Genomic DNA, 72,089 nt, shown 5'->3' on the forward strand with positions numbered 1-72,089 from the left:
CAAGCTAAAGTTGGACACTCAACCATCTGAGCCACACAGGCACCCCAAAAGAGAAATCTTTGGTCCTGAATGGCTACCATATATTTACTGAAGAAATAATACCAAGTCTATACAAAAGCCTCCAGAATATAGGAGATGAGAGAACACTTCTCAACTCATTTTATGAGGCCAGCCTTAAAACGGTTTACAATATTCTCATTTTATCCTTTTAATAGATGTAGACCTGTAATAATGTCCCTTCTTTCATTCCTAATATTGGTAATTTGTGCCTTCTTTCTTTTGTGATGACAAACATGGCTAGAGTTTTACCAGTGATATGGTATTTTTTCCCTATTGATCTTCTCTGTCGTTTAGCGAAGAATTAATTTCACCCAGAAAGAGGTCGGACCTTTGTCCTTTGCTACTGGGACCTGTATTTCCCAAGAATATCCTGTCTGGGAGAAGTGTCTTCGTTTGTCTTTGAGCTTTGGCCACCAAAAAATCCAACAGTATGATTTACAGTGGGTCGTTGGGCAATGTGGGGTCTGCCTGCCCTCTGAAGAAACTGGAAACTGTTCAGTGTTATCCCAACTTCCAAGAAGACTAGATCAAAAGAAGGCTACATGGGCAGTAGGTAACTGAGCCTCAACAAACACTCTGAACACCTTGGCTCACGTGGGCTCTCCTGGTTGGCAGTGCTCTGTGTGTATTGCTTTACACGGATGCCAGGACACTAACATGTCCGTGACTCCACCGGGAGAGAAAAGCATGGACGTTCCACATTTGGTAACTTCCCTTGGACTCCACCTATGTGCTCTTCTCTTAGCTGTTCCTAATGTGTTTCTTTTCTCTAAAATACACCCCAACCCTGAGTGTAACTTTAAGAGCTTTCAATGAGTTCTGTGAGTCCTGGAGAATTATTAAAACTAAGAGAGCTTTTGGGAAACCTCCAAATTTGTAATAGGTGTCAGAAATTAGAGTGGTCTTATGTGGACTGTTAGCCCACTAACTTTGTAGTTGGCCAAAATTTACATGCTCTTGGGGCGCCTGGGTGGCGCAGTCGGATAAGCGTCCGACTTCAGCCAGGTCACGATCTCGCGGTCCGTGAGTTCGAGCCCCGCGTCAGGCTCTGGGCTGATGGCTCAGAGCCTGGAGCCTGTTTCCGATTCTGTGTCTCCCTCTCTCTCTGCCCCTCCCCCATTCATGCTCTGTCTCTCTCTGTCAAAAATAAATAAACATTGAAAAAAAATTAAAAAAAAAAATCTATAAAAAAAAAAAATTTACATGCTCTTACAAGCCAAAATTACAGGCTTTCTGATTACCTTTTTTCTTGCTTTCTGATCTTACCAATTTTTTTCCTTCTACTTTGGGTTCAATTTGTTCTCCTTCTTACTAATTTTGAAGGTAGAATCTTAAATAATTGATTTTATGCCTTTTTCTTCACCCATCTGAGCATTTTATGCTATAAATGTTTCTCTGACAGTGCTTTAGATGTATTCTACACATTTGAATGTAATAGAATTTTTCCCCTTAATTTAAAAATGTTTTTGGGGTGTTTGGTTGGCTCAGTCAGTAGGGCCAACTGTTGATCTCAGGGTTAAGAGTTTGAGCCCCACATGTGTGTGATGTTTACTTAAAAATATTTTTTTTTCAACGTTTATTTTATTTTTGGGACAGAGAGAGACAGAGCATGAACGGGGGAGGGGCAGAGAGAGAGGGAGACACAGAATCGGAAACAGGCTCCAGGCTCTGAGCCATCAGCCCAGAGCCTGACGCGGGGCTCGAACTCACGGACTGCGAGATCGTGACCTGGCTGAAGTCGGACGCTCAACCGACTGCGCCACCCAGGCACCCCAAAAATATTTTTTAATAAACAAATACAAATGAAAATATTTGCTAATTCACCTTGAAATTTTTGTCTATAGTCCACGGGTTATATATTAGCTTGCTGCTTAATTTGCAAGTATTTGAGTATTTCCTAATATTTATATTTTGATTTCTTAATTAATTCATGGTTCAACTGTTATTTTTACTATTTCAATCTTCTTAAATTGATTAAGACTTATTTTATGAGCCATACTTTGGTCTTTCCTGGTGAATGGATTGACTGTGATCATTATAAAAAGTCCCCTTTTTACCTCTACTCACATTTTTATTTTAAAATGTTAAAAGTTTCTTTATAGTCTGATAGTACCATAGCCACCCCAGCTCTCTTAAGGTTATGGCTTGCATTGGGGCCCCTGGGTGCTCAGTCGGTTGGGCATCCGACTTCAACTCAGGTCACGATCTCACGGTTCGTGGGTTCGAGCCCCGCGTCGGGCTCTATGCTGACAGCTCAGAGCCTAGAGCCTGCTTCACATTCTGTGTCTCCCTCTCTCTCTGCCCCTCCCCTGCTTGTGCTCTGTCTCTCTCAAAAATAAATAAACATTAAAAAAAATTTATTTAAAAAGGTTATGGCTTGCATGGTATATCTTTTAATATCCTCTTATTTCAACTTATTTGTATATTTGAATCCAAAGTGTGCCTCCTGTAGAGAATATCTAGTTGGCTATTGCCTTTTATTCACTCTGACAATCTCTGCCTTTTGACTGAATTGTTTAATCCATTCATATTTCATACTATTATTAACACTGTTGGATTACATTTCTCATTTTAATTTTTTTCTACATGTCTTATGTCATTTTCCTACTCCTTTGTTCACTGCGTTAGGGGAATATTGTCTAGTTGTAATATTTTAATTTTTAATCATTATTTCACTATATTTAAAAAATTCTTTACTTAGTGGTTGTTGTAAGACTTAGCATGTACATCTAAACATATCAGAATCTACCTCAGGTTTATCCTTACTAAACTCCTGTATGAGTCACAACTGTGACACCGTTAATAATTCTACCCCTCTTCACCATTTTTATATCACTGCTAGACATATATCCTATCTTTTCGTGTTACAAACCCATATATAAGAAATGGTTATAGTTATTACTCTGCACAATCTTATGTCTCTTGCAGAAGGTGTAGAAACAACACATCCAATACTTTGATACCCCAAAACTCATTAGCCCTCAAATCTTCCTCCTCCGTCATTGCTCTCACTGATGGCAACGTCACCATCAGCAGGAAGATGGCAAGTATCACATCTAACTCTACGTTTGTCTTCATTTCCCGTAACACATCAGTCAGCCAGCCCAGGGGATGCTATCGCCGCTGCATGCTAAGTTTGAGTTCAAACATAGTCTTCGCTGAATGGCTGAATGACGAGGAACTCAACTCCGGTTCCTTGTCCACATTGCCAAACCAGTCGTTTTGCTAGAGCAGAAGCTTCATTAAATTACTTTCCTACTCATAAACCTAAACACTTCAGCATGATGTCTATGTTCTTACATGATAAGTATCTGCCCTACTTATCTGTTGTCATCCTCGGCCTCTGACCGCTCCAGCCTTCTGCCCTGGTCATCATCTTTCTTTGTCCCCCGTAACTAAAACATGACGTACCCTGTCAAGAATCGTAGCCTACACACATACGATTGTCTTTCTGCCTGCAATAATCTGACCCTAATTCTCTGCTGGTGGATTCTGCCATGTGTGTCTTTTCTCTTTGGAAAGCTTTGTTTATAATTGGCTCAAGCCTGTATTCTAGCCTCTGTATTTTTATCATCATTTTTAAGCGTATTCGTTACATTTACTATTTTGAATTACAAATATTGCATATTTGCAAATTTCTCTCCTCTCCTCCCAATATGCCCTGAACTCACTTAAGCCTAAGACACTATATTATTCACCTTGGAATGCCAAGAAGTTGGTGTTCAGTAGGGGTTTACTGAAATGGATACGTTATCTAGTTCATTTAAAGACAATATAAGCAAATGTCATCTTTCTAACGTTACCTTGTCATGGTGAGACACTGAGAATATTTGCACTTCTTTGAAAAGGATTATATCCTGCTAGATATTTATTAAAATTCTTCCCTGAAAATGCCTTCTAGGTCTTATAATTTTATGTCTATATTCTAGCTCTCTGCTAAGTTAATTACTGATTTACCTGAGATTACAATAGCTTCAATCTGCAATCTTAAATAAAATGGCAGTAGAAAAAGTAACACATAGGTTTAGATTTTCTATAATCATGTGTAACGATTTCATAATTGGGCTATGCTAATAGAAAGTAGATTGAGACGGGTTGCTAGCACTATTTGTAACAAAAGAAATAAGGTTCTCAACCGGGATATACGATGCTGAATTTTACAAAAATCAAGAAAAAGCATTTACTAGCCATGAATTGGAGTGCAGAAAGTTCTACATATTAACATAAGCAAAATGAGGTTTCTGGCCTTAGGCATCAAATTCAATCATTTCATCTCTCCAAGTAGCTCTTTCTCTATTTTAATATCCCCACAGGCACACACTCACAAGGATAGAAATGATGGAAGTGATTTTGAATTTTAAATCCAAATCAAAGTCTAAATGGAGTACAGAATACAATATTTAGCATACCCGGCTTAGCATCCTAGCTCTTAAGTCTCAGAAACTGAAAGATCTGTTTAAAAATTATGATAGAATAACGTTTGCTTATTGAAGTTCCCAATATAATCTGGTCTTTGAATTTTAGGCAATAGATTTAACTGTGGAAATTGATCAGTATACATTAAAACATCATTCTTATTTCAAATACCATAATTAGTACAATACTGTTAGCTTAGCCCTCTCTACAAGTTAACTGGTTAAACATAAAGAGCCTTTGCATTGGAAGTATAATTTCATGAAAAAAATAAATTAATGAAGACATGAGCATAATTGACAAATGTATGCGATGGAAAACAGAAGATATAAAAATTATACACAAGCAAAAGGAACATTTAGCTAACTATTCATAGTATCTTTAAATCGAGTGTGACATTAGATTTTATGTATGTCCGGTTACATCAGAAACTGGAACAGAAATTAAAAGGCTCATCCCCTATGTCAAATTAGGTGATGTCTAGACTCGTAATGTCATGAAATCAACTCACTTTAAACATCACCAGTAGGTTAGTCTAATTAAACGTAGCCATTAAGAAGTTACTTTACTCCTGAAAAAAAAAATGTGGTGGTTTCCCACCATGTGCATTAAATACTAATGCTAGTATTTAAAGCTATCCAGTCATTTTAGGGGCTAGAACCTCACACCCCATCTCTCATCGCCTCGTCCTCCGGGATTTTGTGTATAAGGCTAATTCATAAACTACGTAAAGTGGAGAGAGATGTTGGGAACTGTGCAAGCAAGAAAATGACATCTGTTCCAAAATAAAATAAAATAAAATAAAATAAAAGCCAAAGGAGGAGTGAAGAATAAATACTAAACACAGCATCTTTCTGATTAGGGACTGAGGACACATCATGAAATTACGTTCCAGAATCAAAGCAATAGCATTTATATCATAATTCAGGTATCTCCTCCAACAGCCAAAAACCCTTCCCCAACACTCTCATATTTTAGTGTCAGAATCTCAGTTTTCCGTCCAGGTAGTATATTTGGGAAGTGATCCCAAGAAGGCAGAATGAGGCACCAGGGGAGTCAGATATGGAGGAAAGGAAAGACAGGAAAAGGATGCGTTATCCTGTTGGATATCGTTGAGGGCCGCTGGTGTTCAACTCTACCAGGAACCTCGTGACGGCCTTGTGAAACAGGTCACCGAGTTTCCTCTGGGGGACCAAAGCCAAAAGCACTTATCTATCAGCTCAACAGGGTGAACCTTCAGGGGTTAAATACACACTTTCGAGCTATCCCCGCTTGAGTGTCCAGAAAGATCCCTTAAGTGCTCTGTATCTTGGTGTCAGAGGAACCTCAGGGGAGGGAAAGGCAAACAAGAATGTCTGCAGAAAGCTGGTCATTTGTGCAGAAGTTGGCTGCCACGACAGCGAATGAAATAAGAGGTGGGACAGAGAGGGGCCAACGCACAGGCTATGATGAGCACATTAGGTAGCCAGCACCTGCTGTTAAGGACGTGCACGCTCATGCGCAACTAAAAACCGGAAACCGACAGCATCAGCCTACATTTACGTCCGTAGACCTCTTCATAACTGTTAAGAAAATATAGCCTCATTTAGCACCTACCCTATTAGTTGTGCTGGGCAGATGACAAATACGAACACAAGTATTGTATTCACGAATATAAATTTTGATCTTCAGAGTTGGGCCTAACCTACCTAGTAATGGGATCTGAGTGCGTGTTTATATCGCGAAGCATTGTAATAGAAGGGACCGCACGGGGCACATTCAGCTGCTCTTTGTGTCCCCTTGAAATGCTTAGGGTGAAGCCTAATTCCCGGTGCGATTGTAAAAAGAGGTGGAGACTTTGGGAAGCCATTAGGTCGTGAGGGTAGAGCCCTCATGAATGGAATTAGGGTCCTTAGAAGAGACCAGACAGCTAGCCCTCTCTCGGCCATGTGATGACACTACAAGAAAGCACCTACCTACAAGCCAGGAAGTGGGCTCTCATCAGACACCAGAACTTCCGGCACCTTGATTTCCTGTGTCCAGCCTCCAACTGTGAGCGATAGAGTGTGTTGTTGAAACCATCCATTCTGTGATACCTTATTAAAGCGGAGCTAAGATATCCACCTTCTTTATTCCCTGATTGTGAATAGATGAACTTGTTGTTTTAAGTTTATTTATTTTGAGAGAGAGAGAGAGAGAGAGAGAGAGAGAGAGAGAGAACAGGGGAGGGGAAGACAGAGAAGGGAGAGTATCCCAAGCAGGCTCTGCACTGTGAGTGCAGATCCCAATGCGGGGCTCAATCTCAAGAACGGTGAGGTCATGACATGAGCCAAAATCAAGAGTCAGACACTTAACCGACTGAGCCACCCAGGCACCCTGATGACCCCATTTTTAGATGGAGAAAATACCACCTACAAGCTAAAGGTTGTGTGGGGGCAATAATATCTGGAACTTTTCCCCAGAATTTAATAAAATAGTACCAAAACTAGGGGCGCCTGGGTGGCTCAGTCGGTTAAGTGTGGGACTTCGGCTCAGGTCATGATCTCACGGTTCACGGGTTCGAGCCCCGCGCCGCTGTGCTGACGGCTCAGAGCCTGGAGCCTGCTTTGGATTCTGTGTGTGTGTGTGTGTGTGTGTGTGTGTGTGTGTGTGTGTGTCTCTCTGCCCCTCCCCTGCTCGTACTCTGCCTCTCTCTTTCTGTCTCGAAAATAAATAAAATAAAAAAAAAAATTTAATAAATAAATAAATAAAATAAAATAGTACCAAAAATAGTCCCTGTAGCTCAATAAATGCCATTTTGCATTAGTATAGTTGTAAATGGTTGCATCATAATCAAGATTTAAAGAAAACAATCTAAACAAAATATGCTCATCTTTTTTTTTTTTTTTTTAATCTTAGTCAAAGAAATCTAGGAAGATTTGAATGTCTTTGATGGAGAACCTGAGAACAAATGCATGAATATGATTAGATGCAAATATTAAATGTAGTTATCTACATGTATCTATCAGTATTCATTTCTCCATTTACTTATTCATTCAACCGACATTCATATTTACTATATACCGGGCATTGTGTAGACGTCGATCGGTGGAGAAGAGAGCACAGATTCTGATCCTTTGGGCTTACAAATCAATGGAGGAGGGAAACAGGTGTTGAACAAATAATCACACCAATAAGTATGTAATTTATTATGAAAAACTATATGAAGGAAGGTGTATTGCCCTTGTGAGTACTATACAGGATATGGAAGGAAGACTTCTCTGAGGGAATGAGAAGTCAGCTGAGCCTGGAGCATGGACTTCCATTTTATTATGGGAAATTATATATTTTTTTAAATTTTTGCCAAAGCTAAACATAATACTTTGTTGTTTTAGTTTGCATTGCCTTGATTAATAGAGAGAATTTTCTCCTCGATTGAGTAGTTTCTTCTTCTCATTGCTATTAAATTATTCACCCTTTGTTAATTTCCTTCTCATATTTTTTTACTCTTTTCCCTCTTATGTAATATAGCTTTTCTTTTTTAAAAAACTTTTTTTTTAGTGTTTACTTATTTTTGAGAAAGAGAGAGAGAGAGAGAATGAGCCATGGGAGGACAGAGAGAGAGGGAGGCACAGAATCTAAAGGAGGCTTCAGGCTCTGAGCCATCAGCACAGAGCCCAATGTGGGGTTTGAACCCATGGACTGTGAGATCATGCCCTGAGCTGAAGTCAGACGCATAACTGACTGAGCCACCCAGGCAACCCGAGCCTTTCTTTTTAATATGTCAGTAATCCTTATATATTATTTGCATTTTTTAATGTAACTCGAAAATATTTTTTCCCTTTTTCTGTCACTTCACTTAAAATTGTGTATGTCAGTTTTTTGTTTTTATTTTTGTTTTTGCTGTGCAGGAAATTTTAATGTACATGCAGTTGACTGTATCTGTGTTTTGTTTATGATTTTCCACTTGTGTTTTGTTATCAAAGGCTTTCATTTTCCCTAAGGTTATAAAACTTCTCTCCCAGTTTCTTTCAATATGTTTATAATTTGAGGTATTTCTTGTGTTTTTCTATTTAGACTCTACATAACAAGGTTCTCATGTTTGCCGTTTTCATATGGATAATCAGTTTTCCCACCTTCGTTTATGAAATTGTCTGTTCTTTGCCCCATAATTTAAATGTCATCTTTATCATCTGTATTCAGATGCATTGGTCTAGATACGTATTCCTTCATTAATTTATTTTCAATCTATAGCTCTACAATATGTTTTTCTATGTGATGGGAAAAAACCTCCCTCATTTGCTTTCCTTTTTCAGTTTGTTGGCTATTCTCACACATTTTATTTTATAAATGAATTTTGGTATCAGCTCATCGAGATCCATAAAGCTTATTTTGTGATGGGGAGTGAGATTGCAGTTTAATTTTGGGAATACTGATATATTTTGTAACACTAAACATTCCCATCTGAGAATATGCAAGGTTATTGGAAAATCTTTTGTCAAATTTGTCTTTGTATGTTCAGAATTCTCAGACACTTGCCATATTTAATGATTACTGTTGTCTCTTTCAAGGAAAACTGTGAGTAACAATTTGTCACTTCTAATTTTTATTTTGAAGGGAGTCACAGAAACCTTTATTTACCCCTCTCCAAAAGATAAATTTGACATCATTGAAAGAAGGGAACTGCGAAGTACTTAAAACTTCCTGAGCAAGACCTCTGCTCACATTTGTTCCAGTTTGCTATTTGTTTGGCTATTTAAGAATAGAGACAGGGGCGCCTGGGTGGCTCAGTCGGTTAAGCGGCCGACTTCAGCTCAGGTCACGATCTCACGGTCCGTGAGTTCAAGCCCCGCGTCGGGCTCTGGGCTGATGGCTCAGAGCCTGGAGCCCACTTCCGATTCTGTGTCTCCCTCTCTCTCTGCCCCTCCCCTGTTCATGCTCTGTCTCTCTCTGTCTCAAAAATAAATGAAACGTTAAAAAAAAAATTAAAAAAAAAAGAACAGAGAAGATTGCAACTTTCAAAATGGTGGTGTAAAAGCTTAGTGATAAACAATTATTTCACTAGTGAAAATCATGAAAAAAAAAAAAACCTTTAAAGTCTGGCATTTGTTTTAAGAGCATACAGCAAACGGGAAACAGTGACAATCTGTGGCACTTAGAGTTGGGGCACCTGGGTGGCTCAGTCAGCGAGGCATCTGACTCTTGGTTTCAGCTCAGGTCACGATCTCATGGTTTTGTGAGTTCGAGCCCAGCATCAGGCTCCGTATTGACGGTGCAGAGCCTGCTTGAGATTCTCCCTCTCCCTCTCTCTCTGCCCCTCCCCCTTTCATGCTGTCTCTGTCTCTCTCAAAAATAAACTTTATAAAAAAAAAAGATACAAAAGTTTATTTATTTATTTTTATTTTGAGAAATAGTGGGGTTGCATATGGCAGGGTTTTTTTTTTTCCTATAGAGAAAATTTTACTGTATACGCAGTTGACTCTATCAGTGTTTTCTTTATGATTTTCCATTTGTGTTCTGTTATCAAAGGCTTTCATTTTCAAAGCGGGGCTCCGTCTCACAGCTGGTGAGATCATGACCTGGTGAGATCATGACCTGAGCCGAAATCAGACGCTTAAGTGACTCACCCAACCAGGCCCCCCAACAATCTGTGGCATTTAAACAATAACCGACTCCCATCCCTACCAACGCCCTCCCCGCCGACCAGGCCAGTAAAATGCAGATTTACTCTGAGGAAGAGAGACCATAGGACCCATCTCCCACCACCAGTGGAGCTGTAGTTTCCAGTCAGGAAGGGCGGGCAGCACACACGGCCCCCTCCTCCTCCACACTCCGTGTCACAGAAGCTCTATTTCAAGCCCACATGACGGAGACGACTTCCTTCCCTTTCAGCACCTGCCACCCACTTGTACAGATCCTCCAACCCCAGGCACAGAAGGCTGAAAACACTTTGTCTTAGTATAGTTAGTACTTTTTTGTATTTGTTTGTTTATTTCCACGTTATCGAGGCAGAATCCACTTGACAAAATGCGTCATTCAACAAGCTTCAAGGATGCAATTCAGTGACTTCCAGCGCATTCATAGTTGTCTACAACCATCCCATCTGCCTGATTGTCACCTGATTTTTACATTTTTGCCACCACCGGAGGAAACCCCATGCCCATGAAGCCACGATTCCGCATTCTCCCCTTCCTCTGCCCCTTGACCACCACTAGTCTGTGTTCTGTCCCTATCGAGTCCCCACTCTGAACATTTCATAACCCTAGAATCATACAGCCGGTGAAGTTTTGTGTCTGGCTTTCTTCACTGAACACAACGTAGTCAATGTTCTTCATCTCTATTGTAAGCATACGTGACTATTTCATTCCTGAGTATGGCTAAATGATATTCCACTCTATGGATATACCGTATTTTATTTATCGCTTCATCAGCCGATGGATGTTTGGATTATCTCCACCTTTCAGCTGTTATGAATCACGTTGCAACGAGCAATCATGTGCACTTTTTTTTTTTTTTTTTTACATTGAATTCTCGTTTTCAGTTCTCTTGAACATATCGCGTGGTGTAGAGCTGCTGGGTCATATGGTAATTCTATGTTTAACTTTCTGAGGGGCTGCCGAGCTGTTTTTTTCAATTTCTCAACTGCTTTTGTGAATATTTTTTAAGTTTATTTTTATTTTTTGAGACGGATATAGGCGGCAAGTGGGGCAGGGGCGGAGAGAAAGGGAAAGAGAATCCCAAGCAGCTTCTGAGCTGTCGGCACAGAGCCCGACGTGGGGCTCAAACACGTGAGCAGGGAGATCATGACCTGAGCCAAACTCAAGAGTCTCGGACGCTTCACTGACTGAGCCACCCAGGTGCCCTACTTTTGTGAATATTTTTTACATTAAAAATTACTTGGGGTGTCATCTACTTACAAATGTCTACTCCACGTACCCTTCCCTGCAGCCTCTTGTTTTCTATCTTCCCATTCATCGGATTTTCCACCCAACACCCGCCTACAGAATAGTTTCTCTGCTGTCCAAATAAGCTGAAGGCCATATACCCTTTCTCGCGCCACTCAGGTCAATCCTTACTCAGCGTCACTGCTTTTTAATCACGTCCACCTCTAACTACAAAGGCCCATTAAACAGAAATCTAGCAATTACAGAGTTGTCAGTGGTTCTTCCTTAAATAAGCTGGAGTATAGGTTCTGGGTGCATGTTGGTTTCTTAACAACTACGTTAGGAATCCCAAAATCATTTGCCAAATGTATTTATTTTAATTATGTGTGATTTTCACCATACCTGAAGGTCTCTATTAGTTGCCATACCCTGATAAAATTTATGACTGACAGTTTATTCAGTTACAAGCAGCTAGGAAAAACCCGCTAAGATGGCTTTTAGCCATTAAATAAAATGTGCAACAAATGAAACCAACATGCAACTCCTTCCCAATACCACAGTGCCTATGTTGTTGACCAAATACAACCTGAATTAATCACAGCAAGATCAGTTCGTTTTCTACCAGATGGCACAATCGGGCTTTTTAAATTCAAAACGCTGCCTTCATTTTGAGAGAAAAAAAAAGGAAACTTTAAGCCTAATCCACATTTCCCCTTCTTGTTTCATTTTATGAAGCTCTTGACTAGTTACACGAGTTAACATATAACCGTTTCATTTGTCTTGGTCTGAAAGCTTTAATGGTGATTTGACACTAAAATCAGAAATGTACTAAGTGTTTGTATATGAAGTCAATAAGTGTGATCTTCTCTCATGATTTCAACAAGTAAGATAGGCCCCAGGGAGGAACGTCAAAGGCATGCTCGGTGCATTGAATGGCACGAGCCATGCTATAAAGACGCCAACTCAAGCCAAGCGTGGTTGAGACAGGCTTTATCTAAATACCAGAATTACCGGTCGAGTTTCTCACTTCGGTTCCACTGTCCAACTCGGCAGAGGCGGGGTGCTGCCACTCTTGAGGCTCGCTTTACTTCCCTCTGGCAGGGCCTCTGTGCTACAGAGCAGGAGCTTGGGGGAAGGAGGCCGGGGATTAATGCCACAGCCAGCACAGCTCGTCTGCAGCCCAGAGCTGGGCTACGATGCGCGATCTGCGGACGTTTGCGTCCACGGACCAGGCACAGTGATGCACAACTCTGCGGAAATGGGCCTGTGCCCCAGCTGTCCTGCCAGACTCTCCAGAGCAGAAGCCGAAGGTGGAGGGGTATTTAGACGTTACCTAGAACATCCGTAGGGCCCTCCCCGAACTGGAGGCTCTGTGACATAGCTGGCGGTATAGCCCCTCCTGGGCCCCATGCTGTTCCCACAGAGATCCATTCTGATCTGCGCAAGCCCTTGGATCAGTCTCTGGGAACAAGGAATGTCTTTACTAATTCTGGCCAGTTTATTTTTCTTATTTTTTCAAAAGATTTTTTTTAACATTTATTTATTTTTGAGACAGAGAGAGAGCATGAACAGGGGAGGGTCAGAGAAAGAGGGAGACACAGAATCTGAAACAGGCTCCAGGCTCTGAGCTGTCAGCACAGAGCCCGACGCGGGGCTCGAACTCACGGACCGCGAGATCGTGACCTGAGCCGAAGTCGGCCGCTTAACCGACTGAGCCACCCAGGCGCCCCTAATTCTGGCCAGTTTAACATCTGTCTCTCTGGGGGAGCGTTTTCACGGAGCTCCTCAAGCCCCCTTTCTAGAAGTCCTGGCTGCTTGGCTTTAGACCCAGTTCTGCAGCCCTCTGACTTTCAAACCCTGAACAAATTATCCTGACTTAGTTTTTTCATCTGTGCCTCAAGGATAATAATAGCATCTACCTTATCGGGTTGTTGTGAGGAGTAAATGAGTTTATTTTTGCAAGGCACTTAGAACATTGCCTAGAACGGTTTGTGCTGCTCTGAAATTGGCCACTTGTCTGTTCTAATATGCAAATCTCAGGCACTCAGCACAACTTACATACACATACACAAAAGCTTGTTACTTACCACTATGAAAATCTAGGATGCAAGTTATTCTAGTAAGAATCAGGGAGACGTCCACCTTCATTACCCTTTGATGGAATGACCTACCCACTATAAAGAAGATTGCCCAGTGAATATTGATTATAACCCAACAGAGTAATCACCCCTTTGTCCTCAAGGAGGAAGAAGTAAATGGGATGCAGAGAATGTTCTCTTCAATACTCCACCTTTTTGGGAGAGTATGATAGAGGGCACATTGTGTGGGAAATACTAAAGAGCTAGAGTAATCTCTTGCCAACCAGAGGCAATTCTCCCCTTTGATACATTTTTATTTCATTGTGCTTAGTGTTGTTTCCATTTACTTGCAACTCTTTCAAACGAATGTGCAAAAATTCCTTCAGGAGAACAGCGGCGGAGAATTCCAGCAGATTCCCTGATAGGCTTGTTCCTTCTTTGTGCCAGTCTTAAACTTGTATACTTTGATTTCAACTTGCATTCTTTTCTATGCTTCAAGAAGCCTCTGACAAGGTGATCTGGAAGGTGGAAACCAGGCTACATCTACGGAATCATTTAAACCTGGTGGGCTGGGGGAAACCTATTATAAAGAAAGTAAATCAAAAGATTTGAAGAAAAGATTTAGTGTATGAGCCAAACAACTGTAATGACAAACTGTTTAAAAAAGCAGAAACAGACTTTGGTTAAAAATATCTGCAGAAATAGCTTAAAAGCAAAACTAAGATGCTTATTTAAAGAATATTCCCATCGTAAATGTTTTACTATGGTTTTAAAGCAACTCCCTAGATTTTTTGGTTTTGGTACAATTGTAGAATAATGCTGATTTATAAGACCTTTGCATTCATTTGGTAATGTTCTCTTTGCAGAAGTGTTTTCAGATCTAGAATTTCCTCATAAATTTCACATATAATTCAACATTCCATGGCACGTTCTGAGTCTTCCAGATCCTTCTCTAGGCCTTCCTAGTGGTACAAACCAACTTCACTGAAAGAGTATGTTTATTCCTAGCATTTCTTTGAGAATATATAACCCCTGGCATTGCTCACTTTTTTTTTTTTTTTTTGGCTTTGATAAGGTGCAGGATAAAAAGAGAATAGCGAACTGTATTAATGGCATAATAAGGTTCTAGTTAGGTTGATTCTGCTAATAATGATTCCAGATATTTGTAATAAAAACAAATTGGTGGTTGGAATAAGCACTCAACAAAGGAAATGCTGCTGCCACTCAGGGTCTTTCACATTTTAACTGCGCAGTTGAAGTTTAGCATCTGAAGAAACTGCCTGAGTCTCCTTGTCTCTAAAATCAGACAGTCGGCAACATCAGGACCCAAATCCGGCTAGCTTTGGCTAGACATCAGGATTGTCTGGGGACCGTCTTAAACAGATAGTCCTAAAAAACACTCAGGAGATGCTGACTCCAGTGAGATAGGTTCTGGGGATCTGTCTTTAGAGACTAATTCTTGGGAAGCCAAACTTATGGACATATATTATGGAGATGCTGGGTCAGAAAATATAAGCTTTCTTTACACAGAACTGCAGTTCCTTAAGAAGTGAAAGTGACAAACAGCATGGTATTTCCTTTCACTTTTCTGCCCTCATCTTTATGATGTATATTTTCTGCTGGTGCTTCCTCCAAGAGCTTTTAGAATTCTCTTTAAAAACCCAATGGTAGGGCTGAGCCACAAGGAAGTTGGACATAGAAGGCATTCCTAGACCTAAAGTGTCTCTAGAGAGCTGAATAGCATGAATCTGTGCATCTTCACCCTTGGTGTAGACCATTAGGTGACTCAGCTCCTCCCCGCCTGTTGATGATTCTCTTGGCTTCCACGTGGCTGATTCTTTTCCCGGGTCCAGTAGGAATGTCACAAAGAGGAAACCTGATTGATCCCTCTTCCCTGTTCATTCTAGGCCACACCACAGATTGCCTGCCCTTGAGTTGGACACATTGCTTGTAAGCAATTGCTATCCTCACGTAGATAATGACCAGGGACGGTGGGTCAGGGAAGTTTACCTGGCAGAGTCTTCCCATTTATGGTTAACCATCCAATTATATCTTCTTTTTAATAGATTAAGATGATTCATGTTATGCAGATAATCTTAAAGCTCCATTGTTGTATATAATTGTTATCATCTAACCAAATTTTCATGTACTTTATGAGATACTAACCAAATATGACACTGTACAATAGCCCAGATATTCAGGGAACTCAGGGGATAAAGATTAACTTGTGCTACCTTGGGTCCAATTTAAGTTTTATGACTCTTTGTGTAATGAGAGTACAAATTGCCCTCAGCCTCGGATACGCTGTCGTTAAGAGGGTGCGGCGTCCCATTCGCGTATCCGATAAGCGCAAGTTGACTTCCCTTTGCTCCACAGAGCTAAGGATAAAGGGACCAATTCATAAATTTACAACAAGAGACAAGATAAAAGTTACTGCACTACTGGATGCCTAGCAGCTGTTCACAGCTAAATCAGAACAATCAGCCTGTTTCTAGTCTCGGTTTTAAGTACACTTGGAAGATCACAAACATGGTTCTTTTTCGTTTAGAATTGGCATTCAACTTTGTGACTACTTCTCAAAATCACAGGCCGTTCTCTGCTGCAGAATTAAAACTAAATTGGATATTTTAAATTCTTTCCACTGCTAACACATTGCTGGGTACCGTTTGCTATCAAGACATTACCCAAGCTGTTCCCAGTTTAATGACGATTTGTGCCAGACCATAAATCTCAAGGTCAGCTCAAAGTCACGCAGCACTTTGCCAGAGGATGCGGGAATCTGTGAGCGGACCTCCTTGGCACTTCTCTCCAAGTGATATTTTCACGTGCTCCTGACGGGGTTCTGTCTCAGAGCTCGCTCACGAGAAGCTTCCACAGATGTGCCAGAGAACCAAGGCTCACCCTTGGAGAGATCATATTGTTGGTTACAATTTCAGACGATTTAGGTGAAGAACACATTAACCTAAAACTGAGATACTTATTTTTTTTAACTTTTTTTAACGTTGATTTATCTTTGAGACAGAGAGAGAGAGAGTGCAAAGACAGAGACAGGGAGACACAGAATCGGAAGCAGGTTCCAGGCTCCGAGCTGTCAGCACAGAGCCTGATGAGGGGCTTGAACCCGTGAATGGCGAGATATGACCTGAGCCAAAGTCGGACACTCAACCGACTGAGCCACACAGGTGCCCCAAAATCAAGATACTTCTTCAAGTATTCAGAGATAAAATCTGTGATCCGAAACTGCACCAGGACCTTTTTGAGCTCTATGAAAGTAAGGGTCGTGCCTACACATTCAAGTGACTGAAACCCAGTCCTGGAGATCTTTCAGTGGTCACCTTCACAACCAATACAATTCACTGCATGATCGATTTTGCTGGAGTGATCAGTATCGTTGATGATGACAAACTAAATTAACATACCAGCCGTTTAGTTCCTAACCATATGCACACTCCAGCGTCATCAACCAGCTGCTGCCAGTGTGGAAATGGAGTATTTCAGAAAACACATTTGCCATTTCAGGCCGCGCGGGCATCGTTTAGCTAAATGGCCATGGCTGTGTTACTTCCTTTCTAGGAGAAACTTGGGTGCTGAGATCATCTGAAGGCTGCTTTGAATTAGGAACAAAACAGACAACCCGTCATGTGGTAGGAGTGCATATACATCCAGGAGGATGGGAGAAACTAATATGCCGTTTCAGAAAAGAGGGGGGCAAAGCAAGGTCCTTAAGTTGGTCATTAAAATGCCTTGTAATAGTCGGTACTTGGAACTAGGTTTCTTCTTGAAACCTCACGTATACACAAACTCTTATCCCAAGTTTGGCCTCCTGCCCATCGGAGACCAGAGCTCAGAGAAAGGGGTAGAGTCAACTTCTCTCCTTCCTCACTCAGCAGGTCTATCTACCCTTTCTCCCCTCTTCCAATCCTTCATCCATCCAGGGAACACAGGGAGGGAGGGAGACGAGACAGTGTCACAGGTCAGTTCTGATGCAAAAGTTACTGGGCAGCTTTGCCTGCTGACAATCTGGATAATTTATCTGGTTCTCGAGTCCTCCGATGCCTGGGGATAGGGACCTCTCACCTCGGTTCTCTCGCTACGAAATGTCTCACTGTCTCCCACCTCCTCTCTAAGCCATCCTTACTCCTCAGCACCCTGGGGTGCCTGTAGCTTCTCTGATGAGGTCTATCCTCCCTCAGGCAACCATCTGGGCCCCCAGGAGCACACTCACTTTGCCCCCAACAGACTCTAGGAGGGCAGGAGTACCCACCGCTGCTTCTCCTTGGCTCCCTCACCAGCTGCTGCCCCCCCCACCCCGACTCTTGTCCTTCAGCTTTCTCACGCAAGTGACCCGACTGCAGTCACACAAACCTGGTTTTACAGAGCATTACGGTTTGAACAAAAAGCTGACTTCAGCACCAAAATACAAAGTCATGAGCTCTCCAAGCTAACTTTATATCTCTTTTCCTGTAGCATGTTGAAAGCCACAAGCTTACTGACACATTGTACCTTTTGGAGAGTTAAGAAGTGCCCTCTTTTATCTCACTATACCCGTTTTTTTATGTGTTTACCTATCTGGAGAATCCCCCTGTAGCACCACTGTCTGCCATTTCCTTGGTGAATGAATGCCAGTTTGGAAAGCCTGGAGTCAACGTGAACCAAGTTTTACTTTACAAATATCTCCTCCCCGCCACTAGGATGTGGGCCACAAGGTCAGGAATTTCTGTGTGTGTGTGTGTGTGTGTGTGTGTGTGTTTACTGAATAATTCCTGTAACAAAGAAGATATCTTTCAATGGATATTTGTTGACGGGATTGAACTAATGCTTGGTATAACGTGGGCAGAAGAAAATGACTGGAACACATTGTTGCTTTTTCGGACAGATGAGGAAAGGTGAGGGATTGGAGGAAAGGGCGCAGTCCCTTCGTAAGTGACTTTGAACATTATGTGTAAAAAAGTATGCAGTAAACTCTCATATCTGAGGGAGGAGGGTTCAATTTTATTTAGACGTTGGATATCTGTGAAATAAACAACTCCCAAGGGATACCTCCCTCCGTTGTAAAATATAACCATTGTTTTCTCAAAAACATATGCATACTTATCAACATGTACTCAAATAGTCACAGATTCTCAAATACTGTCTCTTGGATTTTATATCCTCATATGAGGTTTGAAGTTACCCCACTGGTACCAGAATGTTCTCGACTCTGTGGGCGTGAGTGAGTGTGTGTGTGTGTGTGTGTGTGTGTGTGTGTTTTCTTTGTCAGTTGATTTCTGGAAAGAGTTTGACAATTTTGCCTGCCAAGTTTTTCTTTGCAAAAGTTTAATCCCATGCAATTCCTGTGAATGAAATTGCTGATATTGGCCAGTGTTACCATATTTTCCATATAATGTTGTTAAAATTCTACTACTTGCTATTTTACTTGTTAGTTTATCCCCGGAAAAGCAGATTTTATTTCTATTTAGTTTCAAAAATATCTTCACAACTTTTTTGAAGAAGTTTAAAGTGCTTTGGCATATATTTTTGGTTATGTTGTAAATCAAGTCTCACGTTTGGATTTAATTTTAAGAATATATGACAGTTACAGTATAAATATAGTGATTTATTTTTGCTTCAGACTTTTTAGTTCAGCAGTTCCTAAATAGGAACACACATTCTAATTAGTTTTCAAATTTCAATTAGAATGCTCTAATAACTCTTAGCTGCCTGACATTTCACTTGGCATAAGGAATAAATGAAGTAAAAGTCCTGTGTAGAAGGCTACCAAGAGCAAAGTATTAAAGGCATCAAGTTAACTAATGCAACTAAATGCAAATTTATATTCTTTGAGAATCTAATTAGTTGTTAATTAGGTGCCAATTGAGTGCTAAAGCATATTTACTGAGGTTGAATAACAAAGATATGTCTATTACCCTATATACTTGTTTGTCAAGAACTATGCCCTCCGTAATAGTGTCATTGATTAAACATGAACACATTCTTCTAGAATCAGGTTTGCATATTTACCCTACCACAAAGAGGCCCTCATTCTAAGTGATCTTATGCGTATTTTCTCTGAGGTAACCAGCATCCCTTGGGTTATGAAACAGATCACAGCCCCGATGTACTGGAATGACAAAAAGATGTGACCACATTTTCCATTTCTCGCTCTGCTTTCCTATGTACAAATCTTTAGGTTTACAGATTTGTAGTGTCTTTTACATTTTATACTGGAAATTTCAAAAGAAAGACTTTCCAAAAAAAAAAAAAAACAAACCTCTACTATACTGTGTACCATGTTACAATACTCACATAAAATCCTTCTTTCTCTTTAACACTGGGATATATAAAGGGAAATTTAAAAATATATCAGGCACATGCGATTTCCAAGATTTTGTAGCCAGAACAATCTGTACCTTTTGAAAGAAAGCTTGAAATTTTGGTCCGATGGAGGAAAAACAATTTAGCTACTAAACATGCACTTTGAAGATACCAATGTTCATGTTCATGTGGATTGAAGAGTGTATAGACCAAACTCTTCCCAGCTTAAGAACACAGTAAAAAAAAAAAAAAAAAAAAAATGGTGCTTCCTAAGGGAATACAGCTTTTCTGATACAGAACATTTGCCAAATTGCTGGAAGAAATGTCAACATCATAAATACTGTGAGGTTGATACTGGAAAGGACCCAAAAGTGCCACAGATACCTTATTTAGTAGGTGGAAAATCATGGAGTTGCTTAGACTACAGTGAACTTCTAGAGAAAGGCTACTATTTTCTACATGACTTTTTAAAATAGTTGGTATATATGGTGTATAACACCGTGCCACAGAAAGTAAGAAGCAATGTAAGAATTTAGGAACTAGATTCTCATTTTCTAGTTATTTTTTTCTTTGAAAATGAAACAATCTATTTGTCTCAGCCCACTATAAATGATTCAGATTCACTTTCCTTTCCTTCACTTTCCTTCACTTCAACCTTTTCTTTCTATCCTTCTCATATAGACAGGGAAAAAATAAGCAAAACCACACACACACACACACACACACACACACCACTCCCACGGCAACACATGTCTTTGATTTGCCTGTTGGATATTTATTTTACCAATGTTTTTTGTAATGTTTATAGTATACTTCTCACTCAACTCCACACCCACACTCAGATGTAAAATTATATTTAAATGTAAAGCCTTTAACTTCAGGAAAGAATATTCTAATTTATGCCAAATGACTTCGAATTGCTTCCTGAATTTGAAAAATAAAATCCAGTGAATATGTTTGGCAAGCTAACACCTAAAGAAAGGAGAAGTTAAAGGTTTGGAGAGAATGAACGGAGACACTTCTGGAAGAATCAATAAAAATGTAATACATTAAATGTTTAAGGATCCAAAAGGGATCAAATAGACAAGTTTGTACTATATCGTTATATAAGATTTAGAAAAAGGGGCGCCTGGGTGGCTCAGTCGGTTCAGCGTCCGACTTCAGCCCAGGTCATGATCTGGCGGTCTGTGAGTTCGAGCCCCGCGCCGGGCTCTGTGCCGACAGCTCGGAGCCCGGAGCCTCTTTCAGATTCTGTGTCTCCCTCTCTCTCTGACCCTCCTCTGTGCATGCTCTGTCTCTCTCTGTCTCAAAAATAAATAAACATTAAAAAATTTTTTTAAAAAAATAAGATTTAGAAAGAGACCAACCTTTTTGAAATTTCAGAATATGCATTAAATATACACTATATAAGTTATCTATCACTGTGTAACTGATGCCCCAAACACACGTTTATTATCTCACAGTTTCTGAAGTCAGGAATATGGGGATGATTTATATGAGTCTTCAGTCTCAGGGTTTCTCCCGTGACTGCAGGCAAAGTGTTGGCTGTGGCAGTAGTCTCATCTGAAGGCTCAACTAGAGAAGGATCCACTTCCAAGCTTCCTCACATGATTGCTGGCAGGATTCCGTCCCTCACGGACTGTTGGACGAATGACCCTATGTCCTGGCTGTTGGCCATGTGTTACCATAATTTCCTTGCCACATGGACCTTTTCAACATGGCAGCTTGCTTCGTTAAATAATGCAATTCAAGACAGTAATGGAATGAGTCCAATAAGACATAAGTCACATTCTTCTGCAGTGTAAGCATGAAAGTGATATCCAGCACTTCTCTCATATTCTCTCAAAAGCAAGTCCTTTGTGCCATCCCACACTCCAGGAGGGCGCCACACAAAGGCATAAGTACCAGGAGGCAGGGATCATTGAGAACCATCTTGGAAAGATTCTTACTTACTACGTATCAATGTATACTAGCTACTTAATTTTAATAAAACTTCTTAGGAAAACTGTAAGGATAGACACCGTCCTGTTGTTTCCACCAATATGCAAAATTCCTACTCCTTAATGCCTTGGTTCCCTACCTATTATGCACAAGCCAGACAAAAGGAAGATTAGATTTCTTTTGGCATGTGTGGAGAAGTGGCAACGCTGGAAAAGAGGAAGATAGCCAAATTCCCTCAGTCATGACAAATACTTGCTGACTCAGAAAAAAACATTTTCAACTTTGTCTTCATACACTTTCCATTTTCTGGTTTTGCCCGCTGACTACAAAATGTACATCACCAAAATCACTTCAGTCATCAGGACATCTCTGGTTCCTCCAAGTAAAATAGTGATCTTCTGAATGCCGTTCACACACTTGAATACAAATCATTTGTGCTCCCTGAAAAATGTCCCCGGGTATTGTTTACAACTTCTGTCCCATAGTTAGTAGTTGACTAAATGTAAAAACACAAGGAGTGGAATAGCATTTTTAACCCTTCCTTTGGGAAGCATATTTCCCATAAAGAAAGGGTTTGATAATTCTAGAAGTAACCTCAAGCCTCAATTTCAGGCAATGTGGCAATGCTTACAGAGCTGACTTCCTTAAAGTCTCTGCACAACGTTATACTTTTTGCTTTCATTGCATGACTCAGTATCAACCAAGATTGTGTATTTTGAAGCTAAGAGGTGTATAGGTTGCCTCCCACTGACTCAACAGCCATTTTTGTTTTTGTTTTTGTTTTGCTTATTGCAAGTGCTTAGTAAGTATTTTACCCATGATTAAATAAGCACAAACCAATCAAATAATTTTAACTATTGGGAGCTCATAGGAAACAAGATTCATCATAGAGAAGTGAAACCCAAAGAGTTATCAGAATTTAGGACTCACACATTCAGTCAGCAAATATTACTTGATATCATATTGTTTATACAAAGGAATAAAGAATTTCTCGCCTTCACTCGGGGAGCTCAACCATAAAGAAAGTGAAGGGGAACCAAATGTGCCACCCCAAAACGTATCTCCTTGGCATGGGGATTATTTTAAGCCGGTTATTTTCAAGAAGCAGCAGACGCGGGTGAAAATCTGACAATTGAGTGGAAATTACCCTTTTGTGAGAGATACTTGCATTTAGGAAAGACATCTCACTGTCTTCCTCAGGTACCCCGAAAAGGGGGGATGATTGAAGCTCCAGAGATTTTTATCTACGGAGAAAGTAATGGCTTAAATCTGCACAGCAACCTTATCCTTGTTTAGTGCGCTTTCCTTGGTAGCCTCTTTTGTTTTAGCTGAACACGGTGGTGGCTTTGGCCATTTCGGGGAGTTACTCAGTTGTTTTGGTGTTAGAGACTGGTAGTTAGATTCTAATAGGATGCATGGAAGCCAACAATGAGAAAGTCATGAGCGGCTATCAAGGAAGTCAGAGGCCAATCCTGGCAGCACTCCACAAGAAACTGAATCGAACCAGACAGATCCAAGATGGTGGGTGCCATGACAGGAAACTCCCAATCAGGTAAGGAAGAAAAGACCAAAACCCTGTTTCCCAGAAGTCCCCAGCCCAGATAATGAATATTCCACCCCCTAGTTAACAACTGTCAGTGAAAGATACAAACCCAAAGCCCAGCACACAGTTCTCTCTCTTGAGGTTACCTGCTTTCGTATCTCAAGAGTGTACTTTTGCTTCAGTAAACTTTCCTGTTGTGTCACTCACCCACTAGGTTGTGTCTGTCCTTGAATTCTTTCTCATGACAAGACCAGGAGCCTTTGGTGACATCTTTGGGACAGGCTGGGTCTAGGCCTCAGGGTCCAGGGTCTCCCGGCAACATCTTTTTAGTGACCATGAAGGGACAGGCAACAGCATATTGAGTTACCTTCTTCATTGGTGAGTCTCCTCATCTCACCTTCCTTGTGCTGGACAGTTGTTTAGAAACCACAACTCCTTTGTTCTGCTTTCTTTCCCATCTACTTGGGAACCATACAGTCTGGTAGCATTTAGGGAAGACTGATTTTCAGCCAAGGAATAAAGGGACATTTGTCCCTTTAGTCACTTTAAAGCGACTAAAAGTTTTATGGAAGTGTTAGAGATTATTTCTCGGGATGTGCATCAGTTACACTGAACTTTCCACCTCACTGGTAACTAAAACCTTGGCTCATCCAGGACACACACATGAGGACTCCTCCAGTGCTCTGAGCGCCCCTGGTTGTCTTCGGCTTCCAGTGGGAAAAACCAACACGCATAAGAGGGTGATTCACAGCCATTCATGAAAGCGACACTCACAAGTAGCACACTGAGATCCATTATATCGATCCTTAGATGACCGTTGGATATTCGCAGGTTGTCTCTACCTTTATGAAAATATGTGTTTTGTTCATGGGATGCTCTGCTGTTTAACTTCAGCTGCCTCCCCTCATATTTACTGCCTACTCTCCTCTGTTGGGGGTGGGGCACCCCTGGCAGAGATTCTGTAACTCTCACTGTTGTGTTTGTGCAGGTCACCATGAAATAGGCTGTACACCATTTTACTCCCTAGCAAAGGACCCCACCTAACAAGATTTTTTCCCTGGGGGTTTGCCTTGTTTGATACCTAAATGAGTGTCATTCTACCCAAGAAGTTCAGGGGTTCAGAATTAAAATGGGAAAGGGAGGTTAGTTCCACCAGGACCACCGACAAGGTAGAAGAGATAAAAAAGTTCCTGTGAGTCAGATAAGAAACGTCCAAGGCACCCCAACCCTGGTGGCCATTGTTTGTCACCTACTGATGGGAGACATCCTAGAACGAGGGCAATGGGATATTCAGAGATGTTGGAATCATGGCAATGTCTGCCCCTGAGGGATACACACCAGGTTGTCAGGACTAATTATTGGACATCATTCTTATCAGAGTCTCCAAGAAAGCTGTAGCCCCAGGATTGTAGGTGTTGGGATGAGGCATGGGCACTGGAACACCAAGGACCCCAAAGTCGTCTCATGGCATGCTAGCTACTGCAGTGGTGACAGGGATGAATGGACAGCAGGCTGGGGATGCCTATGGTGCACTCACCATTGGAACTCTCTGGGAGAATTCCTAATTAAAGTCCTGTTGAGATTCCCTAGAGAGAATCAGCTCTCATTGGGATAATAAGACCCTGGGTTTCTATCAGGGGTCTCAGGAGAAGGTCAGAGACCCCTCTTGGGAACAATAGGAGCCTTGTCGAGTTGCTCCTTCTCTTGTTACAGGAGTCAACTTTTTTTGTTCCTGAAGACAATGGGAAATTCCACCTCCATCCCCAAAGACTCATCCCTAAGATGTATCTTGTGACACTGGAACCAGCTCCCATCAGAAAGCTTGCAAAGAAAAATGCTTATCTTGTTTTACAACATGTCCTGGCCCCGATATAAACTAAAGGATGGGGAAGCCTGACCAGAAAATGGTAGTCTTCACTATAACGCCATATTATAACTTGATCTGTTCTTAAAAGGCAGGGAAATTGGACTGAAATCCAATATGGTCAGGGCTTTCTGGCCCTGTACCAGAACCCCAATCTTTCCAAATTCCTTTAAGGGGCCTGAGAACACCCCTCTCCTGTCCCTCTACCCCTCAATCCACTATCAACTCAGCTGCCTCAGGCCCTTCTGCTTCTATGAATCCACCACCTTACCAGTGTTCTATCGCTTTGTGCCTCCCTCCTTTGTCTTGCCAACGATCACATCCATGCCTACCTCTGTTTTCCCTGAGTCTCCCATCTCCTTTTGCTTTGCTTTTCTTCTTTTCTTTTTGCTTGACATATATCTTGAGAGCGCTACCTGACTCTTGTGTGTGGAGGCCTCTCATTTATTTTCTGGGTGAACGGCTATGATAATCGGAGCCAACTGTCTTAGTCTACCTTGAGACAGGGACTTTCAGGAATATTCCCAACAAGCTGCTGAAACTCTTTTGTTACAGGGAGATTCCCTGTCCATTCTGATCCAGCACGGACTGCCTGCTTTCACTTTTATTGATAGATACTTCTGTTGATAGGAAAAGGTACATCCGTGGGAACCGGTGAGCTCTACAGCTGGGTAAGGCCACCGGCAGGCACATCTTTCTCTGCCATCTGGGCTTTTATCTGCCTCCAGCCTTGCTGGAGAGACCTCATTCACTGTCTCAGCCTCCGCCTCACCCTCTTCTTGTTTCTACACCCCCATGAGGGTAGTTTGCATGACTGGCTCCTATACTAACTAAACATCCTCCGTGTTTCTGACACCATTAACTCCTACTCCTCCTATCCTCCTTATTGATGAGAAAAGAGCACCCCAAGCTGTTAGGTCACCTCCTTCTGAGGTTCAAACTAAAACACCTTCCAAATCAACTTGAAAGGGACCAAAGACTCCCTGGGACTTAAACCTCCCACTTCTGGTTTCTCCACAGGAGCCCCAAGTGAAATTGACAGTGGGGAACAAATTGCTTGACTTTTTAGTGCGGTATTCAAGGATGTTGGATTAATTAAAATAAGCACATCTTTAGAGATATCAATATTAAACATAAAACTTTTATTCTACCAAGGTGTAGTAGAGGTCAAACATGATCTCTGTTGCAGTTTGTCGGCAAAAAGCTGACTTCAAATTATGGTTAATTTTGACTGTTTCATAAAAGCTTTCATGAGTAATTATTAACAACAAGTAGTTTGAATAAATAAAAAGGTTTATATCTTACAAAATCCTTGATAATTTAAAACTTTGAAGTTTTGTTACGTTAAATGATAAATTTGATTCAATTCATTGGATCTTTAAGTCTTTTCCAAGTAAGATACAATACTAAAGCTTTGGTTATTAAACATAGTTTTGTCTGCTTTTGGGTTCTCCTTCCAGAGAAACTAAAGATACTTCAGTCTGTTGGTAAATGTGCTTTATGCTTTATTGCAAGTTGTACTATGGGGGAAAAAAGCATGCTTCCCGAAATTTAGAAATTTTGAAATATATTCATAAATTTCCAATCTAAAGAATTCTGGTGTAATAGTTCACAGTTGGTTACTACTTAATTTTCTCGAGAGTCTGAGATTTCTAAGAGTCAAAATTCTGCTAAATGTAATTAAGACTAATGAAAATGATAAGGGAAGCAGCTCTGTATGTAGGAAGTAGGAGTAAGGAGTAAAGTAAGGAGTAGAGGCAGAGAATGAGAATACACTTTTGTTGAGAAAAAAGAAAGCAATTTTGTTCTGAAATGAGACTGGTTATTTAGAAAGAGAAGGCTCAGGACAAAATTTGAATGTAAAAAGAAAGTTGTACAAGGTATGTGAAACGGAATCTTTGAAGAAGAGTTTTATGCATGGTCAAGACTGAGATTGGAATAATTCCCTCTGTGAAAGAGACAAAGTTTTCTTGGGTTGTTAGTCTGAAATGTTGCTGGCTCTCTCATGTTTACTCTTGCAGATTTAAGGAAACTTTTTCTGAAGGTATCCATGACTTACAAAAATATGATAAAATATTCCTTTGTGAACAAATCGAAACATTTTCTTTTCTCCCTGCCTGAACCCTCCAGAATTCAGAAACTCTCTGTGAGTATTCTTTCTTTCATGGCAATGACAGTTATTTGCATAAATTCAACGAGAATCTGTTCTCCCTGTAACAGGGTACCACTAGAAACACTGGTTATACTACCAAGGCTTTGGATGGAAAGTCATATTTGATAGAGACATGCATAGACTCAGATATGACCAGACAGGTTTAAGTAATTATACTTGACTTTATGGAGTCAATAGAGCCTCTTGGAAATGTTGGGCTGATATCTTGCTTACAGAGTTCCCAGAAGCCTTAGCAGGTGAATAAAGAATGTCACTTCCTGGCAGGGGCCGGAACCTCAGGATATTTGGGGGACCCAGAGAAGAGGAATTCGCCCAAATCTACAGGAATTGCAGACAAACCTGATGGCAGGTATTTGGCTTGGCTTCTGGCCTTAGGAGGCTGCTAAAGGCTCAATCTGAAATTCCTTGTAATAGTTCCAGCAAAGGCGATTAGAAGAAAACTTACATGGTCAATCACTTTTCTTGCTGAGCTTATGTAAATAATTAGGCCAAGTTTGCTAAAACTAGACTTGTTTTACAAACGAATTCGTCTTGATTTGGCTTTCTTTCATGGAAATGAGGGTGATTTTAGGGAAAGATTATGTTTCAATAATACGTCTTTGTGGACGTTAGATTCTAGTTCTGATTGTCTTAGTGTTTATTGTCTGCCTATAAAACTGAGCTGGGTCCTAAATTCTTCTGGTTTCTTCAGGTATCTGGCTATGACTCCAAAGTAAGGTTTCCAATCTCCCATTCTCTTCACTTGAAATCGTTAAGAACTAAAACTGCCCTTTTTCCTGAACACCTGCAAACCAAAACTAGACAACTTGAGGTCAATTTGAGAGAAATTGCTGCAAAACTCATCCAGACGATCTTAGTGCCTGTTGTTCTAGAGGATCACCAGGGACATTTGAACTACAAACCAGAAAGACCCATCGGATTGCCACTGCCTGCTCCCAGGTCAACTGAGGGTGCTTTGAGCCAGACGCCTAGAAATCTTCTCACTGACGACACTCAGCACTCAGACACTAGGTTTATGGTTTGCTCCAGACATTAACCAATGTTATTCTTTTGTTTCTGTAGAAATACTTCTCATTAATATCCACGAGGCTTTGCTAACCAAATCAGGGTCTATGTGATGGCTAATACCACCTGCTGCACCTGTATTTACTCTCCCTGGGAAGTAAGAAATCCATACAGATAAAATCAGGTGCAAGCCACTTGGCTGCAAGAGGCCCTTGCCTACATTCTTGGGGAAATCGGGGGAATCTGTGCAATGGGCAACACGTCCTGCTGTGTAGGGATCAATTCTGAAGAGGTTGGAGAAAGCTTCCAGACAGGGTAAATCTCCAGATAATGGTTTGCAACAACCCTGAAAGAGACCCCCAAAGAAATGACTTTCAAGAGCCACTAGACCAAGCCACAGCTTCCTTGTACTCCCTACTGTCCAACCAGGTGTCCTAAAACTTAGACAGCTAGGACTTCTGATGTCTTCAGGCAGGGTCAAACATCGCACACCATCATGAAGTAGTTACAGAAGACGGACCACTGTCATTTTGCCTTAAAAAATTTTAAGGGGGGCGCCTGGGTGGCACAGTCGGTTAAGCGTCCGACTTCAGCCAGGTCACGATCTCGCGGTCCGGGAGTTCGAGCCCCGCGTCGGGCTCTGGGCTGATGGCTCAGAGCCTGGAGCCTGTTTCCGATTCTGTGTCTCCCTCTCTCTCTGCCCCTCCCCCGTTCATGCTCTGTCTCTCTCTGTCCCAAAAATAAATAAACGTTGAAAAAAAAAAAATTAAAAAAAAAAAAATTTTAAGGGCCCAGAGTCCTTGAGGAGGTAATATTAGAGACAGTCAGGTTCTAACAGAATGCCTGAATGCCAGCAAAGAGGAAGTCATGGCCGGCTCTGGGAAAATCGGAGGCCTGTCCTGTTAGCACCCCAAAACAAAACCACATGAAGTGGGATCAAACCAGATAGGCCCAAGATGGCTGACACAGTAGGCCTGAATCCCCCGACCAAATAAGGAAGAAAGGCACAAAAGCCTGCTTCTAAGAAATCCTTGCCTCATGGAATGAATATTCCATACCTTGGTGAATAACTGTCACTAAAAGAGAGAAGCCCAAACCCCAGCACACAGCTCACTCTCTCTTTCTCTCTCTCTCTCTCTAGCTCCTTCATTGTCACATCTTGACAATGTACTTTTGCTTTAATAAACTTTCCTGTTTGTGTTGCTCATCGCTGTTGTGTCTGTCCTTGAATTCTTTCCCATAACAAGACCAAGAGCCTTTGGCAACATCTTTGGGATCGACCGGGTCGGGTCAAGGCCTCAGGGCCCTGGGATCTTCCCTGTTTACCTGGCAAGAATGCATCTTTCCCATGCATACAGGAAGTATACACGTTATTAAACTTTTATTAGTTTTCCCCCTCTTCATCTGTGTAATATGAATTGAATTATTAGATCAGCCAAAGAATCGAAAAGGGAAGAAGGAAAACTTTTCTGCCTCTACCCAAACCAGAAGATGGTAAAATAGTGAACACTTATATAGCATTTTATTCTATGCAGAGGACTGATTTATGTCCTTTGGGCATAACACTTTCAACTTGCAATCGTTAATATCTCACCTTTGGGGATGGGAAAACTGAACCTCAAGAGTATTCAAGTAACTTGTCCAAATTCAGGAAGCTAAAAATATCCCACAGTCAGTGTTTGAGCCCAGGCAGCCCGGCCCCTGAGTCCACACTCTTAACCGACAAAGATGCAATGCTTTAGGTAAACACAACAGCTTCAGGCTCACACATGATGATTATAATTTGAGAGATCAATAGAGCGTCCTGATTTGTGTAATCTGAGAGATACAAACATTGCTGTGGGAATCCAGGGGAAAAAAGTGCTTATTTCTTACCGGGAAGTTAGGAAAAGCTGCATGGACGAAGTGGCTTTGGATCGAGATCCGGAAAGCGAGCCAGAATTTCCACAGAAAGAGACCAGCAGGGTTGGGAGCGTCACGTGTAGGGGAAAAAAATGGAAAAGATCGTTTTTTGACCCGCTGAACAAACCAGGCTACCTAAGCATTTCTAAGCAGAAAATTCGTGGCAAACGGGCAAAGGGACAGATTTCAGGCGACAGGGTCAAACTTGCGTGTCTAAATTTTGTTTGGTAGGCAGCAGAGAGTTCTAGAAGACTTCACGCCAAAGGAGCCTTATTAGTAAAGTGATAATTTATACGTATGAATACGGCAGAGATAGGAAGAGAGCAGAGGGGAGCAAGCGCTGGCAAAACATTGTATAAACGGGAAAAGCACTTCACTTTTTTTTTCCCAAAAAAACTTGATTTAAAATGTCTTATTCCTTACAGTTTTGGGGAAAGTTAACAACCTAATATCCTCAGACAGATACAGGAAGGGACATCCCAAACGAGACGACACGACACAAGAGAAATGGGTTCCAGATTAGATTTCTAACGTGGGATGAAAGAGTAAAAAGGTAAACCCTGCAGCCTTTTCTCAAATCTTTCGGCAGCCACAAAATTTAGTAGTAAACTTACCATCTTCTGAAACATGCAAAAATTATGTTTTATTAAACCATACAGGCTTCTGCTTTGGGGCTCCTTCTGTCCTGTAAATATTCTTCAGTTGGCAAATATGGTAAATAGAGCAGAGTTGGAACGCCCAGGTAACCGTATCAAATAAGTCGGCGTTGTTTCCAGAATAGATAAGTGATCACATATATGACTTTGTAGATTGCTCTCTAAAATAAAGATGGTAATGAGATTAGATCCACTGCTTCCACTGAATCAATGTAATCCCTTGAAATGGTGTTTTCTTGTTGCTATAATCTTTTTGAAACGTGATAACTTTAACTGCCAGGATAAAATACATTTTTGTTTTAGTTATGACTTAAACCCCCCGGTATTTCAAAGCTGTCGCTGTGGGGATGGTAATTGTTTTTCAAGAACATACCAAAGGACCACAAAATCATTAAAACTGGATAAATTTGCGAAATGTCTTTATTCTGTACTGTTTCTATTGTTTGCACTCGGTTCAGCTTGGAAAATGTACAAGGTGGGTTCATTTCATCTCCACATTTAGTCAATTTCATTTTCTACTACATGAGCAAATTTTTATTTCACAAAGAAGCACGATAATAAGTTTCCCCCTAACTCACCCTTATTTCTCTTCATCTTTCCCTCTCTCTCTTTTCAATCAAACCCTCCCACCCAAAAGAAATTTCTCCAATTGAAGTTTCTAAGAAAGTTCTATTACCAAAAAAAAAAAAAAAAAAAAAAAAATTCCTCTCCTGGAAATTGCTACAAAAGAAGTTCACCCTATTACTCACTCTCTTCTTGGCACTTCATTAACATCAGTATTAAATCAGTCCCCAACTGGAATCCTGTATTGTGCATGAATTATTCTGCATGAGTAGCCTTTTGTGATTCAAAAGTCTTTATTTTTTTTTCAATTTCATTAAAGCTATATAGTTCTATTGTTATTTAATAAGGCAGTTTTGCATTTATTTCCAAGCCTGGATAAGGCACCTAAAGACATTTCATAGATGCCCTAAATGATTAGACTAAAGATATTATTTTTACGGGATAGTACTTTTAAAACTCAGATAACAATTTAGCCACCACCAGTTCCCCATGCCAAACATCTCCACTTTTTTCGGCATGCATATTTCTTTTATAATTGATGACACAGGTGTGTTCACTTTCATGAAATGCATTACGGTATGCAAAATAAATTGAATAAAACCAAATGTCATTAGAAATACCCACGTACATTAGCAATTAAAATGTTGACTTCATTATTTAGGTTTGTTAATCACTGTATATGCTGCTTAATCAGAAAAAAAAATACGCAGTTCTGAGGATGTAAGTTTTGTCATCTTAGGTACATTTGGGCAAATGCTAAATATGTTCAATATTTGATTAACTATATAAATGGTTGGAAAGCCACTGGACGCTTTGCAGTTATCTGCACTATTTCCTTCTGAGTTGGTATCTGGAAGATGCATAAGCCAGTTGCATCAAGCTAGAGCAATTAACTGGTAATTTGGAGCATTTAACTCGAAGATTGGCTTGTGAGGAGGCCTCTTAGCCATAATGCTCACAGGAAATCGATTCTGTATGTAATCTGGCTCACCAAAATGGTTCATGAAACAGTTTCACAGCAAGACTGTATCAGAAGCCAATGAGCCCTTGTGAAAATGTTTGTTGGGGAAAATTTTTGGTCTAATCCAAGCCAACTTTAACACAATTGCCAAATTAGCTAGATGCCTTTATTTTTGCATCACGAAGCATCGTCTTAACATGAAGAAACAAAGTCCAAAAGCAGATTGAGCGATATTTAAAAGCTTTATGTATTAGCAAGTCAGAACCAAACATCTCTTTAGTGACTCATAACTTCAAATATACTTCCCAAATCCCTGTGCTTGCTTTCATTTTGCTGTATCATGCTGAACTCTGTTACAGTCTCTCTGCATTCTGTCCATATCCTTGTAGCTTCCCAATATCAAAGCAGCACAACTAAATTGTTTCAGTTGGCTTACTTCAATTTCTATCGGAGCCTAAGAGGATGACCACGGAGGAACATTCATGGGAAGAATATGTATTTTTGTAGAAGCTAGAGATCCTATTAAGGAAATGAGACCAACAGAAGACCCAAATTTGGAACAGTTAGTTGGACAATGCCATAGAAAAGACACAGTGACGGTTATTGAACCAATCAGGGAAACCCATTTGTGGCGGGGAAAACCCCCGAAGTGAAAAAAATGTGGCGGGGCTAGAACTCCAGCAGCTGAAAGGCAGGAACAGTCTAAGTGGAGCAAATGAACATAAAATTGAAGAGCCTGAAAACAGACAACCCTCATCTTCCAAAGAAAACCTTCCTTTGGCCCCCCTCTGAGAAATTCCATAATTCCAGATAATTAAGGGCAAATGACCCCACTATTAGAAAGGTTACAGCTGATGGGAGCTGAAAGAAAAAGAGAATCTAATATTAGAATAGTAGCAGACCAATTGAGAAATAAAATACTTCCATGGAAGCGAAAGTTGTTGAGGTGTCTATAATGCAGAAGCATTCAGCTTCCTTGATTCTGCTGAACAATTAAACCATATAAGTATTCCACATATGGTGTAATTTAGGCAGCCATTAGGGACTGGAGCTAAACTATATTACTATAATCCCCTTCAGAATTGAAATACTTAGTGTGTGTTTAAGTGTTGTATCTTTCCTATTTATAATGTAGAAATAATCATGTAAAATCCATTATCATACTTTCTATAGAGATGTAGGGGACATTGTCTACTGCAAACCAGTATTCCTTGAAGTCAAACATAAGACATTTCTCACATGACTCAGTATCAGGGAAAGCTATGTGTCACTAAAAGAACATACATGCTTTCTCTACTCTGATAATGAAAATTATATAATTGATCATACCTCACCTCCACCTAAAAAATACAAGCCTCTTATTTTTTGCAGGTGCAAAAGGCAAAATTCAAATACCACACTTACTGCCTGGAATTTAGAAAGGAATGGGATTCAATTTGAACCCACTCTCTACTTATAACAGGCAGGCTATTTAACATCTCACACACTTTCAATCTCCTTGTTTATAAAATGGAAAAATAATAAATATTACAAACAAATACCACCAGGATCTGAAAGGCACAACTAAATAATGTATTTATAATAATAAAAATACTATCAGTGAATGTTTGTTAAATCCCTGGAACATAACAGTTACTGAGTTAAGCTCTTCGCATACCTTATCTTATTTAATATTTATGATGACCCTATAAGATAAACACTATAATCATTCTTATTTGACATCTGAGATTATTGAGGTTTGAAAAGGCTAAGTACCTGCCCTAGGTTAAAGAATTAAAATCACTCTATTTACCTTGGGATGATACCAATGTTTCTGCTTTTAATCACGTAACTGCAATAAACCACCTCTACTTTCACTATGCATAAGATGAGGGAAATATTAAGAATATACTTAGGACATAGAATTGATAAGATCTGGTGATTGGCTATGGAGACATGAAATAAAGATTTACTTTAGGGTTTCTCATTTAGGCAACTAAAGGAATGATGCCATTATTTATCCAAATAAAGAATTCTAGAGCAAGAATACATTTCAGGGAAGGAATGTTGAATTAGAAGAGCCCGAGGGACATCAAGATATAGGTGTCTAATAGGCAGGAGGATATGAGTCTAAAACACAAGGTAGAGGCCTGGACCAAAGTATGTATTCATAAATTATGAAGATGTAGCTAGACGTTGAATTCATAAGCATTAGTGAAATTACCTGGGGTAATGTACAGAGGAGAAAATAAGAGAAACTGAATTTTTACAGGAACATCAGAGTTTGAAATACTTACAGATGAATCTAAAAAAAAAAAAAATACCTGAAGGATTGTAGGTGGATATCATAAAACCTCAATGACAGAACATTTAAAAGTTCTGAATACGTGATGAGATATACCATGTTCATTAATACCAAACAGCTCAAGGCAGCAGTCGCTGATAGGTTTGCCTGCCACTTTGCCACAGATTCAGCCAGTAAGACAATGAGCTCAAATGGATTGAAACAGTGTAGGATAAGGGTGGGTGCTCTGTTGCCTGGAAACCAATTCTAGGCTATAGTTGAGCAATATTTTAGATTACAGCTATCCCCAAAGAGATGGAGAAGGCAGAAAAACCACGCCTCACCAGAACCAGGGAGACAGATAAGAAACTGCTTTACAGCTGTCACCTTCAAGGTAGTAAGGCAAGTGAGAAGTAGCCCATGACAAATCCTCACAAGACTGTTGGTCTTGCTGTTTGCATGAAAGGAAGGATCACAAGGGGTTCTACCAAGACTTAATTCATCCTTATGTACATGGCTGATGTGGATATATGTGAGGTTACCTGGGCGCCCTGACAGATGGTTCTACAATCAGAAGACTTACATTACTAAGATAACAGTACTCCCCAAATCATCCATAGATCCAAAACAATCTCAATCAAACTCATAGAAATCTTTTTTGAAGAAACTATCATGTAACACTAAAGATACATAGATAAGCAAAACAATTAAATTAGCTAATGCAATTCTAAAAAATGAAAAAGAAAAACAAAATTAGAGGGTTCACACTACTTGATTAAAGTTGCATTAATTTACAAAGTGTGGTGTTGGGGTAAAGACAGACGCAAAGATTCACTGAACAAAATAGGAAGTTCAAGTTACTTATGTACATATATTGATTTTCAAATAAGTTACCAAGGCAATTCAGTGGAGAGAAAAGAGTCTTTCAACAAATTCAACAAATGACAAACAATTTCTCATTCATACGGGAAAAAAAGGGGAAAAAAACTCTCAACTCTTACCTCAAAAGTCAACTGGAATTGGATCATAGAACACTCGTTAAGCTTTCATAAAAAAGCATGAGAAAACCTTTTTGACTTTGGATTAGGCAAAGATTTCTCAAATAGAACACACAAAAGCACAAGCCATAAAAGACAAAATTGATAAACTGAAATTAAAATTTATAACTTCTGCTCTTCAAAAGACACTGTTAAGTAAATGAAAAGACTAGCCACAGACTCAGAAAATATTGTCAAGAACACATATTTGACAAAACGCTTGTATTCTGAATATGGAAATAACTCACACCCCTCCATAGTAAGAGAACTAAAAGCCCAAGAAAAAAGTCCATGACATATTTGAATAGACGCTTCACCAAAGAATAGATACGTACGGCAAATAGCATATAAAAAATGTTCACCATCATTAAACCTTTGGGAAAATGTGAATTCAAATCACTATGAAATACTATTAAACGGAGGTTAGAATGGCTAAAACTTTTAAAACTTGGTAATACTGAGTTCTGATGAAAATGTGGAGCGGTGAGAACCCCAAAACATTGTCGATGGGAATGTAAAATGGAAAGCAGCTTAACCATCTCTTGTAAAGGTAGACAGGGTGCCTGGGCGGCTTAATCGGTTGAGCGTCCGACTTCGGCTTGAGCCCCATGTCGTGCCACATGTCGGGCTCTGTGCTGACAGCTCGGAGCCTGGAACCTGTTTCAGATTCTGTGTCTCCCTCTCTCTCCCTGCCCCTCCCCGCTCACACTCTGTCTCTCTTTTTCTCTCAAAAATAAATAAAATTTAAAAAATTGTTCCTAAATAAAGGTAAACATATGTCTGTTCTACAAACTCCTTCTCAGTATTTACCCCGTGCCCCAAAAGGGAAAAACATATACTCTCACAAATTACTGTATGCAAATATGTATAGCAGATTTGTTTATAATCATCAAAATTGGTTATAATCCAAACAGCCACCATCTGGTGAGTGAATAAACTAATTGTGGTACATGCATACAGTGGACTTTCCTTTTTCAGCAATAAATAAGAATAAAGTACTGATAGATGCAAAGGCATGAATGATTCTCAAAAGCATTTTCCCAAGTGAAAAAACTTAGACCCAAAAAGGCTGGGGGCAAGGGTGGTGGGAGGCGATTGATCGCCAAGGCGCACGATGGGACCTTTTGGGCTGACAGAAAAATTCTATAACTGGATTTTTGGTAAAGTTTATAGTACTCTATACACTTGTCAAAACCATCCCACTGAACACCTAAAGAGAATGAATTTAGATATGGGAGTTATATCTCGATAAAGCTTACGTTAAAAATAAGGGATGGTCATGAGACAGAAGGAAAGCAAACAAAACGTGGGGCTGTGAAAGTCTAGCAAAGGAAATGTTTCAAAAAAGAGGGCTTCAGGGCACCTGGGTGGCTCAGCTGGTTAAGCGTCCGACTTCAGCTCGGGTCATGATCTCACTGGTTGGTGAGTTCGAGCCCACCGTCGGGCTCTGTGCTGAGAGCTCAGAGCCTGGAGCCTGCTTCGGATTCTCTGTCTCCCTCTCTCTGACCCTCCCCTACTCATGCTGTCTCTGTCTCTCTCAAAATAAATACATAAACTTAAAAAATAAAAATAAATATGCAAGATACACAAGTGTATACTAATGCCAAATTGAGAAAAAAAATGATACTGCAAAAAAAAAAAAGAGAGAGAGAGAGAGAGAGAGAGAAAGGAATAGTTACACAGCAAACCCTGATACACGTAGGAAGCATGTGCGATTCCCCGCAGAAGACAGGGACTTGTCTTCAGGAACTCTCTACCTGTGGGGTGCAAAATGGATTCACACTTGAACTTGACTCTGTGAAATTACATAATTGCACCCTGCTTATTTATGAACATATATGTGGGGACGAAACAGAACAGATACCATCTGAAGAAACCAGAAGGAATAGGTGTTTTTCAGGCAACTGAATCGAGCAGCTTGTGACGCTTGGGCAAGGCATGAAGCACCACACGTTTTGTCGAGAGAAGGAGAAAATACAACGTGTCTGGGTGCATACTTCTTTTCCCAAGGTCGGGAGCACGCAGGTTAATCTATGAGGACACACTTTTTCCTCGCGTTAAATTCATGCAGGAACTTACCACACGATGAGCGGCCCCCTGAATAACTTTCTTTAAAAGTGAACTTTTTTTCAAAGTTATGAAATTCTCTCCTCAGCCACGTAGGAGGCAGACAGAGAACATGAATGCATAACCCAGTAAAAAGAGTTTCTGTGAAGAACCGAGAGAAAGGCAGGGTTAGCATGTGGCCAGCAGGGAAATTATAAGAAATACTCTGAGAATGCGGGGCAGGTAAGTGTTGAGAGGATGTCGCAAACGCCACTAGAGTATGGAATTCTTCCCCACATTCTCGACCAGAAAAACCGACCCCATAGCATACTTTTCTTCTCCACCTTTTTCTGTCCACCGTACCCACCGGAGGGATTAAGTCTTGGTTACCCCACTGACATATATGGCCCTAGAAGAATTGTTTCGAATCACAGGAGGAAAAAAGAGATAAAAGCCTACCTTCTATATTAGGCTGAGTTGATTCAACTTTGTCAAATGGCTCCCGCAGAATATACGTGTCAATCAACAATTCAAGTACTCAAAGTGGATTGGTTAATTGATCGTCCCCAAATGGGAGGCAAGGTAGCTCTGACTGCACACATGGCATAAGGAAAACCAGATGTAACCACCGGAACAAAGAGATAATAATAATTTTTCTTTTCTTTTATCCCTTTGTGACAATTCAAAAAGATACATCCTACACCTGACTTGCTCGTTGGGCTCATATGTTTTTCAAGTTGAGAAATGGCTCCTTTTACAACACGGGGCCTGTAATTATTCTGAACATACTTGATGGTCCCAATTTACTTTCTTTACATCTCTCTGATTTTCTGACTTTCAGTGTTATGGTCTGAAGTGAGGGTTCCTCTCCCAGAGATGATTGTTAGCAATTATGAGTTTTAGGCGTCTGTGGTGCCTACCCTTGGGTACACACACAATTACATTTCACCTCCTCTTATCACTGTAGTTCACTTTTTTCCTCCTCTATGACCCTACATCCTTCTTCAATACAGCATCTTTTGTGTCTTTTGTACTCCTAACATTTTTATGATTCAACACAATGCTGGTTTATTCTGTCCTGTCTTTTTGCTCCAAGCTCTGTGTGCCTGAATTTTTGTAATAGATGGTAAATGTGAAGTTCTTTTCATTAAAAGTAATCTTTTTTTTTTCAAAGCAGTCTTTGAAAGCTGCTGATTTGTTATGAATGTTCAAGGAAGAATTAAACTTCTAAAGGGACAGCATGCTGCTTCGGCAGAGCCCCACACGTTTGGGCAGGGTAAGGTATACAAAACATGAGGGCAAATGTCTCAGTTGTTACAGAAATAATAAAACAGTAGTGGGTGTGACAACCGACATAGGTTGAAAATGGTCTACAATCTGGCAAACCATATGAAAACAAAGCCGATCTGAAAGGATTCGATGTTACCCAATTCAACATCAGTCATGTCACTTCTTCATGAGATGGGCTTTGAGGAGCACAGCCAAATCAGCAAGGACTGGAATATTTCTTCGACACGTAATCTTGCTGTCCCAAAAAAGAACCACCACCCTGGGATCCCCATGCCAAGTAGGAACAGAAATATGGAAAGCGCCAATTCGGGAAACTACACGTGACTCAACCTAAGACCCAGAGATGCTGTCTATGGGTATTCTTCTTTTGAGGGATACAGGTATTTCCACATAAAGATGGCCTTTGAAACAACAAACTTTCTGTTACCCCTTGGTTATAATTTCATCACTGCTGAAAGATGACGGTAAATTCTCTTGAAGAGAGAGTACATCTACCAAACTCTAACCGCTCCCAACTGTCACATTCTTCTTGCATTGGTTTCACCATATTTCACTCCCTGCACCCGTAATGTACTCAACCAAATCAATTGCCATCTCTAACAAACCCCACCAAACCTCCGTTTTTATCACTTACAAGAAATATGCAAAACTTCTTTTGCAGATGCCCTGGAATATTTCACTTATGGAAGTCCAAATTGCAGCCAGAACCTACTTATTAGTTCCGTGCTACTCTACCCTGCTGTCTCTTCAGTTCTTGCAACATGTCTGGTTGAAGAAAGCCTTACTGGATGACAGGGTTCCACAGACGGAGCCCTGCCCTTAGATTATTGTTGGAAGTGTTGGCTTCCAGTTCTCATTTGACAGCCTACAGAATTAGTTGGGGGCCTATCAACTTAATCTTTCTGGGTCTCACTTGCCCCCCCAAGAAAAATTAAGAGGATGTGCTAAATTATTTCTAAGTTTCCTTCCAACCCCGGCATTTAATTATTTCATTCCGACAGTGTTGAATGTTCTCTAGAGTTTTCCATTCATCAGAATTTTCAGGATGAATGGCTTGTTGACGAAAGCTTGTTGAGAATTTTGGCCTTCCGGGCGCTCAGCATAACATTAGTCTACTTTTCTCATACTTCTCATAAATCCCTGGAAAAGACTTAACTATTAAAGAGGCCCTGATGACAGTTGGTTAGCTCAATGAAAGATAAAAGGCGATGCTGTGGTTCAGAGGGCCCCTTCACTTCGATAGAAAAAATTGGCAAATTCGAATTCCTAGCAGCGAGCCAATGTTAGAAGTTTTTGAAGTGCTCTGGAGACCACAGTCTCTAACCCCCACAAAAGACACATGGATTCGGTGGCAAGGATCATCAGGCTGGAATGATGATACGATCCAAGCATCGATTAACCACAAGCATGAGCTTTAACACTTGGGGAAATGTCATCGATGCTAAGGGAAAAAAGAAAGTGAATCATCTATGTGCCTAGGCAAAGTTTCAAGAAAGAGTCTGAAAGCGCGGAACAGATGGTGACATGACAAGCCAAAGATAGCTGACATTTTCCCCACGTCTCCGAGCCGGCAGCTTTTGTCATGTGGCGAGTGACGAGACAAACTATTAAGTATTTATGGAGGACGTTTTACGTACTCGGCACATTCCTGGACCCTGGACAACGTACAAATAAATCAGGAAGAGACATATCAATATATCCTCTTGCCCGACAGGAGCTTCCAATCTTACGGGGGTGGGGGAGCCAACGAAATAGGAAGGCCTTTTATTTTCTGTCGAGAACAGAGAAAGAATGGGATCGTAGGGGAAGGACGACATAGGAGAATTACTCGATGGCCCACTTTGCCTCTATGCTCTGTTTCAAGGAGAGACATGGTTGACCTGGATGAGAATGCTCAAGAATGGAATGAAACCAAGATGTTTATAAAGAAGAGGCTGCAAGAAATTAACTCTTTGTTAATACAACCAAAAACTCAGAGGGGGATTACAGAAATCACTGACGATTATTTTAAAACGCATGAGGAATAGAAGAAGAAGGGGGAATAAACGTGGGCAACTACCCCTCACGTTTGAAACCCAAGGGGTGAAATGTTGCATCCAGTTATGTGTCATCAGAATAAAAGACACTTTGAAAATGAGAACAAACCTGTTAATGAGAGTATTTGTGATCACCTAGGATAGAGAGGGGCACTTAATAAAAGCCAGCACACTGGCACGCTCTTTATTTAAGAGACATTAAGACCTCAGTGAGAGTGAAACACGGAGAACGTTAAGCCAGAAATATACCTCAGTAAAAAAAAAAACATTCTGTAAAGGCTGCTACTTATCTGCTGTTTCCCAGTCCTGAGTCACAGAACCTTGGTTGCCATCTCGTAACTAGATAGTGCCGCGAATAAAAAATATGTGTTTTAAAAACCTGCTTCTAATGAGAACTATATGTATTTCGCCCCACATCGTCCCACAAAACAAAGGGTCGACAGAGCTTAGGACCTTAGGTCCACAGAGCCGGCTCACCTGCTATCTCCAATTCCTTCTGAGGGAGCCAGAGGCTGCAGTGATGTTCTGTTGGGACACATGTGAGTGTCTCACCACAATTTTCCCAAGCTGATCTCCCCGGGATGTCACTGCTGAGTTTTAGAACCATGACCACTTGATTTTAAGACTTTACAAATGTATTCCCCATCCCTCAGAACTGCGTCTTTATCAGTGGATTTCTGTCAAGGCTTTGCTTATCTACAATATGCTCTGCAAAATGCTGGCTGCCGTCCTTACCAGATAATGGGAATCCCTGTCAGGGTGCCGTGACTTGTCTCTCTATCAAGTCGGAGTGTAGGACACCTGTCCAGGCCATCCTCTGTGTGATCCTTGCCTCTATCTGCTGCCGCAGAATGCTGTGGTAATCGAGGAGGTAGTTCTAAAACCTTTTTTGGCAGAAGGAATTGCTTTATGTTGGGAGTTAGAGCTGAAAACTGGTTACCACTTTACAACTCCAATACTGCTCACTCTTTTAAACATTGCCTAGAGAATGTGGCTTATCACGCTTGCAAAAAAAAAAAAAAAAAAAAAAAAAAAGATAAGGGGTAACCATGATGAAGGATGACAGGATCAAGGTTCACAATCATCTCTAGGTTTGAAACTAGGGGTCAATTGAAGAGATGGATTTTTAAAGTAATAAATGAAAATATTTTACATTCTGATTTGATTTAATTGATTGTACAAGCAACATGGGGATTATCTAGCTTAGCAAAAGGTTCGGTGAGAAAGACGTAGGGGTTTTAATTGATCCCAGGCTCAACATGAGAGAACAAATGACCAGAAAATACTGAATGGGAACAGAGGTCCCACTAATATAAGTACTGCGCCCTTTGAGGAATGTTAGCAGTCCCAAGTCACTTCACGCTTTTCAGTCCTCATATACTCCGTTGTATTTCACATGACATGCTATGTTTTAAGGACGACATTGTCGATCTTCACTTCTTGCTTATTACCTCCTTTGTTCCTGGTATCGGTCCAATTATACTTGCTGGTAGGTTAGCAGTAGAGCATAACGTGTATCAGTTAACAATTCTTGCAACTTCTCCCAATTTCTGAAGGCTTACATCAACCAGCGCCCCTTCCTGAAGTGATCACACAGCCCTTTCCTTATGCTGAGAATCTCTTTTAGGGGGTTTTCATTCCGCCATGCCTGTGTTTTAGTGTTACGAGAAGAAACTATGTTTTTGCCAACATCATTGCTGACTTCAGAGGCTTATGGGTTTGTTGTCCCCATGCAATGAAATTCTTCCACCCTCATGGATCAAGTATGACATATTCTCGTCATTCTTGATTGTGTTGGCCCAGGGCCAGTATTTTCTCTTATCCGTCACAGTTGCAAATAAAACTTGAAATTGACACCTTTGGGATTTATCTGTGATATTTATGATATGAAAGGTTCCATGAGACTGACCAGTCAAGCTATACAAAAAGTCACCAATATCACCAAATGAGGCTCACCCACATTTCTAACTGAGGGCAATCAGGATTATGAAGACTAACAATCAACATCCAAAAACATCAGAAGGAACTATGGATGCGTAGCCTGAATAAGAGTCAGTGATACAGATAGCTACATTAATATTGTGACTGTATTATCAGGAAGAAGGGGAGTGGGCCCAGAGGAAGACCTGGGACAAATGAAGGAAAGCTATCTGCATTTACGGTTTGAAACAGCAAATCTAACAAGATCTATCAAAAAATGGGACAGCCTTCTGAGGTCAGAGTTCCCCAACATAGGAAGTGTTCTAACTTCACAACTCAATGGGTTTAGCCAAGAGGAATTTTTATAACAACACAAAGTTGTTTTGTAAAAGACTTGCTTATCTTTTATCTGTTTTAACAGCTGCTGAACACAATGAAAGCATTTTCCAATTTGTCCTGAATTGTTCCAAAATCACAGGAAAATCTGTAAAATAGTTTTGCGATCTTAATTTGAGACACAGAATTAGGATAGAAATCCTAAATGTTTTAAAGGTGCCATACTTAGAAAAGGTTAACATAGAGAAATAAATCCAATAACAAGTTTAGATATATTACCTTCTTTCTACTATAGAAACTAGCTTTACAAGACTACAATAAATGTTTAACCCAGTTTGTCAACCCAGTTAACCACCCAACTGGGAAATTGTATAAAGTGGCAAAGAAAACAGCTGAATTGATTGAAAACTTTTAATTAAAGCATTTTTACTGACTTTAATACTTAGCATCATTCATTGATTGATTGCTTTGTATTGTTTGGTGTTATTAATGTTTCACTTCCTTTTGCATATTTAAAAGCATAGGCATTTTAAAAATTATGAGGTCATTGTATTAAATTTAAGTATAGAATATTTAACTTTGGAATATGTAAAATATAATGTCATAGCTTAAATTGAGTAGGGCATGTTTAAGGATTATTTTCGCAAATTCATTCACAAATGAACGATGAAGATATATGCATTATACAAAGTGTGTTACAAAGAAACTATTTATAGCCTTTAGGAGCTTATAATCATGAAGCAAAACTAAAAACTTCCCAGGAATTGTTGATAAGGGATTGCTGATATCCCTTAGGTTATAAGCGATTGTTAATACTCTTTTTAAAATCATTAAATAAATATTGCCAAGGATTGAAATGGATTAATAAAAGGTGATAGTCGGGGCACCTGGGTGGCGCAGTCGGTTAAGCGTCCGACTTCAACCAGGTCACGATCTCGCGGTCCGGGAGTTCGAGCCCCGCATCAGGCTCTGGGCTGATGGCTCAGAGCCTGGAGCCTGTTTCCGATTCTGTGTCTCCCTCTCTCTCTGCCCCTCCCCCGTTCATGCTCTGTCTCTCTCTGTCCCAAAAATAAATAAACGTTGAAAAAAAAAATTTTTTTAAAAATAAATAAATAAAAGGTGATAGTCAAGTAGAATTGGCCATGATCTATCCTAAATCAAGTAAGGGGCAATTCTGTGATAACATCTTATTTCCTGGAAAGGATTTTGACTTTTCTCTAATATGCCCAATTCATTGTCAATGGATAAAGACGTTCAATAATAAGCTCTATTCTATGTTCTTTATTAAAACACATTACTGAAGTATGAGATATAAACCACATATTAAAGCATACATGGAGAAAAGGGCACAAATAATTTGTATGCAGTTCAATTAATTATAAAACGAACCCACCCATGTAACTACCACTAAGATCAAGAAATAGAACATCACTCATACTCCTGAAGCTCCTTTGCAAACTCCGTTTCTTCACTACAGGGAACGTGTCCTTCTTTCACACCACATGTTGGTTTTACCTGTGTCCAAACATTTTATAAAGGGAATCTTACAGTTTGAATCCTTTTATGTCTGGGTTCTTTCATTCAGCACGATGTAAGATTCATCATGTTGTTTTAGGTAACAGAAGTGTTCCTTTTCATTGCTGTGTAATATCCCCTTGTGTGAACAAATCACAATTTGTTTTTCCATTCTTCTGTTGTTGGGCATCTGAGAAGTTTGCTCTTTAGGACTATTATGAATATTCTTATAAATGTTTTTTGTGCACAGATGTAAGGATTTATGATGGACATATTAATCATAAAACTGCTAGATTATAGAGTATGTGTATCTTCAAACTTAGTAGCTACTGTCTAAGTTTCCCAAAGGGATTATTGAATTTTTGTTATGCCTGCAGGTGTGTTTTAATTTGCATTGCCCTGATGACTACTAAGGCTAAGCCCTTGTTTTGTATCCTAATTGACTCTTTGGAAGTATTCATTTCATAAGTGTCTCCAGAAGTTTCTGGTCGATTTAAAAATTGTATTGTTTTTTTTTCCCTTTTTTTATTTGTTTTCTTTTTTAGTTGTAGAAACTTTGTGTGTGTGTTGGGAACAAATCTCTTGATGGTTTATGTGTTGCAAATATCTTTGAGCGTTTTCTGGTTTGTCTTTTCATTCTCTTAACCAAATCTTTGATAAATATAATGTCGTGTCTTTATAGTATATGCATATTGTTGTCAATGTTTTCCTTGATAGCCAGTTGATTTTTGTCTCCTATTTAATACATACCTAATTACTCTATGGTTTTGAAATACTTTCCTATATTACTTCCTAGAAATTTTATTGGTATATTTCAATAGTTAGGACAGCAATCCATTTGAAATTGTTTTCTTTTCTTTTTTTCTTCTTTTTGTGGTGGGGGTGGGGAGGGTTTATGATGTGATTTCAGGCCAAGTTTTGTTATTCTATAGGCATACCCAGTTGACTTGATACCATCTAGTCAAAGACTGTCCATTTCTTATTCCTCTCCTGTGCCCCCATCATCGTAAATCAAATGACCTCATATGGGTGTATATATATATTCAGACTCTTTACTCTGTTCCATCGTTCTCTTTGTCTTTCATTGTGCCAACACCACATTGCCTTAATTAAGGTAACTTCAGAATGGCTTGAAATCTAGGGGTGCCTCGGTGGCCCAGTCGGTTAAGTGTCCAACTTCGCCTCAGGTCATGAGCTTGCAGTCTGTGAGTTCAAGCCCTGTGTGGGGCTCTGTGCTGACACCTCAGAGCCTGGAACCTGCTTTGGATTCTGTCTCTCTCTCTCTCTCTCTCTCTCTCTGCCCTTCCCCCTGCACTCTCTCTCAAAAAAAAAAAAAAAGAAATACAACATTAAAAAGAATGTCTTGAAATCTAGTAGAGTATTTCTATTTAGCTCTCCTTCTTTGAGATTCTCTCAGCCCCTGTTGGCCTTTAAGTTTCCATATGAATTCCAGAAAATGCATGCTAATTTCAATTAAAAAAATCTTCCGTCACTTTTATCGGTGTAGCATGGAAACGATAAATCAATCTCAAGTCTTTGGCAGAATTCCCTGGTGAAGCCATTTGGCCTCATAATTTTTTTATCTCCTTTCTTCAACTCTACTGAGATTTCATTTGCTGTCCCTCTAACGTCTTTAGATAAACACTCAAACATTTGATTTTCAACCAATCTCTCTGATTTATTAAGACTATGTATTTTCCTCTGAGCATGGCTTTAACTGCATCCTTGAAGTTTTGATATGCCACACTACCTGTGATTGTAATCTTTCAAAATTGTTGGAACTTACTTTACTGCCTACATTTTTTTAAATGTTCCACGTGTACTTGAGAAGGATATATGTTCTGTAGTTTACATGCAATTCTCCACATGGATCCTTTACATCAATACTGGTAGTTCTGTTTAAATCATCTGAATTTTTGTCCTTACTGACTTTTTGTCAGCCAATCCTAGTTACTGAAAGATGTGCTATAATCTTCCACTATTGTTTTGGATTTATTTATTTTTTATTTTAGCTTTGCCAGTTTTCACTTTGTATACTTGCTTAAGGTGCACACTTAAGATTATTAAATTTTCTCAGTGAAATGAGCCTTTTCATTATTATACAAAGACCCTTTTTATATGTATTTTAGTATCTTTGGGATGCTATTTACATAGAACACCTTTATTTGTCCTTTTACTTTTAATATTTCTGAAATCCTACATCCAAGATGAGTTTTTTATCAGGAGCAAACGATATGGAGCTTTTATTTGCTTTTGTAGTCTAAAATTTGTTTTCTAATTGAAGTGTTTAGTTGACTTACATTTAATAAAATTACTGATATTCGAGGATTTAAATTTACCGTTTTACTATTGACTTTCACTCTTTGTCCCTATATTTCTTTACTTCTTCTTCCCCGTTTTTATTGCATTACTTTCAATCAAATAGGCAATTTTATTATTTTTTTTAAATGTTTATTTATTGTTGACAGAACACAAGTGGGAGAGAGGCAGAGAGAGGGTGACAGACGATCTGGAGTGGGCTTTGTGCTGACAGGCTGACAGCAACGAGACCAATGTGGGGCTCGAACTCACAAACCACGAGGTCACGACCTGAGCCGAAATCCGACACTCAATGGACTGAGTCACCCAGGTGCCCCAGCAATTTTATTATTTTATTTGCTCACTACAACTTGTCGGTTGTACATTGATTTACTATTCTTCTAATGGTTACTACAGAAATCACAACATGCGTTTTCTGCTTGTGAATGTCTAATATATAGATTCGTACTTTTATGATTTCCTGGACAATTAAAAGATATTAGAATACTTTCACAATATTTACCTCACTTCTACCGTATGTATTATCGATGTTATATATCTTAATACTCAATAAATTGTTGTTATTCTTTTATATATCAATATTCATTCACATTTGTCTTTATTTTTACCTTTTTTGCTCCTCTGCATATTTGTTCCTGCATCTCTGAAATGCCATAGGGAATTGTCCCTTCTCCCCAAAGAATATTATTCATTATTTTTTTTTTAGTTTGTGTTTGCTGCTGGCAAATTCTCTTCATTTTTATGCGTTTGAAAATAAATACTTATGTCCTGTTTTTTTTAATTTAAATTCAAGTTAGTTAACATATAGTGTCGTATTGGTTTCAGAAGTAGAATTTAGTGATTCATCACTTACATATAACACCCAGTGCTCATCCCAACTAGTGATTATGTCCTGATTTTTGAAGGGTGTTTTCATTGAATGTACATGTCTAGATTGTTGCTTGAAGGTTATCATTGCTGTTCCATTGTTTTTCAAGTTCCTTTTTAATGTTTATAGGTGTGCTGTCATAGCTAATGTGTCTATTACGTATTAGACCTACAATATTACACTATAAGTTGCTTATAGAAACATATATGGGTAATACTTTTGCCAATCATAATATTGCCCTGCTGGATGTGCTCAACCTTATGGCTTAGTGGCCTGAGTAACATCAATTTCATTCTGGATAACTTCGAATTGTCATTTGATGCCCCGAGTCACGTGTTCAGTTTCTATTTGGTTCATGTAACAAGTTAAAAACCGTTTCTCATGAAGAAACCAGGCTCCTGGAAAATAGACCAAAACTTTCTTCTAAAACCCTTCAGTTCTGTGCTATGTTTATCTAATGAGAAATTGTCAGAAGCTCTAACCAGAATTCTTACTTGCTTCAATACTTGGTTTGGATCGTCTCTATGACCCGGGCCTGCTTTAGAGCTTTCTTTAGCAAAATACTTGCTAAGTTGATCAGAGCCACACAACAGGATGTGTTGTCTCCAAAATCCAAAGAGGACTCCCGAGTGTCCTCTTTTACAAGCATATAATGTAAGCTTCAGCAGCATATTTTGCACTCTGGAGTTCATATTCCTACACAGTACAGACCATTAGAATTTGTACTTTTATGGCCTTCACCTTCCACCATCTAACTAACTACCTCTCTAAGTTCCTGGCTGACGGACCATCTTTTTTTACTTTCCCCAATTTGTCATGGACTGATACTTTTATAATCTATAAAATCCTAAACCTGTATGTTGCGTGAATGCCAGATTACTACAAGGGGTTCTGAATGCATATTCTGACATAATGTATTTATCCTGTCATGAACAGAACACAAAATTTATGCACTTGCATCTGAAATGCCTACAATGTGTCACATTCTTATTCTAGACACTATGGAGCAAAAGAACAAACAGACAAGGTCCCTGCTCTCAGAGAGTTTATGTTCTAATGGAGAAGAAGAATAATAAAGATTAGAGATTAATAATTTAACGTCTGGTGATGATGAGTATTAGGAAGAAATGGTAAGACACTATCAGAACATAAAGAATGATGAGTGGGTGCTATTTTAAATGGACTGATCAAGAAGACTTCTCTTTTTTATATTTTATTTATTTATTTTTTTTGAGAGAGGGAGTAAGTGGGTAGCGGAGGGACAGAGGAAAAGGGGACAGAGGATCTGAAGCAGGTTCTGTGATGACAAGCTGACCGCAGTGAACCTGACATGGGGCTCAAATTCACGAACTGTGAGATCATGACCTAAGCCAAAGTCAGACACTAACTGACTGAGCCACCCAAGCACCTCAAGAAGGCTTCTCTTAATCAAATGGCACTGAAGATGAGACTAAATGAAGTGAGAGGGCAAGCCAAACAACGACTGCAGAAATGAGTATTCCACGCGGTGTAATAGCCTGGTAAAGGCCCTCACTGGGGAGCACCCCCAGCATGTTCTAGAAGTGGGAAGAAAGACCACGTGGCTAGAGTAAAGGGAACAAGGAAACAGTGATAGGAATTGATGGTTGGCCACTTAGGGCCGGAAGCTTTGTTAAGACCTTGGGCTTTTTTGGGTCTTTCAAGTGTAATATGAAAACAGTGGACAATTATTTATGTTTTCAAAAGACAGCAGGCTCCAGTGTGCTGAACAGCTAACTTTGAGGGCCTAACCCTTGTATATAACTTCTAAAAGCCTCATACAAAGCAAATTAATTTCAACACGTTAGTGTCGGGGAGCAGGGACTTCAAATTGATGGACACATAATGTTGATTTTTTGGAAAAAGCTTTCTCTATAGCTTTACATACAGGGAGCAAAGAAACTTACATTTCTTAAATGGTTCCAGTCATTTCTTCCCTTCAGGATTCAAATTAACCGGTTGCCATATGGAGCCATATTCCAGGGACAGGACAACTTCCTAAGGCAGTTGAGGATAAAGACATCTATCTCATGAACTCCTTGGGGTGTGAGGAGCAGGGCTCGTGGATCCCTTCTCACTCCTGCTGCTGTACTAGAAGCAGGCTGTCTGCTTTAAGCCTCCTGTGGCCACTCCATTTGTTTAAAACTCTTTTTCATTGATTTTTATTGCTTAGAGTTTTGGGGTTTGTTTTCTTTTTAATCATGACATCCAAACTCTATTGAAAAATGTAAAGGGAGCAAGGAATAGATAGATAGATAGATAGACGGATAGATAGGTAATCTATAATATCTATACATTATGTATGCATGGAATTCTAATATTTGAGTAGATTGCATTTGCAGTATTTGCTTTCAGATGCTGTCAGATTAATTTTACTTAACTCATGCTTATTCCCCCAGGGTGCTTCATAACCATTCAGGAAAACAATACTTCTCTCTAACGATCATATCGAGCTTTACTAGGGGATCTTTTACGAACACCAAATGAATTTTCTGAGGAATAATTGAACGGGAAAATTATTTCATAAAAATCAAAAGAATACATTTGGTTGCATTTAGATTTTCTCCTCTTAATGAAAAGGAGTGGGGGAAAGCTGTTTATCTGAAGTTAAAGTCATCTAACAACTTTAAAACATTAGATAACCTTGGGGCACCTGGGTGGTTCTGTTGGTTAAGCATCAGACTTCATCTCAGGTCACGATCTCCCAGTTTGTGAGTTTGAACCCTACATTGGGCTCCACATCTGTGGATCCTGCTTGGGATTCTCTCTCTCTCTCTCTCTCTCTCTCTCAGTAAATAAACTTTACAAGAAAATTAGATAACCTCCTTTTTTTTTAAGAGACTGGATTACAACTTTGAGCATGTTCAGGAAGAGTACAGAGCAACCTGGTGGCAGAATTATAAGATTTTTGTCTTCTAGAGGCATCAAAATCCCACTGGCTTTCACACCCAACTTATCCACATCACCTTCTGGAAGAGTATAAGCCCACCACCTGTCAAAGGACAGCAGGTCTTGCAATTCTGAATCCCCGTCCCCAGCTGTTGGGAGCTGGGATGTCCCCCTCTCCTGTATGAGAAAGTGGGAGGGACGAGGGAGGCATTGAGAACCTCAGGTGTGAGAATAACGACATGGAACAGAGAGACGAAATGTTTGTCTTCGTTAGGTGCCCAAAATTGAAGGGATTTTAGAACCAGGGCCTGGGTAGCATCACTTAGGCAAAATACATAGAAAAGATAAGAAAAATCTTCAGAGGAAAGGAAATCTGAAGCAGATGTGCAGATGAGAGCCAAAAGCCCCAGGGAGACAAAGCCTGACTTGGCCACTTGTGAGGTCCAACTCCACTTTCTACCTCCCTCCGTTTTCTTCAATATGTTCATTCTTTCATTTAAGCTGATTTGAGCCAGTTTCTGTTTCTTGAAAACAATAAGGCTTAATCAAGGCACATAGGTGGCAGGCTAAGCGAATATGGGCTAATGTACATCAGTTAATTTTTCTGGACTTTCTAAGACAGAGAATGTAATATTTTCCCTATCTATCTTACGGGGCTGTCACGGAATCAGGTCCTAGACTCCTTGTGCCGGTGCTCGGTAAACTAAATACTGGTGAAACCTAAGTCATTGATAACTTTATCATCTTTGTAATTCCAAAGAGGCTGGCCAGATGTAGGCAGCACTGCGATGAGATAGCCCCCGATTTCATTAGCACGACCGTGGTTTACTGGCCGCCCACAATGAGTCAAGCTCGGTGTTACTGCTTTTTCTTTATCATCTCATTTCACAGCAAAGGTATGAAAATAACTCAATGTTGATCTTATAAAATCACTTGTAAATCAATTGACAGGTATTACAGGTAGATGCACTAAATGCGAGTGGCCGTTGGAGAAGTTTCAGGAAGAAGCTGCTTAACATTATTTCAAATACTGTCTGCATTCTAAGAAAGGAAGAACAGCTCTAAATATGTTTCACCAAGGGGCGCCTGGGTGGCTCAGTCGGTTAAGCGTCCGACTTTGGCTCAGGTCATGATCTCACGGTCTGTGAGTTCGAGCCCCACGTCAGGCTCTATGCTGACAGCTCAGAGCCTGGAGCTTGCTTTGGATTCTGTGTCTCCCTCTCTCTCGACCCCTCCCCAGCTCATGCTCTGTCTGTCTCTCTTTCAAAAATAAATAAAAACATTAAACAAATAACTGGAGGATTCTTGTTTGGTTATAAATAACTGTGGAAGTGGTAGAAACTCATGGATACCAGAGGACATTTTTCCTTCTTTTTTTTTTAATTGAAGTATAGTTGATATACACTATTATTTTAGTTTGGAGTGATCCAACAATCATATATGTGACAAAATGCTCACCAATGTAAGTGTAGTTACCATACGGAGCTATTACAATATTATTGACTATATTCCCTATACTGTACTTTTCATTCCTGTAACTTACTTATTTTATAACTGGAAGTTTGAGGAGATTAAGAGGGATCTGCTTTCTTAATAAAATGCATCAATTACTGGAGCAGGATGAGATTCATTAAATAATCAAATCAAATTCTTATTTTCTAATTTAATAAGTAAAAAAGAGTAAGTGCATATAATTCATTTGTAGTGGTTGTTTCTAACATAACACAATAAAGAAATAGAACGCGACTGACAAAAATCTTTCCACATTGGAGGGGAATGCTTTTCTCTCTAGTAGTAATCAGCACCAACTGTATTAAAGCTAATCTGCCGTCAATAATATAGAATTTTTGGTTCATTATCTCAAGAGATGCCAGAAAATAAAAGATTGTAGAAAAGTGGGAGGACCCTTTAATTATTTGCGAGTTCAATTTCCAAGAGTGTTTAATCTACCACAATCGCCTGATGTGAACTGGAAGGAAAGGAAACTTTAAGAATCAGAACTTGACTCTAATTTATCCCACCATTGTAGAAAAAAAAAATACATGTGCTAACTTGTAGCAATAGACCTTACTGTACTCTATTTGGAGATGCAGAATCATTTAATTTCTCGTTTTTGTAAACAAATGGCCAAACAAGCATCTCTTAGGTTTGTTGAACAAAAGAAAAGAAAATGTTGAGATTCGAGTGTCATTCTAAAAAGTACTATTGCTTATGGGGTCTGCCAAAGCATATGTATTTAAGCAACAAATGAGCAACGTGGAAAAAAAGGGAGAGGCAAACCAAGAAACAGGCTCTTAGAGAACAAACTGAGGGTTACCAGAGGAAAGGGGGGTGAGCAGATGGGTTAAACAGGTGATGGGGATAGAGGAGTGCATTTGTGATGAGCACCGGGGTTGTATGGACGTGTTGAATCGCTACATTATACACCTGACACCAACATTACACTGTATGTTAACTGGAATTTAAATAAAAACTTTAAAAAAATTAAATTTTTTAAGTATATATGTAACTTTAATTTCTTTAAAATTTTCAAATAATTTCTTAATTTTTCTTACATTTTAAAGTGTATGTAACTTCAATTTCTTTAAAAATTTTCATTTCTTAAATAATTTTTCTTTTTTTAAAAATTTTTTTTTAATTTATTTATTTTGAGAGAGACAGCAGGAGTGGGGCAGGGGCAGAGAGAGAGAGGGAGTGAGAGAATCCCAAGCAAGCTCCGTGCCGCCAGCACAGAGCCAGACATGGGGCTCAAACTGACGAGACTGTGAGATCATGACCTGGGCCAACACCAAGAGTCAGACACGCAACTGCCTGAGCCACCCCGGTGCCCCGTTAGATAATTTTTTGTTTTTACATCTTTGACTCTAAGCCCCATTAGAGGCAGTATCCAAACTTCTAAGCAATTTTACGACACTGATTTTTCCCCCACTGATTTTTCCCCCACTGATTTTGCTGAATCTAAATCTGCACCTTTGGTCCTGCCACCGGAGAAAAGGCAGCCAATTCATGTACGTGGTCGGCTTCTTCAGGGCCTCCTATTGGATCAGAATTGGCAACTAAAAGACTAGACGGAACAGAATCAGTGCCGCTTGAAGGAGGAGAGATCATAGTGTCGAGTAAACATCTGTTTATCTTGATGAATTCCCCATGTGAAACTCAGAAATTGTTCATACGTCCTGATTGCATGATGGCGGTGGTGGCGTTTTATTAATTGACTTGGAATTCATTAATTTCCATGCAGTTCTCCAAATTTCCACTTCTCTGCCGTTTAAGAACGTTCCTTGTTGATCATATAGCATGAATAATCATGTCTTTTCCATTTTTAAATGATCGTTCTACCAGTTTGGATAAGGAAAGGCAAATTTCAGAACTCCGTATGCAAATACTTAAGCAGATGCACAGCTTTGAGGTGGCATTCCAAGTCATCGGGGCAATAGGCCTGTGCCAGCAGCCCAGCGAATACAGCGATGGTTTTGTGCCCTCTCTGATTGATAATACATTTGTTAGAGATGATGGTATGAATGTCATATTTTCATATGGCACATAAATAAAATAAAAATGTTGTAGGATTGCATAAACTGGTGATCCGCCAGTGGGGTATGAAGGTCATTCCTTCATGAATACAGAAATCTCCCACATCTGAATATCAACTTGCAAATGCATTATGTAACATAATACTGTATGTTTATACTTTATACATTTTAATGAAATATTAAACAGGCTTATTTTGTGTTCATAATATAAATTGCAGTAGAGGTCATGACAGTAAAACGAATGCCATCGTTTCCCTGGAACGGGGTGGGTTTGTTTTGTTTGTTTGTTTTTTTTTTTTTTAAGCTCTTCATTTCTTCTAAAAGCTAGGAATAGTCAAAATGACACAATTCTAAAAATTCCTACCATCATATCTTACCTTCCTGATTCTTCCCCTTCCACTCTCCCCCCTTTAGTATCGAGAAATACAATTCCCTACATATCTGGACGTCCCTTTCACCTGCCTCCTCACCCGTAAGGTCACAAGGTCAAAGGCAAATTGGCTACAAAAGATTCTGCTAACGTGACAAGACGTCCTATGGAAGAAACTCATCTGGATGTCTACGTCTCCCCTACTTTTTCATATTAAAGAGTCTGCCGCACAGTAGGCATAAAATTAATGGGCAGTTTACATAACATTTGCAATAAGTTGCCAGATAAAAAAGCTTTCTCAATTGTGGGATTCTGAGATTGAAGGAACAAAACTATAAACTTTATTCTTCACTTGTACCGCTGCCAGCATGTTGTCTAAAACATCTGCTCGGGTAATATGTCATATGCAATAGCCTGTGCAGGTTAGGCCAGTACATAATAGAAGTAAATGTATTTTTAAATGCCAGGTTTTAAAAGAAGACAGGGCTGCTTGGTATCTCATTATAAGGGAAATGACTTTTTATGTCATCCCATCAGTGGTCATGCAGCTTTGGGGAGAGTTTCAAAGGTCAACATCCATAACTCTTTATTCTTTACTCATTCACTCTTTTCTCCTGGGAGAAATGCGGGAAGACTATTTTCTAAGTGGACTTGCATTTCATCTAACAAATGAAAAAATTGTTGCTCGGAGTTTCTGTGTGTGCCCACAATCCCTTCAATTTGATGTGTACTGTTACCAGAGGAACAAAACATCCCAGGGGAAAAAACAAGTTTGAGCTCTTGCTCTGTCCTTATATCCGAAATGCCTCATCACAGAAAATACACTTAAAATAATCGAAGAGATACCTAGAGACAGTCCCTCCAGGTAAATGAGAAAGGTGTATACTTTCTTTAGAACTGCAAGGTACTGACTTCATGAAAACATATTTCACATTCTTTTAGTCTGTGCATCATCGTCCAATAAATTCCACTAAAAGCAGTCGATAGTATTAACGATGCAAAGGAGTATAGGCAACAGAAAATAAAGCTTCCAGCCTGTCTCCAGGTTGTTCATTCATTCCTTCATTCAACAGTGACAGCGTTTACTGAAACTTTCCTGAGCTCTATAGATAGAAGAATGACCAAGGTCATCCAAAGCCTTGCCTTCATCCAGAAGATAGACATAAATAAGCAAAAGTATTTAAAGTATAGCAGCTTTGGGTGGAAAAAGTAAAACATATGAAAAGTATATGAGGATCGTTAGTTGGTTCTAATGAGTATTCTCAAGTCGTGTTTTTGTTGGTAAAATCAGAGAAAGAGAGCTAAAAGGAAAAGGTAGCATAGTTGGTCAGTTGTGTGGGGACGTGGACAACTCCTGGGGAAGACTGAGCATTACTGTAACACATTCACGGGTTGGAGCTGTGATGCACACGTACAGTTGATAAGAATCCTTCCAGACCCTTAAAAATATTCTTTTCACACCTCACCGCTAACTCCCCACCCCCTATTTAACTTCCCTGTCTACACTAATTGCCCATCCCACCACAAAATAACTGTTAAGAAACCCTGGTACTATCTGCCAACCAGACTATCTAATTTCCACTCTTGTGCACTTCTGTCTTCCATTAAGATACATATGCTCACTGCTGTCTTCCCTCAAGTACCTTGCTGAATCATTGGCTATATAATCCAATAATACGGATCAAGATAAAGTGTAAATGGCAGAGAGTGGTTTTTAATATGTTAGTCGTATCAAAGGTTTCTGATAGCTCAGGATAAACAAAGGGGGAAAACGTCGACATTCCAGAAATTATGGCAGAGACAATGGGAGAGCTGTCTTTGGAAAATGAGGCTTTTAAGGTTTGCTCATAGCAAAGCGACCAGAGCTGTGTCCTTCTTTGCAAGTGATGCTGACTTTATACCATTGCCTGCTGATCAAATTATTTGGAGGACAACCAGACGTTGTGTACCTACTGATATGATGCAACGTGAAAGCGGCAACTTCACCTGTGACTATTCCTTACAAAGATGTTTAACCTAAATTCAATCAGCTAACTCAGATGATGGGAAATACCAACGAAAAAGGAGTAAGTTTAAAAAAAAAAAAAAAAAACAATGAGAAAACTATCAGACAAATCAAAAGGCAAAACATTCTAAGAAACAATTGTCTCTGTCCCTTCAAAGTCAATGATGATTTATGCATGAAGGAAACTTAAGAAGCAATAGATGATTCCAGCAAATTATCCTTGAATGATTATGATTTTTTAAATGACTACCAAAGAGACTTTAATAACAATAGCCTGAAATTTGAATATGGGTTAAGCGTTGGATGATTATTTTCAAACACTGTTAATACTGTTAGCTGTGATAATGGCATTGGTCTTATGTAGGATAAGGTCAGTGTTGTTTGGGAGGTTGTACGCTGAAGCATTTAAGGAGAAGCATTATGATGACGTGGTCCAGCCAGTGTAGAAAAGGTTAACATTTATATAGGTATCTTTTACTTTTCTGTATGTTTAGAGACTTTTAACATTGAAAATGGCTTAAACTTTATTATTTATTTTTCATAAATGAACAGAATTCTTTCTATAGAGCAACAATTTTTAATCTCACGGAATTTTAGTACAATAAGCTTCATTTGTTCAGAACTCTGAACAGAGTCATTCTAGAAATCTGCTCCCTCCAGATAACCAAGTTAACCCTATATGTGTTACAGATGTAAAACGTTCATTTGAAATGACCATGAAACTTTCTGTGCTCATAAGTAGAATTTATAGAATATAATGGAATTATTTCTTACCGAATTTAAGTCATTCTTGTAAGTGATTGATATTGTGACATTTATGATGAACAATTATGATTGAGCTAAGTTAATGCTGATGTAGATTCTAGAATTTGTTTTCCTGAAAATCTCTCTGGCGTCAACTTGATCTGAGTTATTATTTCCCTTCATTCCTTCAGTAGTATTTGTTGAGCACGTCCTTTTTGTCAGTTATAGGTCTGGGTTCCAGAAGTAAATATTCAAGGGGCTAGATGAAGATATGGGAGCAGGAAGAGGGGAGGGAAATATAAGTGAATTTGGGAGCAGACAGGCTGAGCCTGAATCTCTGAGGGTTGGTGTAGGATCTCCAGGGTGATTATGAAGTATTTGATGTAGACACCAGTGTTAGGGAACCAAGAGCAACAGACCATTAGAAGACCAAAATGTAAGAGAAATACAACCTTCCTGGCAAGGGATTCACAGAAGGAGTAATTCGTCAGCTAAATCTTGAAAGATGAAAAGGAATTTGTAATAGACAAGAGTGTGGAGTGTCAGACATTGTGAATACGCGTTACTACAAAGATAGCGATGTCTTCAACAGAAAGTGAAAAGAGAAAGTTTGTCAACATCAGTTTTAATGAAAAAGATGAGTTTAGTGATGGGTAAATTGATATGATCATATGATAAACTCTTACTACTCTATCATCAAGATAGCAGTTATTGAAGTCAGATAACATTTCTGTCTTCTCTTTTACTAGTCTTGCAAAAAATGGGGAAGGAAGTCTAACATGGGATCCAAGGTTGCCTGGCCTAACTCCCTGTTCCACCACTTACCACACATGGATAACTTTGGGCAAATTAAATTCGATGTGCTTGAATTTCTTAAAAACTAACTCATAGTGTTGTTAAGAGGTTGGTATGATGGGTGCCTGGGTAGCTCAGTCGGTTGAGCGTCCGACTTTGGCTCAGTTCATGATCTCACAGTTTGTGAGTTCGAGCCCCGTGTCAGGCTCTTTGCTGACAGCTTGGAGCCTGGAGACTGCTTCGCATTCTGTGTCTCCCTGTCTCTCTGCTCCTCCCCTGCTCATGTGCTGTCTCTCTCTCAAAAATAAACAAAGATTAAAAAAATTTAAAAAAAGAGGTTGATATGAGTTAACACACATGAAAAACTTACAACAATGTCTGGGACCAAGGTCTGGGGCAGCGTGGGTACTCAATATAATCATTAAATTGTTAAGTGTTCAAAGATAAGATTTCTTCCATTGTTATTGCATTTTTTGACCAAATATATCCTCTTATGGATGGTTTTTGGATAGTCTTAATAACTGCTCTAGAAATACCATTGGCAATAGTATAGAGAATAGTATAATAGAAATACTATTTCTACTTTGTTGAAGACAATTTGAACAGACGGGCCAGTGGAGCACATGACGAATAAAGAAAAGCAAAGTGAGAGTCTTTTTCAACATTTAACTGCTGCTTCCTTCGAGATGTCTATGAGTAATTCACTCAATTCTGAAGCTTTCAGATTAGGAAGGCAAAATGTGCTTGGTTGCTATCCCCAGCATGTAGCTCCAATGCCTTGAGAGATGCCAAAAACATCTGGAAAGGCCACTCCCAGACATGAACAGGTGACCAATTGCCAAGGTATCTATCCATGCTCCTCCTCACCTTTCCGACCAAATTGCTACTCATAATTTTTTTCTCTATAATATTTTAAACTTATTGTATATATTTTTAAAGACTGAAGAAAATTTCAGGGGGGTGGTAAAGTTAACATTGGGGAAAAGGGTTTTGTGGATTCTTCTTTGCATCTCTTTCAAAACTAAGCCTTCTCTGAAGAAAAGCATGTGAAGTGAGGATCACAGAACTCATGTCACTATGAGGACAGCCAGGTAATGTCAGAGACCATAAGACACCCCGTCTGTTCCAGAGGGCTTATTAGCGATTACTACAACCTATTTTCCTTTCCCAGGCTCTTTCTTTTCCCCTTCAATGCTCCGTGCAGGGTCTTTATGAAAGTGCTCTTAGGAAAAACAGGGAAAACAGAATGCTCCTTGGAAACCTGTGGGATCTCTCCATCTCTCTCTTATTTTTGCTTTCTTCTGTCTCCTCCCTCACCCACTCTAGCCTATTTGAAAAAGGTGCATCTAACTCAAAATCCAGAAGCAAAAATAAATATGTTATAAATAATCTTTCCTCTTCCTCTAAAAAGAATCTCAGGGTCTTACCCCACAAATGGGACATTATCAGCTCTATGATGTTAATCAACTATAAGAAATAGTGTAATATAATTGGCAGTGCCCTTCTAAACGTTAATACGAGTGGTATGAAATAATGATTTAATATTGTAAAGCACTTCATTTCATCAACAAAAGTACCGAGGCAGCCAGCAATGCTAGCAAATGTGCAAGCTCCATTTAAATCTCACCAACCTGACATGTTTTCATTATTATAATGTCAACTTCTCAGGAGCAGAATGGATGAAATGAAAGTTACCTCCGATTCAAAAGTGTTTGAGGGTGGCCATCTTTCTTTTCACTCTGCTTATGTGAAAGGCATTAATGACCCCCAATACCCTCTGCAGCTTTTGCTTTTGTTCTGATTTGTGTCACCAGCAGACGCAAAGAACAGCTGATTCTTTTCCTTGCATTGTCTCTTTCACCTTGGGAAGAACTTCCATTAGCATTCTGATCCAAAGCCTAGGAATACACGCATTCACCTTCAAAGTGCGCTAAATGCCTCAAAATATGTGTTCTAACCTAATTTTCTTTTGCATGATTTTTTTTTCTTTTTAATGTTCTGAGGACCTCAAACACCAAAAATACATGCAGTGTTGTGTTTTATACTAATATTCTTTTCCATGTTTACAATACAGACCCTCAATCCAGAAAATTGGGAAAAAGTAATTTTTATCATAAGATGCACTTCTGTGTGACAGTGATGCCCTTTTCAGAGTAGTTGGTGTAACACTATGTTAGATTTCCTGGGACATGATTTATATAAAATAGCCTACTGTGTCCTGAGGTTGCATGTCAACTATATGTCCTAATATGGGGATTATACATACAGTCACTAAGTTCAAACAAAATTCTGCGCCATCATAATTATTTGCATGCCCCAATGGGGTATGGTTATTTCCATGTCTTCTGGTGCTGTACATTCATTAGTGCCTGAGGAGGGAAAATTAAAGTTGCTGCTAAGGAGGGGGTGCTGAGGAAATACATATACAGGATATGGTAGTTTTATTTTTGGTAGGGGATTCTTTTTTAGCACATCAGCAAAATTATTTATATACATGTATGTGTGCGTGTGTGATATATCATTGTACTATAATATGTAATTCTGTGTGTATGTATATGAAATCATAGTGCCCAAACCGGCCCGGTCTTAGGAATAGAACGGGCGAAGCAACAAGCCAAGGTTGATCCTAATGAGGGTAAAAACCAACAGGGGGAAGAGTTACACCAAACCCAAAAGGGTCAGGTGAATGACAGCATAAGCAGAGTCCGTGCCAACGTACTGGTACGACGGATGTGGCAAAAGAAAACGTGAATGGAAAATTTTAGATTGAAGGGGGGTACAGTCACAAACCGGTGAAGCTTGTCCAAATGATAGAACATCATACAGGAATTGGGTTCGTCTGTGTCTGGTTTATTTCACTTAGCATAACGTCCTCCATGATGTCCAGGGGACATACCACATTTTCTTTGTCCAGTCATCTGCTGCTTACAAATCCTACACGGTACCACTTAAAACGTAAATATAAAATAGTCCAACTCACAGAAGCAGAGAGTGGAATGGTGGCTTTTAGGGCCTGGAGGGAGGAGGAAATGGGGAGATGTCAGTAAGAGCACAAAATTTCAGTTACACAAGATGAATTCATCCTACAGAGGAACATGATGCTTATAGTCAACTGTATTGTATCCTTAAAATTTTGCTGAGAAGGTAGCTCTTATTTAAATGCCTTTATTACAAAAAATAAAATAATAATAATAATTAAAAAGAATGGAGAAAACTTTGGGAGGTCATGGAATACTTTGTGGAATACTTTGTGGAGAGCTTCATGGGTATACACTTATCTCCAAACTCATCAATTGGTATATATTAATTATGTACAGCTTTTTACATGTCAAAAAGTTATAAATATAAATAAGTAAACAAATGAATAAATAAAGTAGGATTCAAATTATTGAGGAATTAGGCTGGAAGATTGGGACTCAAAGCAAGACAGTTGGATTTCAATGCTGCCTTCTGATCCTAGTTGTAAGACAACTTCAGAACCAGGTATCTGGACAGCCCGGCCGACTGAGCACATACAAGTTCTCTGAACACACTGACAATTGTCATAAGGGCAACAGACAGTTTCCAGAAGGCATCCACTGTGGGGTAAGAAGCCCTGTAGATGGTCAGATCCTGCTCTTCTCCATAAATCTCCAGGAGGGGTCTGGAGGGGTGAACTATAATCCCCTGTGGCCAGGCAGCCAACCTGGGCACTGGGTGCTCTCAGAGGAGAAAAAGCACAGTGGACCCAAAGAAACACCACTAAAACTGTACAATGTCAGAATTATGGTGGATATTTAGAAGAAGCATAGCCAGATAAACTTTTTCCTCTCCAGTGACATCTGACAAAGTGCATGGATTCACTTAGATTCCAGGAGCATAAGCCAGAAGAACATACCGCCAACTGTAAATGACGTAGCATTACTGGGGTTCAAGGCTTTTACTGCCAAGGGCTCTGAGTGTGTGCTTTTCGTGTCACATGGAAATGTTAGGTGAAGGAACGGGCGAGGGAGACACTTGATAAACCTCATCCTCAAGGTAATAAAAGGAAAGGCCAGTGAGTTCTTGGTTATCATCTCAACAACGGAGTCAGAAACTGGAGACAATACTGTAAGAACCATGCGTGACGTTTTAGTAACTACGACTTCCACAGCTTCGTATTTTTTTAAGTTTATTTATTTATTTTAAGAGAGAGAGGGAGAGAAAAGAAAGAGAGCATGAGCAGGAGAGCTGCAGAGGGAGGAGAGAGAATCCCAAGCACGCAGGACTCAATCCCAAGAACTGTGAGATCGTGACTTGAACTGACATCAAGAGTCAGACGCTTTACCGACTGAGCCACCCAGGTGCTCCCACAACTTTGTTATTTTTATTTTTCTTGGTCTGTTTCCCTCAGGGATGAACAGTTAAATATCCATACAAATGACTGTTCCAAGGGCAAGCAGGAAATTGTGTCCTTTTCCACAGTTGATAATCTGGGACGCGAAACTCCCAAGGAAAAAGGTGGGTAATGGCAGGTTTAAGTCAACAAATAAACAAAACAAATAACAATTATTAACGTTTTGGAGCACCTGCTACGTGCCAGGCCCTATTCCAAGAGTTAGCTATAAGTACAGCAATAGATATAGCTATAGGTGGGTGTAGGTATAAGGATAGGCATAGGTATAGGTAACAGCTACAGGTATAGAAATAAGTAGATATCCAAGTGGACATGATCATGGACGTGGGGACAGGGATGGGGATGGAGATGGAAAGATACAGATACAGATATAGAAACTCAAAGAGAAAGGACAAACAGGCCTAGCAACTGCAGCTTGCCCCAAAGAAGAGCCAGCAGAGGAGAGTGGCCCTGGAATGAAAAGCAGCCTGAGGCTTAACGATGCAGGTGACTTTACTATCATTTACTCATAGAACCCATGCTTCACCGACGTTCAGGGCAAGAGCCTGGATTTGTGAGTAACTCAGATCACTGTCTACAACCTAGATCCGAAATCCGCATTCCTTCTAGAGACGCAAGAACATTTGGCCTTTTGGATCCCGCCCGGGGGAGCTGAGGAACCCCGAAATGTGCCTGTCTTGTCGCTCTGTGAGGGAGCTGTAGAGAAAGGAACTCCCAGAGACGGACCAAGGAAGTGCATCTGTGTCTTTCATCAGCTGCATCAGAATCACCTTCAGCCTTTCGATTTTTCTTTCTTCTGGACCTCGAGCGCCCAGAAATGACTAATGGCAGAGTCACCCTTGGTCCAAAGAAGGCCATTTTATTTTGCTGCATCGCGTTGCATTTTTCCTTTACCTAATTTTCCTTTACCTAATTTTCCACTTTCCATTTGCCTACAAGCTCATCTCTCTTCCACCATAGGCATCCAACTGTAGTACGTTGAACGCATTTCTTTCCAAGCCACATCCCATACATCTATTTAGGTATACGTGTCTCACACATAGCATCCGCAACATTAATAATGGATAACATAGGTATTCATATTATTGAAAATGTTTTTTTTTAATTTTTGTTTTCATTTCAATAGCCTTGTGCCATAAATCCTATCCTTTTCCAAGTTCATTTCACTTAACATTGTATCTTTGAGAACTTCCAGGCTGCAACATATAAAATTCGTTCCCCCGTCTGAATTCGGAAGAGCGTTCTATCTCATGCATATGCCACATTTTACCTTTCTATTCATTACTGGCAGACCCTGGGGCTACCACTAGCTTCTTGTTGCTACAGTAATTGGAAATAAAATAATAGCAATTTATCAAGGTGATACAACTTTCTTCCGGTAAACCACGGTGAGGAGGGCTGAAAACAGTGAGGGTATTAAAGAAATCAACTTTTATGAATCGTAGGGGCATTCTTGAAAGTGATCAGGAGGTTGCCATGATCTCCTCTGGAAAATTATCTCAGTTGTCATTGGTTGCAATTTACAAAAGGAGTCCGTCAAAAATTTGTTCTGCCAAAAACTGAATTGAAAAAGTTAACTACACGTCTGTATGGTGGGATTTCCTTGGGTGTTTAAATAAGCCTGTGTCTCCCTCCAAACATATTAAGTAAGGATTTTATAAAGAGCTGCCTAAAACAGAATACCTATAAACTTGTAGAATTAGCGTTCCTTGGAACACATTTCAGGAAATACCGTTGTATTGTTATCATTATTTTACTCTGTTTTCAGAGACGTAGTGATAATATTAGAATTCGAGCTTTTTCTTTCACCAAAACAGAGTCTTGACAAGAAAAGATGTCCCTTTTCAGAGGAAACCATTTTTGTTTGGAGAGTTACATTATTCAGAGGGTTTTTTTTTTTGCCCCCAATATTACACATTTTATGGTGCTGTGGTTCCCATTTTTCCAGTAGACTACATCACAAATCTTTGTATGAAAGACTCTGTGGCTGACTGGTTATTAGACAGTTGCTTACGCCTCAGTACTCCTTTGTGCCTGGTCGAATCCACCAACATAGACCAGAGCCTCCTCTACTGCAAATGGTAAACCAAGGAAGTCGACTTGGAGTTTGGTTGTGGGAAGAACAAGAACCCCTAGATGCCTGTCAGCTTGCCCAGGGTGTCCCTGTTCCCTGGAACAGCTCTGAAGATGTTGGCCACACAAGTTCTGTTAATCGGCACCTGCAGAGCTAGTGCTGGTCTTTTACTGAGTTCAGGGTCAGCAGCCTGGACTCAGTCCGTTCAGTCTGAAAATACAAGCCATTGTTAAAAGGCAGTGCATTGTTAATAAACAGGAGAACGATTGTCTGGGAAACTTCAGAAACTAGGTTTTCAGGTTTTTGGGCGCCTCTAAACAAAACTTTGGAAATCGAACTTGAAGAAGGAAATTGGGAGCCATTATTTACCATAGGACATTCAAACATGAAATTTGCAATTTAATGAGCAAAGGACGGTTGCATGCATTCTGTGAAGTCAGGAGATGATTCCAAATAAAGGGCTAGACATTAATTTTTTTTCATCTTTATCATTTATTTTGTAAACTGCTAAAGCTATGCTTTATTTATTGCAACTCATCCATATATAATTCTCTGTAGTTTAGAAAACTGCATCTAACATTTCCATCCCAACTTTATAAATTGCGTTGATTTATTTCCGTCTCTTAAGCCTAAAACCATTTATTACAACAACAAAACATCCTCCTATTCTGGTGATCCAGGAACAAAGTCGACCCACTTACTGTGTAGTGAGCATTGACAGATGGCCAAACGGGGTGATAGCTTTGATTTTAATGTGTCTTAAGAGAGTAAATGAAGCAAAGGCAATCTTCATCTCATGTGAAAAGTTGGATTTTTGTGTGCCTCGTCGGCAACACTGAGGTGCAATTCTCACAGCACTTCATTGATTTTCCACTCAACCATGACCATTCAGATGGCAAAAAGCAGGGTCAAAGAATTTTTAAAGTTCTTTACCCTTGTTTGTCTGGAAAAGTGCAAACAGCATTGACTATACTTATTTCAGAGGTAGTCACTGGTTTGCTGGGACACGGTATGGGTTTCACAGGCGATGAATTTTTAATTTTACGCAAAATGACGTGGTTTCGTAGAGAGAATCATTAACGTCGTAAAGACGGTGAGGAAAACAAAAATTCTTCACACCTCCCCACCTGTGATTTTAGCATATACCATGGATAAGGAAGCACTTTGCTCTGCTTGCTTTCAGATCTGAGGGGGGACAGACTTCAACAGCAGGCAACGAAGTATGCCTTTAGAGCAATAAAGTCTCACCGCTGTCGGATGGCGTGGTATTCCAGACCGGGTCTCAACTTAACGTTAAACTCAAAGTACCATTTAAATAGAAAGGCGAACTACCTTCTTCATCTACTCTGAGAGTATGAAAGACTGGGAAAGCACCTGGAGAGGGAGGAAGAGTGAAACTCCACGGCGACTTCTAAAGTGTTTTGTTTTTAATGTTTATTTATTGTTGAGAGAGAGAGAGACAGAGAGAGACCATGAGTGGGGGAAGGGCAGAGAGAGAGGGAGACACAGAATCTCAAGCAGGCTCCAGGCTCTGAGCTGTCAGCACAGAGCCTGATGTGGGGCTTGGACTCACGAACCAACCGCGAGATTATGACCGGAGCCGAAGTCGGACGCTCAGCCGACTGAGCCACCCAGGTGCCCCACAACTTCTAGATAACATGTAAACAGGTGGAAGCCTGACATTGCTAGCCCAGCGTATTTCATAATTGGGTAGAATTGTACTTCTGTAGTATAGATATTACACACAGACAATCAATACAAGCCGTGAGACCACTGGTTTGTCTTCCTACAGTTCGGTCCTTGAACGTCCACAGATAAAGTTCTTAGGGTCTCGTAATGTAGTTGGTGTATCTGTGTTCACATTTTACCTGTCAGTATGACAAGCTAAAACAAGAACAGGTTTTGGGGGCACCTGGGGAGCTGAGTCGGATGAGCGTCTGACTCTTGATTTCAACTCAGGTCACGATCTCACAGTCTGTGGGATCGAGCCCCCTGTCGGTCTCGGTGCTGACAGCACAGAGCCTACGTGAGATTCTCTCTCTCCCCCTCTCTGCCCTTCCCCCACTCGCGCTCTCTCTGACTCTCTCAAAATAAATAAATAAACTTAAAAAAAAAAAAAACAGGCTTTGGTGTTCAGTCAGAAAGACCTGAATGCAAGTCGCATGTCTGCGTTCACCTGCTTTGTAAAGTCAGGAAGCTAACTTAGCCCTTTCAGTCTGTCCCCACATCTGTGATGGGAACAGTAATACTACCCATTATACAGGCTTCTTACATTAATTAGATTAGATCATCCTTGAGAAGTGGGTAGTAGTATCTGGCATTCAATAAGTTTTAGTTCTCTTAGCCCATATGGCTAATATGATACAAGAAGCTGGAAAGTAGAAACTCAAAGTCTGTTGGGTAGGAATAGGAAAAGTGCATTCTTCTATTCAACGGACAATCCACACCCAGGCAACACAGTGTTCCCATTGCCATATTGCATCAGTGATCCCAGTGGCAAAATGACCATCAAGTTCTCTAGCAGGACATACTGTTAGGGGATAAAGACAATTTTCAAGGGACCCAATACTCTCCAGTGTCACATTTGACTGACAGGGTAATGATGCGGGGACTTCCTCCGAGCCCATGCTTCACCTGCTAGCCTCAGCGTTTCTGAGCATTTCTGAGTTCATTCAGGTGTGCTGCCGTGTGGTGGGAAGCGGAAAATGAAAGCTCCAGCATGCCATCACATGGAAGGTCGCGTACGCTCATTTGAAAGTGAGCACTGAGCACCCGTGAATGGAAATGCGAATGTTGACAAGATAATTGCAAATGTTTAGAAAATGAAAAAAAAAAATTCAGTCAGCCCAGAGGAAAGAAAGCAGTCTTCCATTCCCATACTCCTTCTGGTAATCCCTAAAAAACTTACTTCTTCTTCCCATGGCCTTACCAAACACGTGGCTTTGACTTCTCCCAATAAGCAGTGTTCTTTACTCCAGAAGAAAGAATGGCTCCTGGGTCGATAGTCAACATCCAAGTACGGACTCTGTCTCACTTCCTCCAGCTGCAAGGCTAAACTATAGTAAATAAGTAAAGACAGATAGGACCCTCTCTGTCAAGATGAGCACATAATACGTTGTCGACTACTTTCCACACACAGAATGAAAGGGGAAGCCAATCTGATAGGATCCTGAGACAATAGGCATAAGCTGGCACTGTCCAGGCAAACCAGGTCATATGGCCGCCTTGCCTCTTGCCTATCCTAAAGACTAAGGGTGGAACATGAAATGCTGACATCACATACGTGGGCTTCACCAAATGTATATAAATAAAAACATTTGACAGGAATAGAAATCTTTAGACAAATCAGAATGTAGGAAGGAGGATATCATGATAAAAACCATTATTCCATAATTAGTCTAAAAGTTTCTCTTTTAGCATTTTGGTCATGAGACCGAAAGGTCCCTCAACTCGAACATCCATGAAAATATCAAACACCATAAGCCTACGACTGAACCCATGATTGAACTCCCCAAACCAATTTTTCCTCGTGTTGTGCCCTATATTTAGGAATGGTAGGCACCCGAGACAGAAATCCAGTGAGCAGCCAAGAGAGTTTCTCCTTCTCCCACATCACATGGTTAATCACTCACCTTACATGATTATCACTCACCTTTCCCTCCTGTAGAAATTTTTATTCCTTTTCTTCTGTTCTAGGCTTACTTTAGGCCATCAGCTTGCCTGCTTAAATACTTCCTCTTTAATTAGCTTCCTATGGTCGCTGAAACAAGTTACCACATACTTGGTGGCTTAGAACTGCACATACTTATTCTCTTAGAGTTCTAGGGGCCAGCAGTCTCTACCACATTTCAATGGGCCAAAATCAAGGTCCTGGTTCCTTCCAGCTTCTGGAGGCTGTGACATTCCTTGGTTTGTGACTGTGTGACTCCAGCTTCTGCCTCTGTGGCCACGTACTCTAATTTCTGCCTCTGAGGTCACATGGCCTTCTTCTCCTCTGTGGGTCTCAGTCTCTCTCTGCCTTTTTTCTTATAAGGACATTTGTGATTGCATTTAGGGCCCACTTGGATAATCCTGGAAAATAGTCCCATCTCAAGAGCCTTAACTTAATCACACCTGCTAAGTTGTTGCCATATAAGGTGTAATGGGTTGAACTGTGCCCTCCTAAAATGCACATGTTGAAGTGTTAACCCCAAGTACTTTATTTGACCTTATTTGGAGGGAGTCTTTATAGAGGTAATTAAGTAATGGGGTCATTCGGGTGGGCCCTAAACCAATATGCCAGGGGTCCTTACCAAAGGGGGGAAATTTGGACATAGAGGCACTCAAAGGGAAGATGATGGGAACAGATACAGAGACAAGGCTAGCATCTACAAGCCAAGGAAAGATGCCTGGAACAGAGTCTCCCCTCACAGCCCTCAAAAGGAACCATTATGACACCTTGATCTTGGACCTGTAGCCCCCCAAACTGTGAGACGATACATTTCTATTGTTTAAGCTACCCCATGTGTTTAAGCTACCCCTTGCAGACTTAGCAAGCTAATGCATGAGTTAATGTTCATGGGCCCCAGAGATTAGGACCGGTATCTTTGGGAGTCAATACCAGCATACTACACTTACACCGCCTCAACATGTCAGATGTCATGTACACTTACACCGCCTCAACATGTCAGATACCTCCTTGCCGCCAGGCTCACTCACCCCTGGTAACCCACTTTTCACAAGAATCCCGGCGACCCTTCCGAGATGCATACAAATATGTGTTTCCCTTTGCTTAAAACATTTACGCCCTGGATAGAATTTCACACCTTTCCTGACCTGCTCCTCGTATCGTTCATTGATGGGCCCCCTGGACTACCTGTTCTTCCCAGTTTCTGTCTTCCTATTCTCTGTTTCCTCTGCCTTAGAAAAGCCTCTTCTTTAAAGGTCATCTCATGACCTTCTCAAGGAGGCTTTCCTTGACCCATCTACCTTACCTCCCAGCAGGGCTGGCTTCATGGTCATGCAATCTGTGCTCAGAGTGCCTCTCACTTGGTTTAATGCTCTGCTAATGCTATCTCTGATTTTTGAACAAGGGTTCTGCATTTAAACTTTTCACTGGGCTTGGCAAATCATGTACGCATCCCTGCCTCCCATCCTGATGTTTCTTCCACCTCGGTAGGTTAATGGGAGGATCTCCCTCTGAAAGTTCCTTCATACACCGTCATTCAAGAAAGTGGACAAGACGACGCAGGTTCAGCATAAGATCTTCCCACAAATTTGTGGCAGTTAGGGAAACTTCTGCATCCTGAATCCCATAATCAGAGAGGATGCTTATGAGTGATCTGTGAGATAGAACACTGGTGCCTAAAGTGAAGGATGTGATCAGTTAACTACTGGTCCTACAGAAGTTTCAAAGATACAACGTCATCTATCTGAACACTGTTGATCCCTTGCCTGCCAAGATGAGAGATAACAGGAAGTAATTTTGGAAAGGGAAGAATCCTAACAGAGAGATCAGTTCTACATCAAGAATTAAGGCTTCGCTGATGAATCCCTAAAGTTATATTTTTTTTCTTGTGATGAGATCTTTTAAGAACTGCTTTCTTTGCAACTTACAAATATACAGCAGCGTATTATTAATGACGGTCACCATGCCGTACATTACATCCCCAGGACTTTCTTATTTTATAACTGGAAATTTGTTATACCTTTCGAACACCTTCATTTCTCACTTTGGCAACCAGCAATTTGTTCTCTGTATCTCGTTGTTTTTTATATTCCACATATAAGTGAGATCATATGGTATTTGTCTTTCTCTGACTTATTCCACTAAGCATAATGCTTCAAGGCGCATCTATGTTGTCACAAATGGTGAGATTTCTTTCTTTTTTTGTGGCTGAATAATATTCCATTTTATATATATCACATCTTCTTTACCCATTCATCTACTGATGGACACTTACATCGCTCCCATATCTTGGCTATTTTATATGCTGCAGTGAACACGGGGGTGCATATAACTTTTTGAGTTAGTGTTTTTGTAGCCATTAGATGAATACTCAGAAGTATTATTGCTGGATCATATGGTAGTTCTATTTTCAACTTTTTAGGAACCTCCATAATGTTTCCCACAGAAGATTTACCAATGATGCACATGAGTTCCTTTTTTCTCCACGTCCTTACTAACACTTGTTATTTCTTGTGTTTTGGTAATAGTCGTTCTAATAGGTATGAGGTGATAACTCATTGTAGTTTTGATTTGCATTTTCTTGACAATTAGTGATGTCAAGCACTTTTTCATGTGTTTTTGTCCACCTGTATGTCTTCTTTGGAAATGTTTATTCAGATCCTCTGCCCATTTTTTTAATTAAATTTTTTTTGCTGTTGAGTTGCATGAGATCTTTATATATTTTGGATTTGAACCCCTTATCAGATATATGATTTGTAAATATTTTCTCCCATTTCATAGGTTGTCTTTTCATTTGTAAATGGTTTTGTTGTGCGGAAGGTTTTTTTAATGTTTTATGTTTTTATTTATTTTAGACAGAGAGAAAGCACGAGTTAGGGAGGGGTAGAGAGAGAGGGAGACAAGAACTGAAGTAGGCTCCGTGCTGACAGCAGAGAGCCTGATGCCGGGGTTTGAACTCATGAGCCGTGAGATTGAATGCTTAGCCAACTGAGCCACCCAGGTGCCCCTGTTGTGCAGAAGTTTTTGAGTTTGATGTAGACCCACTTATTTACTTTGCTTTTGTATTTTTTATTTTGCCTATATTTTTGGTGTCAAATCCAAAAAATAATCACCAAGACTGATGTCAAAGAGCTTACTCACTATGTTTTCCTCAAGGAGTTTTATGGTTTCAGGTCTTTCATTCAAGTCTTTAATCCATTTTGAGTTCATTTTTGTGTATGATGTAAGACAGTGGTCTTTTGTTTGTAGCTGTCCTGTTTCCTCACACCATTTACTGAAGAGATCATCCTTTTTCTATTGTATATCCTTAGCTCCTTTGTCATAAATTAATTGATCGCACATGCACAGGTTTATTCCTGATCTCTCTATTTCATCCCGTTGGTCTATATATCTGTTTTTATGTCAATAGCATGTGGTTTTGATTACTAAATCTTTGGAATATTGTTTGAAATCAGAAAGTGTGATGTCTCCAACTTTGTTCTTTCTCAACATTGCTTTGGCTACTTGGCATCTTTGGTGGTTCCATGCACATTTTAGAATGGTTTGTTCTATTTCTGCTAAAAGTACCGTTGGAATTTTGATCGGGATTCCATTGAAGCTGTACATTGCCTTGGGTAACATGAACATTTTAACAATATTAACTCTTTCAATCCATGAGCACAGAGTGTCCTTGCATTTATTTGTGTCATCTTC

This window comes from Lynx canadensis, chromosome F2 (genome assembly GCF_007474595.2).
Source record: "Lynx canadensis isolate LIC74 chromosome F2, mLynCan4.pri.v2, whole genome shotgun sequence".
NCBI classification, from domain to species: Eukaryota; Metazoa; Chordata; class Mammalia; order Carnivora; family Felidae; genus Lynx; species Lynx canadensis.